The 71,633-nt window shown below is 47.2% G+C and overlaps 1 protein-coding gene and 1 long non-coding RNA gene across 2 annotated transcripts; both read left to right on the top strand.

The window, feature by feature from the left end:
• Positions 1-27,227: 27,227 nt before the first annotated feature.
• Positions 27,228-30,656, top strand: LOC140595641 (uncharacterized). Its single transcript, XR_011997408.1, has 3 exons — positions 27,228-28,614; positions 29,184-29,264; positions 30,259-30,656. It is a non-coding gene; the product is annotated as an uncharacterized lncRNA (long non-coding RNA).
• Positions 30,657-63,822: 33,166 nt separating this feature from the next.
• OLIG2 (oligodendrocyte transcription factor 2) lies at positions 63,823-66,117 on the top strand. The gene is made up of 2 exons (XM_072740791.1): positions 63,823-63,990; positions 64,763-66,117. The coding sequence occupies exon 2, from the start codon at positions 64,839-64,841 to the stop codon at positions 65,811-65,813; it is 975 nt and encodes a 324-aa protein (XP_072596892.1). The 5' UTR covers positions 63,823-63,990; positions 64,763-64,838; the 3' UTR covers positions 65,814-66,117.
• The last annotated feature ends 5,516 nt before the right edge of the window (positions 66,118-71,633 follow it).

Raw genomic sequence — 71,633 nt, 5'->3', positions numbered from 1 at the left:
TTAAAAAAAAAAAAAAAAAGCTTACTAACCTACATCACCATCTGAGATAGCCACATAACTATTCCTTTGTTGTACATCTCCTCCAGGTCTTATGAAAGTACCATGAGAGCAAAGCTTTGTTTGTTTTCTTTACCACTATAGTCTCAGCGCCTAGCACATAATAAATGTCAAAAAAAAAAAAAACCCACCTTGTTGAATGAATGAATAAATGTGAAAAAAAATGTTATACAGAGCACAAAGTGAACAGAAAAGCCTGGAAGAGGGAGAAATTCATTTTGCCTTAGAGTATCAGGGAGTCTTTTTGGAAGTCAGGGGATTTGACCAGAAGCCTGAAGAATGGGTAGGTCAGCTTCAGGCAAGGGTCAGAGGGGTGAGGAGACCAAACTATCTGAAAGGAAGCACAGAGCATTTGACCCCCAGGACCCTTCAAGGTCATCCCTTTGGTACTTTTCAAACTGAGAGGCACCAACCATTCATAGATCCTGAAATCAATTTAATGGGTCTCCACTAGCAATTAAAAAAAATAGAAATATCAGAATGTTTGATCTGTAACTAGGATGAGTTTGATGATATTTTATTTTAGGAGTTTGTGAGCATGCAGGCGTGCACTCCCATGCAGGATCATGATACAAAACTTCTTTCTTACTCTGGACACAAGTTTGAAAAACACTGTCCTAGGGAGGATGTCCTCCCTCCAAATCTAGGATTTTCCTCTCTGTTGAATACATGTCCCTGCCATATAGTTGTGCGACTTCTGTTTGCCAGGGTTAATGAAAGCTCACCACTCACAGGGAGCCGATTGGATTGCTGTGCAGGACCAGCTGCTAGAAACTGCCCTGTGTCCTTTTGTTCACTTAGAGAAATTATGTAAATCAGGTCACTGTGTCGTTTTTTTTTTTTTTATTTTGTCAATTTTAAAGACACAGAAAAGTGCACAGAATTACATGTAATCATCCAGGATGGACAACTGTTAACATATTTTCGTATTTATTTTCAGTGTTGCTTAAAATTTTTAAAATATTTTTTCAGTGTTTTCTTCTTTTAAAGAAAGACCCCTTTCTCATCACCCCAGCTCCATTGCTCCCCCGTGCTCCTTTCTGGGGGTACGTATACCATGTCTGCCAGTATCCTTCTTCTCCAGTTGTAGGACTTTTATATGTACCCAGGAACAACATAAAGCATTGTTTGGTTTTGGCTTTGAGTTGATAACTACATGCAAACATATCATTCTGGGTCTTGCCTTTAAAACTGGGGGGACTTAGAGTTTTGACATAACAGGGGAAGAACTCAATCCAAAGGAATTGCACCCAGACTTCCAGAATGTTGTCTGCCCACAAATTCTGCATAAGGGGGAGTCTTCTGTTTTAGGAACTTGCAGATAAAGTATCTGTTCTCCTTATGGAATGAGATTGCCTTATTCCCTGTAACACTGAGTTTCCTCCAGTAACCCAGGCAATAAATAAATACATAACATTTGAATTGCACTTGACACGCTCCAAGGGAGCACTGAGCATCCTCCTAGCACAACGCCAGTCCTAACAGTAAGTGTCTCAGTGGGAACAGCTGGGGTCTGGCCCTGAAAGTCTTCACGCAATTCTGGCAAAGAAGGAAGTGCAGATAACAAGATAAGTCTGAATTTCTTTCACAACATAGGCTAGAAATACTTCTACAATGGCGTTCTTTCATTCATGTAGCCAACATCTGCGGAGCACCTACCATGAGCTCTGAAGCAATGTTGCCCAGTGGTTAAGGGCAGAGGATTTGGCCTCAAGACCTGAATTGTAGCTCTGGCTTTTTTCTGTGGGCAGGTTACTTACCTCTGTGAGCCTCGTTACCTTAACTCTATAAGAAAAACTATCATAGTAGATACTTCTAGGATCACTGTGAGGATTAAATGAGTTGATGAATATAAAGAGTGTTTGGCACACAGTAAGAATTGAGTAAATATGAGTTATTTTGTTTTATTATTATCGCTTTCCATCAGGTGCTGGGATGGACTATGGAGACACAGAGATGGATGGAAATTGGTCCCATCCTCAAAGATTTCATAATCTAGTGGGCTGCCTCTAGATTCTTCTCTTTCTTCCCTAACATCTTCTGAAATAAAAAAAAAAAATACAGAAAGTGCAAATTACCTCCATAGGCCATCAAAAACAGTGCCTGAAATGTGGGGGAAGGTGCATAGAGTGGGGGCAAGGACTTCCATCCAACCAATTGACTGTCCTCTTGGGAGAAGCCAAGGACTGGCAGAGGAGGAAGAAATGAACAAGCCTTGTCCCCTGGGGCTCAGAAATGTCCCCAAGCCTTTGGCTTTGATGAGCGGGGTGCTGAGGGCTATAAATAGCAAGATGTGCATGTGCTTAGGATTAAGACAATCTTGCAATCAGAAATCGGGGAACTTGTGATATTCCTTAGACAAACCCTTTTGCTGCTGTTGTAAAGTAAATAAAAATTGCGCACCTTTCTCATATGTTTGAGTAGAACTTTGGCAAAGTTGAGAAGAAAACATTTTCTCTAGACTCCTACTTGCTTCCACCCTGACTTTGTCTAAATGCTGTTCACTGCTTTTTTAGAAAGGATGCTTTCCAAGATAGAATTGCTAAGTGACTCTAACACATAACTACAAAAATCCATTTTCTTGGTGGTTGTTTTCTTGGTTGGGGATGAAAATACACATATGTTTAACACGCAGCCTGTTTAAATTTGCATCCACACCCTGCTTCCAAATCTCTAGCACATGCATTCATCAAGGAAGATAGGATAGAAACCATTAACCGGGAGAATAGTGAAGCATCAATTATAATTAATAGCTGTGGGAATGAAATGTATAATATCACATCTTCTTTCCGAGCTTTCTATTTAATTTTACCGCTTACTACTTAAAATAGATCAGTGACAGAATTTGCCTGTGTATGAAGTCTGTTTTGTAAACAAAATGGGCCCAAATATTTTTGTCACTATAGGAAGTACCAAAAACCAAATTCCTAAAACGTTCAGGGGGGAACTATCCTCCCAAAACTTCGAATCAAATCCTTGGCCTGAGAACAGGGTTCGGATCTCACTGCCACTCAGTCTCAGCAAGACAGCTTCCACATACAGACAGCCTCCATTCTGGGAAGAAACTGGGAATCTCTTGAGGAAGCAAGCAAAGGTCACTTGTAGACAGAGTCAAGGCCCCAGCATCGGTAGAAGTGGGGGAGCCATGGGAAGTTGGGATATCCCGGGGTGCCTGGATGGCTCTGTTGGTTAAGGTGTCTGCCTTTAGCTCAGGTCATGATCTAGGTAGGGATCCTGGGATCGAGCCCCACATCAGGCTCTCTGTTCAGCAAGGAGTCTGCTTCTCCTTCTCCCTCTGTTCTATCTCTGTAGCTTTCTATCTCTCTCAAGTAAATGAATAAAATCTTAAAAAAAAAAAAAGAAGTTAGGATATCCTGATGAAAGCAGCTGCTAAATTCTTATTCCACTATTATTCTTCATTTAAAACCTTTTCACTTTTGAAAAAAAAAAAAAACAAACCTAAAGAATCATTATTTAAAAAACTGAAAAACAGAGGAGCAAAAATTGGCCATAATGGCACAACTCAAATAGAACTATCTAACTATTTCTCTACTCCCTCTCACTTGTTTGCCCAGATAACATTTGTATTTTTACAGTTGTAAGTATAACCTGCATAGCTGTTTGTGATCTACCTTCCCCCTGAATATTGCCGGTTGCTTCAGGGTAATTATTTTAAGGAAAGCATAATGTTTTATTGAGTGGATGTACTATCTTATGGCCATTTCCCTATGGTTGGGCATTGTAGAGGTGGAAAAGTGATCGTCCCTCTACCCTTTTGGGTTCTTGGCCGAGACCCTATAATAAAAGATTAACAAGAGAAAAACTAATTGTTTGTTTGTTTAGTACCACGTAATTTGCTTTGCTTTGTGTCTATTGAAGTATGGTTGACACATAATATTACATTGGTTTCAGGTACAACAAGTCTAGAGTTGTGTTCACCACAAGTGCAGCTGCCATCTGTCACCGTACCACACTATTACAATGTCACTGACTATATTCCCCATGCTGTGCCTTTTATCCCCATGACATTCATTCTGAAACCAGAAACCTGTACCTCCCACTCCTCTTCACCCATTTTGCCCACCCCCACCCCTGCCCCTCCAACAACCATCAGTTTGTTCTCTGCATTCATGGGTCCCTGTTTGTTTCTTCATTTGTTTTTTTTTTTAGATTCCACATGTAAGGAATGCTGGGGTGGATCAGCGGTTGGGCACCTGCCTTCAGCTCAGGTAGTGATCCCAGGATCCGGGATTGAGTCCCACATCGGGCTCCCTGTGAGGAGCCTGCTTCTCCCTCTGCCTATGTCTCTGCCTCTTTCTCTTCTGCATCACTCATGAATAAATAAATAAATCTTTAAAAAAAAGATTCTACATGTAAGTGAAATCATATGGTATTTGTTTTTTTCTGTCTTACTTCCCTCAGTACAGTACCCTTAAGATCCATCCACATTGTTGCAAATGGCAGGATCTCACCCTTTTTTTTTTTTTATAACTGAGTCAAACAGAAGTTTATTAACACATCTGCCTTGGGTAGAGGTGGGAGATATCCAGGGAGCTAGGAGTAATCTCTGAGGTGGTTTAGAATTTAGGATTAAGTGCCATCTTCATAGGGGAAGGGAAGAGGATGCAGGTCTCTTGGGGGAACAGCAAAAGGTTTTTAGGAAAGCTAAAGGGGCCCTCAGAAGACTCAATGGGGGAGGAGGGTTCTGATGGTTTGAGACAGAGTGTGTCTGGGTGTGGTGCCGACTTCTCGTCACGTCTCCTTTGATAAGAGTCCGTCTTCCCTGCTGAAGACACTCCCGGAAGGGGATTGATGATGATCCCCAAGGTCCTTTGGAGGAGCTGTCTTCAGGCAAAGGAGTGAGATCCGAGAGGTTCTCCTGCCTGCACCTGCTGCTTTCCAGTGCCTTCTGCTCAAAATAATCAATGTACCAAAGTGGTGTATGTTGGGCTGGCGTGTCCTGAACTCCGACAGCCGTATTCCAGGGGAGCATATTCTGCTTCCCTTTGGCATTGACGTTGCTTCTGATTTTTCCTATTCCAAATAAGTAAAGTGAAGATTATATATACATGTATGTGCAGAAGTAGTATGTGTGTGTGAATATATTTACTGTTTAAGTAAGATGGGAATATTCTTAGTTTGTAATAGTCATCCTCTTATGAGTTAGCTCTTACATGGATTTGCTCATTTCAACTTGACAACAGCCCTAAAATGTACATAAAACTAATGTCCTTATTTCACAGCTAGGGTGACTGAGGCTCAGAGAGTTCAAGTTACTCACTTGGTGTTGGGGTGGTGGGGGTAGGGGGCAGCAGTGGGGAGCAGAGGGAGCAGATGCTGCAAACCCCAGTCCCACTATTGGAGCCCTTCTCTACTGCTTTACGGTGCTGCCTCTCACTATTACGTGAATTCTGTTCCTAGGGCAACCAAAGAAGAATGGAACAGACACTTCACACCTTCCTCCTGTCTTCTCTGTACACACACACGTACACACATGCACACATGTGCACACGTGCCCTGGTGCCCTTGCATTTCTATTCCTCTGACTGGCCTGTGACAGAAATTTGAATCAGCAGAACATGCAGGGAAAGGCTGGGGTCTGTGTTTTCAGTTTCAATCAACTCTAAATTAGGAGTCCTCATTTTCCCATCCTGGTCACGGAGGAGCTGTCCCAAATTGTCCCTCGGTAGAAGAAGGAAGAGATTTATGGACTGAATCGTGGTCCAAATCAGAGAGAAAAGTATTCTTTAGAAAGGCATCTTCTGATGATTATTTTGAGAGACTTTCTGGTAATCCCCAGCAAATCTGCATGTTAATAGGAATCATTTACTCAGAGCAGGGAGTCCAAGAAAATAGCTTTACATAATAACAGTAGCTTGATTTGATTACTTCAATTTGGTTCTTGCTATTGAATTAAAGGTAAAGCCAAGCTTTTGGAAGTTTTACAGGACGGTAAACAAAACGGGAACACTGAATTAAGACTGAGTCTCAACCTGCACATCCTCATTACTTCTAATGAGCGGGGAGATGTAAACAGGATCGGGGAGTAAGAACCATTGATAATCTCCTTAGCTGCCTGGATAATTTATTGGTTTCTTTCCCACATCGAGGGCGCTAAGCCTGCCTAATATTCGTGAAGGCTTCTTGGCAGCTCCTTCCTGAAAGAACCAATTTTCTTTCTTAGAAGCTCAGCGTAGTTTTGTTTCCTTGCTCCCCAAAAATGCTGAGAGACATTTCCAGTTGCACTTGACCGTTATGAATCACAGCAGCCCTTTTTTTTTATACCTTTCATAATTTTAACTTAACACGAGAGTTGCAAAAGCGGTGCAGAGCGTTCCTTTATGCCCTTCACTCAGTTTCCCCTTTGTTAGCATCTCTTACGGAAGCATGGAGCATTTATCAAAACTGAGAAATTAACCTTGGCGGGATCCAACCCACCAAAGAACAGATATTATTCACATGTCATCAGCTTTCCACTAATGCCATTTTCTTCTATTCCAGGGTCCAACCCATGAGACCACGTCACATTTAGTCCCTCATGTCTTGGGAGCCTCCTCCCATCTATGACAGTTCCACAGTCTTTCTGTGATTTGATGGCCTTGACATCTGGAAGAATACTGGTCAGTTATTTTGTGGAATGCGCCCTGTCTCAGTTTGGGCTGTGTAACAGAGTGCCATAGACTCAGTGGCTTCACCAACAAAGATTTATCTCTCTCAGTTCTGGAGGCTAGAAGTTGTTGGCCAGGACGCTCTACCTGCTTTACAGGCATTGCCTTCCTGGATCCCTCATGTGTAGACATCATCTCTCTCCTATTTCTTCTTTTTTTTTTAAAATTTTTTTTAAAGCTCTTGGGTATTTTTTTTTTAACATTTTTTATTTATTTGTAGAGACACAGAGAGAGAGGCAGAGACACAGGCATAGGGAGAAGCAGGCTCCATGCAGGGAGCCTGATGTGGGACTTGATCGGGAGTCTCTGGGATCACACCCTGGGCTGGAGGCGGTGCTAAGCCCGCTGAGCCACCAGGGCTGCCCTCTCCTATTTCTTCTAAGGGCACTAATCCCATTCCTGAGGGCTCCAACTTCAGGACCAAATTACTTCCCAAAGGCCCCATCTCCCAATACCATCATGTTGGGGATTAGGGCTTCAACATAGGAGTTTTTTGGGACTGTGTGTGGCATAGGAAAACATTCAATCCGTAGCACGCCTCACTTTGGGTTTATCTGTTGTGTTTCTCGGGATTAGGCTGGGACTGTGCATTACAGGGAGTGAAACTTCGAGTGTATTGAGTGTCCTCAGGGCACCTTGACACTTGGCCAAGGTGATATCTGCCAGGCTCTCAACTGTCCACTTACTATTTTTCCTTTGGTGCTTATCAAATACTTTGAGGCTAGGCAAATTTCTTATTTCTGCTTGAACACTCCCAGCAGTACTTTTGTCCTCCAAAGCAATCATTTAGCCTCAGCTAAATGTCAAGAAGACATCAGTAAAGGACCCTGGAGTTTGTGGAGGGCTCAGGAGCCTCACAGCCATTCAGTTCCAGAAGCCCAGGATCCTAGGACGAGGCTGGCCGACCTCCTGATTTCCTCTACCAGCTGTCTGACAGCTGGACACCGAGCCCTGGGGTCTTCAGAGTCAGGAGTGGGACCCTGTTTTCTATCACAGCCTGCCCTGACGCTCTCCCCAGAATCACAGTCACGTTCCATGCAATTTAAGAGTAACATGTAAAAAAAAAAAAAAGAGTAACATGTAATTGCTGGAGAGGAAGATGTGAGTCTAAGTAAGGAAATGAACAGTGTTCAAAGCTGAGATTGCTGTTGCTCTTCGACAGTCACAAATACTGATGTCTACAGACGTTCCTGAAGATTTCATTGTAAAATAGATCTGCTACTGAAAAACAAAACAAAACAAAACAAAACAAAACAAAACAAAAGTGGTTGGGGATTTCCACTGCCTAAATATATTTTCTCCTTTTGTTTTTGTTTCTTTCTAAAAATAAGTATATTTTCAATGGACTCAAATTAGAAATCAAGGATGAGGAAAATTAAGCCAAATGGAGAAAATGAGGGACCCAATTCCCCAATGAATATTTGCCTGGTGACCAATGGTACCCGTCCTGAGAAGCTCCTTTGTCTGAGGTCCATATAAGGAGAGAAACAAATAGGAAAGATGCTCTTCCCTCTTTCTCCTTGATTTTTGTTTCTTTTTTTTTAATTCTTTTTTTTTAAAGGTTTTTAATTTATTTATTTATGAAAGACACACACACACACACAGAGAGAGAGAGAGAGAGAGAGAGAGAGAGGCAGAGACACAGGCGGAAGGAGAAGCAGGCTCCATGCAGGGAGCCTGACGTGGAACTCGATCCCGGGTCTCTGGGATCACACCCTGCGCTGAAGGCAGCTCTAAACCACTAAGCCACCGGGGCTGTCCCTGATTTTTCTATTTTGTGACAACATAATCATCTTTTTCAAGTTCTTTCAGAGGTAGCCTTCTTTCTCGTCTACAAAAGAATCAGTTTTTTTTTCTTTTTTTTAAAGATTTTATTTATTTGGGGGATCCCTGGGTAGCTCAGTGGTTTAGTGCCTGCCTTCAGCCTGGGGAGTGATTCTGGAGACCCTGGATCGAGTCCCGTGTTGGGCTCCCTGCATGGAGCCTGCTTCTCCCTCTGCCTGTGTCTCTGCCGCCCCCCCTCTGTTTCTCTCATCAATCAATAAATAAAATCTTTAAAAAAATAAAAATAAAAGATTTTATTTATTTGAGAGAGAATGAGCAAGAGAGAGAGCACAGCAGAGAGAGAGAGAGAGGGAGAAGCAGACTCCCTGCTGAGTAGGGAGCTCAACACTCCATCCCAGGGCCCCAGGAGTCTGGAATCACGACCAGAGCCGAAGGCAGGCACTTAACTGACCCACTGAGGTGCCTCCAGTACCTTCTATTTAGCCTCAGAATTGAGTCTTGCAGGTCTGTGTATATGGTCATATCCTTATTTAGGAGAAGGACCCAGCTAGAATCTGATGACAAGGTGGAGAAGTAAGTAGAAGAGGAATGGACAGTCCCAATTTAGAAAAATAAATAGATACTTGTACAGAAGGTAGCAATACGAAATCCTATACACATCATGATACTAATAAAACCTTGTTATGGTCTCCCTCTCTGATATCTGCCTTTCACTTGTGCCAGACCAGCCTTATCACATTTCCTGAGTGCATTTCTCTGCTCAGGAATAAACCATGCATTCCAGAAGGCAGGTCAGGCGAGAGCATCCAACTAGAGTTGCTCTTTATCCCGTAGCTGGCTTTCATGGCCTCCAAGAATCTGAGCAATGGGGTCCAGCTATGACTTCCCAGCCAATCCATCCTGGGGAGTTAAAGGAAATATTCAACTTGTGCGCGTTCTCTTTACGGTTAAGGGCTCCCATTATACCCAAGTCTTTGACTTACGGTTTCAACACACGGTTGTTGCTTTTGAGAAAATAAGAGGCAGGATTCTTCTTCTGAATATATAAAAAGGTAAGTGATAGGTGATAGGTGATAGTGAGAGAGGGGAGCATGAATAGGAAAAAAGAGATAGGTGATAATGAGAGAGGGGAGTATAAAACAGGAAAAAAATTATTCCATAAAACAAAAATCAGGCTTTTTCACATATTAACAGGAAGTTTAATATTCTAATGAAGAACATCAGGAAAAGTTGAATCTGTGTTTATAAAACTCTATTTAGGAAGTCAGGGACAGGCACAAACTAAAAAGTAATTTTTGCTCAAAAGTGTTAGTTTTAGGGGCACGTGGGTGGCTCAGTGGTTGAGCGTCTGCCTTTGATTCAGGTCGTGATCCCAGGGTCCTGGGATTGAGTCCCACATCGGGCTCCTCCCAGGGAGCCTGCTTCTTCTTCTGCCTGTGTGTCTCCCTCTCTCTCTCTCTGTGTCTCTCATGAATAAATAAATAAATCTTTTTTTCTAAAAAAGTGTTAGCTTTAAAGCAAACTTTGACACCATAGAAAATAAGTAAATTAGGAATTTAGAAATGTAATTAACATGAACCCCCTTTTGCTTTATTATGTCATTTAATCAGGTATGATTTTGAGTTCCCCCCACAAAGTCCATGTAAATAACCCCACTGACCAAAAGGGGGGTTCTCACTACTTAGGGAAGCAAATTTGGGGAAATTTCTTTTCCGCAGATGGGCTGGTTGGAAGCACACTGTTAGAAGAGGCTCCCGGTAGCATCACGCCCCGCCCCGCCCCCACGCACACATCTGCGCCCCCCACTTTGCAGACACCCACACAGACATCGCTACAGCAGCTGGTGGGCTGGATCCAATCAGCCAGTGTGGGGCAAACAGAATGCGTGATTGATGAAGAACTCTCGAGAACAGACCCTGCGTCTGGGAGCCAAACGGTTCCTTGCACAGAGCCAAAGGATAAAGGTGGCCAATCAGTTTGGGGGCAAGAAGCAGTATCCCACCAACATGCGACGCCTTTTCTTTCTCTTACACAACCCCGGTATTGTCTGTGATATAAAGATGTTCAGTGTCCTGGCCCTGCCACATACAAGGCCCAGTCCTGTCCTCTGTGAACGACTCAAATATTAATTTTGAGAGCAGTAGGAGTCACTCACATACACAGACTGAACACAGTCCCCATTCGGTATGCCGAGGAGGGAACAGGAATATTATTTTGATGGGTTTTGTTGGTTCTAAGTCTGATGGCTGGTGCTTCTTGCTCTCCAAGAAAGCTTATTAGGGAATTTTAAAAGCCAAGACCCATAGCCCCTTTCCTGGGTCAAGCGAGCCAGTCGGAGAAGTCATCAGGCTGCCAGGATGTGTCACTGTCTGAGTTTAGATGGAGGACTGGTTGGAGATGGCTTTTCACTGCCTTCACCTGAGTTGATGGCCCCTTTAATATTGAGTTGAACTGTTTTTACACAGATTCTCACCCCTATGTTCTTCTGATTGGAATCTCCTTATTAAAATAATTGTTAAAATAATTATTTCCTTTAAAATGAGTAATTCAAGTTACTTGAGGAAGGAGAAAGTTTACGACAAGCAGACGAGTAATCATGTGGAAATTCTGAACGCCTGAGCAACGCCATAGAAGCTGCCTCCCAAATGAAAGCTATCGTTTGTTTGTTAGCAAAAGTTAAAACATAAAAAATGGCCATTTTCGATTTAAGCAAATTTTGCCCACATTTCTGCTATCCTGTGTAACAAGTGCTTCATTTCTCCACGTCCCCGTTGGATTGCTGTTTACGTATGTGATGTTTTAACATCATGCTGATAATCCTATGACTATGACATTGTATTCTTTTCCACGTTTCTGATTGCGTATCAACTTTGCCGTCTTTTAGTAAATAGGTAATATTCCATTATATCAACATCGCACGATCTTTTCATCTGCCGCACGTTGCTAAACGTTCAAGTTATTTGCAGTTTTTCCCTACCATAAATAACACCGCTATAAACATGTCAATACATACGCCATTTCTTTTTTTAAATTACTTCCTTGAAATAAATTCCAGAGAATGAGATTACGGGGTCAGAGAGTACAAGCATTTTGATGACCTTTGACCTGCATTGATTGCGAAATGCCCTCAAAAGGCATTGTACCAGTTCTCAAAGAGAGAAATATCTGCTTCCCCCATGGTCTCATCAGCATTGAGTTATAGGATTTTCCTGTATTTTTATTTCCTCAATCTCAATTGATTGAGATTAAATAATATGCCCATGGGAGTAGTGTTGTAAGTAGCTATATCAGTCACTGACTGCTTAATAATGCTGAGGATATGACAGAAAGGAAGAGAAAACAGGAAAAAAAAAAACAGAATCAAAGACTTGCTTCGTGGTGCTAAATGCCTTTGTATATTGAATATCTGTGAGCACGGCTAAGCTTCACTACTGACAACAAAGAAATTGGCCTTGAAAAAAAAAAAGAAAGAAAGAAATTGGTCTTGAAACAGCTAGAATCACATCGGTTACAGCAGCCAGATAAGCTCGTTTTCATTTTATAAACACGTTCACACACTCACAAAGCCCTAAACTTTGCTTAAGATCAGGACTAAGGGAAATGGACATTCACTTATTTTATCAATGCCTCAAGCACCAATGTCGAGCAGCAGAAATTTTGCTCTATGTGACCTCTTGCAAAGGCTTCCAATTATTTCCCAGTGGCTTTTCTGTTTTTCCGATGTCTCGAGCTAGCTTGAATAGGGACAGAAAAGATAAAGGAGGGAAAGCAAAATGACAAGGACAAGAGTCTCTCATCTGTTATAAATTTTGCATTAGGCCTGGCTCTGGTTTATGGAAATACTATGCACACAGAGAAATGAGTGACTCATCTGTGTCCGTGCCCTTTGGCAGAGTTAAAAAGAAAAATCACTGAACATCCCTAAATTCCTTGTTGAGACCAACCCAGCTCAATATCGTTCCTTCTTAAAAAATATGCCTTAGGGGACACGGGGGTGTCTTAGTGGTTGAGCACCTGCCTTCGGCCCAAGGCATGATCCCAAGGTCCTGGGATCGAGTCCCACGTCAGGCTCCCTGCATGGAGCCTGCTTCTCTCTCTGCCTATGTCTCTGCCTCTCTCTTTGTGTCTCTCATAAATAAATAAGTAAAATCTTAAAAAAATATATGCCTTAGGATTTCGGTGACACGGTGGCTCATATAGAGTAGACATATTAGTAAAATCCATGATTGAATCGAATGTGTCCAGTTTATAGACCACTTATGCATTTGGTGGAGGGTCTAGAAAAATGGACCAGTGTCATGGAAGCATACCCGTTGTTATTCAGGGAGTGAGCCTGCTTCAGCTGGGTGGGCATCCCTTCTCTCCTCAGCCCCACCACATCACAGGAGCTTGGTGTTTGTAGCTAGGAGGCCGTGAGAAACAAGACCATGCAGGTTCAATATTTTAAGGCCTTGCACATATTGATCATGGAAAAATATAAACCAGGAAGCATGGGGGTTAGCTCATCTAACATTCGTCAGTTATATCCATCCCCACGTCCCATCACAGCCTCCCAGAGGAAAGAGAAGAGCCAGAAATGGGCCTGGAGTCATCAGAGCAGGGAGGACGATTTTTATTCCCCATTAGATCCAAGGGCGAATGGATCAGCATGAGCTCTCATGTCTGGACCGGGACACTGCTGACTTCCACGTGGCTGTGAACTGCCACAGTCTTGCATGCAGCCAGGCTATGTCATTGATGTGACCCCCAGTTGGGGAAAGGTTGGGATCCAGCTGGTATCCTCCAGACCTGCTTGGGAGTTGTGCCTCCAGGCACACGAGGGCTGAGTTAGTGGGAGAGTGGGAAGGTCAAGTACGGGGAAGAAGGAATGAGAGGAAGGCATGGTAATCTGCCAGAGTGGACCCTTCATTTCGAGTGAGGAATTGTGTGAGTGAGGGCCTGCGGGCTGGTAAATTGCTTGTTCATCTCCAAGGAGAAGATCCATCAGTGTCAGTGGCCAATTCAGAACATGGCAGCCCAATGATTTCCATTCCTCCTCACCCCATCTCTCCTCATCTCTCTCTCTCTCTCTCTTTCTCTCTCTCCCTACAAAACTTTTTCATTCCCAGCCCTCTCCCTTGTTACCTTGAAAAATAAAATCCAGGAAAAAATGAATGCAGAAACAGCCTGGCCTGAGAGATCACCATCTGGCAAGCAAGACTAAGTTTCCAAGTGGTTCTCCTCCAAACTGGGTTGGAATCCACGTGAAGCTGACGTGTACAGTTGGCTGGAAAGTCATCCAGCCCCGAAGCTATGGCCCTGGATGAGGGGAAGGCTGAGGGTGAAGAGAAGCTTCCCATCCCCCAAATCCACTTTGCCCATCCCCCTCCAGCAAAAGCAGCCATATTCCATCCTCTACCCTCTGACAGCACATGCACACACCTCTGCTGAATGTTCACCCCCACTATATGCTAATTGATTTCTGCGCTGTCTTCCCAGCTGGGCAGTGAGCTTATTAGCTTATTCAGGTAGACCTGGGTTCCCACCCCAAGTCTGGTCTTCCTATAGCTATAAGAACAAGTCATTCGCTTCTCTGAGACCCTTGTTTCCTCATCCATAATGAGTCTGCCTCGTTGGGTTGTTGAATGGACCACATGAGCTTCTACAAAATGCTTACAGAATGCAGTCCTTCGTTCACTGTGTAATTCCCAGCCCTTAGCACAGGAACAAACAGATAACCCACTCAGTAAAATACACTCCACCTACCCAGCGCTTCTCAGGCACTGTGGGTGACACAGGGTTAAGGGTGGACAGAGTCGCTGGCCACTTTGGGATGAAGTTTTGTTTTTTTTTTCTCCACCTTGAGAAGCACTATGGATGCCACCTGGTTATAGCAGTTGGTCTCTCTCTTAACACTGACTCTTCATTTTGAGTCCCTTTCGTGCTACGCCCAGAAGCAAGTGGGGAAGTGCAAACCTTCTCCACGTGAGCCAGCTAACCTTGGGGCTTTACCTGGTGTCATGCATCTGTTCTCTTGTTGTCTCAACACATATTTATTGAGAACCACATGCTGAGAGTGTTGTTATGGGTGCTCCTGTGGGAATAAGACACAGTCCACGTCCTGAGCAACTTATAGTCCCTGGGAACCCAGCAAGGATGAGCAGTGCAGAAGGTTCAAAGTATCCTAGTGAGATCCAGGGGTTTCTTCCCAGGGATATGAGGGAAGCCTTCACAGAGGAGGTCTACCGTGCAAATGATCAAGAACCAGCTTTATAGATATTGACGCTGACCAAGTAACCCGTGTGGGCAAAGGCTGCTTAATGGTGAAGCTAACAAAACTAATCCTTAAAGGACCTTCATTTGCACCAACCTTTTCAAGGCTTGGGAAGGGTCCTACCAACTTGTTCACACAGTCATATGTTTTCATGTGCACTTGTTAGATGTTTTAACCACAATGGACTAAGTAAGACCCCTGTCTCCACGCCGACGGCTCCTTTTCCACTCTTCCTGCATCTGGAGGCGTTGGAGTGACTCAGAGCATTTTGGGATGCAGCCAAGGGTAGTTTAACCACGCACAATGGTGGGGGTTAACCACGCAAATTTAGTTTGCTGGCATTTACCTGTGTGCTTTGCAGCCACTTCTCTACAGTGAAGTGGCCACTAGCCATCAGGGTGTAAAAATGGGTGCCAGCAGTAGCCCTGCCGCACACGGTGTGGAGTCCCCCAGCATGGAGACAAGAGGTCACAAGACTGGCAAGTCAGAAATCATAAGGCGATATAGACACATCCGTTGGTGCTCAGCCCCCGAATTGGACGGGTGGTAGAGGGGAAACAAGGGTTGAAATGTGTAGACCGAGAAGCGGTCTGTAGAGACGTGTCATAGAGATGTGTCCAGCAGTTAATTTTTTTAAAAAAAGAAATACGTAAATATTTTATATATGTAATATGTGTGCTATAGAGAGAGAGAGAGACAAGTCATATTCTATTTCTGGATTTTTGTGACATTTATGGTATTCACCAGCCTTTAACTTGTGTAAGTTGTTGGGATTTCTTTTCTCACTCTAAACAAAGAATCATATTCACGGCTAATATTGTATTCATACTTTTACAGTCTTTTTCTTATCTCTGAAGCTGGATCTGCCAAGCCCACAGTCATTGCTCATCCTGGAGGGCCCGGGGAAGTGCACACCAGAATTCCAGCTTTGTACTGCATCCCAAAGTGCTGTCATACAGACCCCATCCCTGGGCCACTGAGGCCCTGGCTCAGGCCCCAGGCCTTCTGGCAGGAGCCAGTCCCAGAACCCCTCTTCCCCTGGGGGGCAGCAGCTGCTAGGTCCTCGGAGGCGCTGGGATCCGACAGCCCAGTACCTGGGAGCCAGGGCCTGCCCAGCGGCCTTCCTTCCTGGCCAACAGCTGCCTGCGTGCAGCCCCTCTCCCGAGGATCTGTGTGGCCATTCATCACAGGCCTCCTCTTGGAAAGGCAAAGAAGGTTGCATTATACTAGGTAAAGCTTATCGTTGGCATCTGCCAAGATCCACGCATTTCCCCTCCCTCCCGCCTCCAGCCCCCAGCACCCCCGCCTCCCCTCTTCCTTCACCCTCTCTGGTGGGTTTTCAATAGTGTGTGCTTTTTTTCTTTCTCCTTTCTTTCTGGTCAAGACAGGGTTGTCTCTCTGGGTGGAAAAAGGCAGTGTGTTCGTGGAGTGCAGCTGCATTTCAAAGGTACTTTGTTGGCGAGTTATGAATTTGCCTTTGCTAATGTGGGGAAACAGGGAGATTCTTTGGCTTTTTTTTCCCCCAAACTGAAATTGATGTTATTTCTTTGCCAGTGGTACCCAAGGAAATGTTTTGTTCCATTTCCTCCCCTTTCAGGCTGAGCCCTATTTATGTTCGGAGCTGGGACACTGCCATTGAGAATCATTGTCATTACCACCAGCGTCTGAGGCTGGCCAAATCCAGCAGCTGTGGTCTCATGCCTACCCTCACCAAGGTTTATTTCCTTGACAACATGTTCTTGTTTGGACCAACTTTCTTAGTCTTTCTCTCGGTGTGTTTTTTTTTCTTTTTCTTTTTCTTTTCTTTTCTTTTCTTTTTTCTTTTCCCCCTTCCCTTTCTGAAATCCGCCTTACAGTTTCATGGGGCTTAAAATTAAAAAAGGAAAAAGTGTGTGTGTGTGTGTGTGTGTGTGTGTGTGTGTAAGAGAGAGAGAGAGAGAGAGAGAGAGAGAGAGAGAGAGTTGGGGGCAATGAGCAAGGGATTGGAAAAAAGATAAAACTCTGGGAACTGGAGGAGGGGTACGGGGGGCCAGAGCAAGGGGCGAGCGGTGGGAAGTTTTCAACATAAACGACAGCATCAAATTCGTTATGATCGAGATGGTCACCAATCTTCTCCACCCACAAGCTGCGCAAGACTCACCCTGGGCCTTACCCACCCTGGCCTTCCCAATGGAATACCTAGGTGGCCCAATGGGACCCCTGACCCCTATATCCTGTTCCTTTCTCCCTGCTTTGCTACTTTTCTCCTTGATAAAAGGAGAGAGTGAGAGATAATTAACAAAAAACATGGCCCCAGGACAATGAAACAACTGGCCTTGGCCGGCAAGAAATTTATCCTGGTTTTCTAGGTGAACTTTCTCCCATCAATCTTCCCTTTAACCTCCGTGTTAGTGGAAGCAATAGGAACACCCCTCCCCTCCCCTGAGCAAATGCTTTCTTTTGACTGGGAACAAAAAAGGGGCTCGGCACAGGCTGAGGTGAAATCTGGGTGGTATGGGGCGCCACACAATGGGGCCGCTGTTCCTCGGCGGGCCTGGTGTTTTACAACAGGGGAGGGGCAGGCGTGAATGGTCTGATGATGGAAACAATCCCCCTGATTCAGGCCTACAAACGCATCTTCTGTTCCACACGGAGCCGGACAGAAAAGAGAAAAGCCACAAAGAAAAGGGGTGGGTGGGGGGGGAGAGAGAATTCAAACAAAATGCGTTAGGCTCAAAATCTCTCCTGTCCTACATACCCCAGAAGGGCAAATCCATCGCCGGGGCCCTCAGGATCTCTCGGCCTCGTCTGAATAGCTAGAGCTGGACTCTGATTTATCGATGAAGCTTAAGCGACTCTCGGGAGAAAGGCTTGGGCGTTCTTTGTCTTCAAGAGAAAGTACAATAGGGCCACAAGGGCCAAGATCTCTTGGGATGCTCTCAGGCCCTGCCTTCCTCTTGCCCTCTCCTCCCGGCAAACGCCAGCAGCAGTAAAAACGATTGGTGGTGTGCCTGGAAGAGCTGGTGACAAGGCCGGGCCACTTGAGGTCTCCTTAAGAGGGTATTATGGCCGGGGAAAATATTTGTGCTGTGAAGATGGCACACTCCATTTGGCTAATGGCCCTCATCTGTGCCGGCTAATCGCCCCCTGCCCGGCTGTCAGGGGCGCAGCCGCGGCCAATTCATGGCACCCTCGGAGAAAGCCCCCTTTCTGCGGCGACCAAGACGGAGACATTGTGTTCACCTACTTGAGCAGAGGGGAAGGTGACCATGAGGGCAGGCCGAGCTGTAAATTACCATTAAAACAAAAACAGACAACGCCTCCTCTGCTCCAGGACCCCTCCAATAAATCACAGCTGGAAGGCGGGGTGGGGGGGGTGCGGGGGGGATGCAGCTCAAGAGGGACTGGGTGCCCCAGGGTCCCTCCCCTCCAGATCTGGGAAGGGCTATGGGGGAAATCAGGAGTCTGAGCCTATGGGCTGGAGCCCCCAAGAGCGTTCCATGGTTTGCCTTCAAGGAGAGGCAGGAGGGAGGGAGGTGCAAGCCAACATCTCACACCCCTGCGAAGTCACTGAGCTCAGATGCCCTGTGGCTTCGCGGCCACCTCTTTCTGCACCTCCTCCACCTGTCAGCCTCCGGTCTTTAGCGCCACCAGATGAAGAGGAAAAGAGAGGAGAGAGGAAAGGAGAGAGGAAGGGAGAAAAGAAAAGAAAAAAAAGAAAAGAAAAGAAAAGAAGAAAAGAGAAAGGAAAGGAAAGGAAAGGAAAGGAAAGGAAAGGAAAGGAAAAGAAAGAAAAGAAAAGAAAAGAAAAGAAAAAAGAGAAAAGAAAAGAGAAAGGAAAGGAAAGGAAAAGAAAAGAAAAGAAAGAAAAGGAAAAGAAAAGAAAAAAGAAAGAAAAGAAAAGAAAAGAAAAGAAAGAAAAGAAAAGAAAAGAAAAGAAAAGAAAAGAAAAGAAAAGAAAAGAAAAGAAAAGAAAAGAAAAGAAGTCACCATTCACAGCTAAGAATGAGGGAGGAGCAAGTGATTTTTAGGAAAAATGAGTTCATCACCCTCGACTTGAATAAAATCTGGAGAAGAGAGCTTTAGGGACACCTGGGTGACTCAGTCTAAGCATTGACTCTTAGTTTTGGCTCAGGTCATGACCTCACAGGTTGTGAGGTAGAGCCCTGCGTCAGGCTCCCCGCTCAGTGCAGAGTCTGCTTGAGATTCTCTCTCTCTCTCCCTCTGCCCCTTCCCCACCACTCTCTCTCTCTCTCTCTCTCTCTCTCTCATAAAGAAATGAATCTTTGAACTAAAAAAAGAAGTGAGCCTTATATAAAACATCGAAATACCAAATTGGCGCTAGCCATCAACCAGGAATGACATCTCCTTGTCTAGGTCAGGCACTTCATAACCTGGCACATTATGTTATTTACCTCAATTAACTTTCAAAGTAATAGATACTTTTTCCACTCTTTTAAAGGAACAACTTTTCAAAAATAAGAACCTCTCCTCCTCAGTTGGGTTGCACGCATCCTTTTTTTAAGCAGAAGATACCAAATTGGATTGAACTGTCTTTATTGACTCAGGGTCCAATGAAACAAGTGTGCAAGTGCTCTGTAGACCACAGGACAATGAAGCTCTGGGCCACTCCTCCTCCTCCTCTTCCCCGCACTGTGGGCTCTGAGCCACACGACGGTTGGGACATTTCCTGTCTGCTTTTTACAGCTTCCCTGTGTCCTATAGCCGTCACTTTTGCTTGCAGGAGCACCTTGCCTTCATTCTGTTTTGCTCTCTCTGTTGGCTTGTGAAATCGGATAACAACGCCTGTCAACGGGTCCCTGAGTAAGTGTCAAAACTCTAGCTCTGTGACCCTGGACAAATTATTTCACTCTCCTGTCCCTCCATTTCTTCATCTCTAAGGTGGAAATGGGAACACGTTTACTTTGGGGGTGCTGTTGAAAAGATTACATGGAGTGATATGTAGCAAATGCTCAGGGCAGGGCCTGGAGTATAGTAAACACACAATAATTATGAATTAATATTAAAATGATAATTTAACATTAAGAAATGAAAGCATTTTCTGATGAACAGCAGGCATGCGTTTCGGTGCTTGTATTTTGTACAATGGGAAGGTTTTTAATTTTCGTTGGTTTATTTCCAGTTTTCCTGGTGTGGTTCTGTATTATAAGGTGGCTAGATGGTGAGCTCCAGAAGACTTAAATCCTGAGTCTCAGCTCTTGGGGGCTGGGTTAGCCTTATTAGCTGAGAATATTTTCTTAAGTACACAAACTCCAGACCCTGCTCCCTGTGTTCCACCTTCCCTCACCCTCATATCTGCATTTCACTGAGAGGTCAGCATAGCAACAACAATATTGTCCCTCGTTTTGCACTTACCCAGCATACAGCGTGGTACTTAGTGTTTTATCTACATATTGGTTTTTGCAGCCTTACAGGCGAGGGTTATTTATTATTTTTTTAATATATATGAACTGATAAATGTACTATAAAACATGGATATCTTTGAAAACATTATACCAAATGAAAGAAAGCCAATCACAAGAGACCCCATACTGTACCATTCCATTTTTATGAAATGTCTGGAACAGGCAAATCCACGGAGACTGAATGGAAAGCAGTGCCCAGGGCTGTAGATGTTGGAGGATCCTGGAGGTGCCAGCTAAGTGGTGTGGGGTTCCTTTTGACGGTAATGAAAATGTTCTAAAGTTGATTGAGGAAATGGGTGCACAGTTCTGGGAATATACAGAAAGGCACTGAATTGTACACTGGAAACACATGAATTATATGATTTATGAATTGCATCACACCAAAGCTGTTTTTTATTATAATTCCAGAAGGAATTATGGAAATAGTTTATCACCATTTAGCAATCATCCTAGCTGCAATTGATTGGACAGGAGGTAGAACAAGATATAATCTCAGATGACCTCCCCACAAAATACTAATTATATATGCAGGGAAAATGATGACTACACAGTGGAGAGTCCTGGCAGATACCAATTTGGCCAGGTAATTAGGGTTCACGGTGGTGGGGGTGGGTGGATGCCAGGTGCCACCTGCTGAAATACATGGAGAGAACACAGCACCATCCGGGGGGGGGGGTCCCCCTGCCAAGCATGATTGGCCTGAATCTGGTCAAAAGAAACACTGGACACTGGACAGTCCAGAAACACTGGACAGTCCCTGGCTAAGGTTATCCTACAAAATGAAAAGCATGTACTTTCAAACTGATAAAGACATGAGAAACAAGGAAAGACAGATCAAGACAGACGCATGAGACAACAACAACTACATACAATGCATGTTCCCAGATGGGGTCTTGGACCGGCAACGAAGAAGGGATGTCACCAGGACAGTGGAGGAGTTTGAGTAGAGTCTGTAGATTGAAAGATACGGCGTGTCCGTGGTGATTCCCTGCCTGGGAAAGTTGTGCTGTGGTCATGCAGGAAAGGGTTGTTGTTTTGGGAGGAGGCACATACAGGAGAATTTAGGAGAGTTGGGGGTGTGGCTTGCTTTCAAATGGCTCGGAATAAAGACTAATGATAATGGCTGTATGTGTGTGAGAGAGAGACACAGAGACAGAGACAGAGACAGAGAGAGGGTCAAAGAGGAGGAAGATGGAGAAGACAAGCAAGCAGTGTAATGAAAAGAAAGGTCTACTTTTTAAGACTGTAACACAGCACTAATACAGCAAGAATGCTGAGTCCACCATACACCTCAGGTGCTTACTCAGTGTTGCCTGAAGCTCTTTCCAAGGTGATACTGTACCTTCAGCCCAAGGTTAGAGATAAGACTCCAGATGCAATCCTCTCCTGCCCCAAATAAAGGAAGTAATAGTGATTAGTTCACACTATTGTGTAAATGACTAATGACAGAGCCTCTCCTGAGAGTTGAGAATTTTTTTTTGACATTTTTAAAAAGACTTTTATTTATTTATTCAGGAGTGACACACAGAGAGAGGCAGAGACATGGGCAGAAGGAGAAGCAGGTTCCCCATTGGGGGCCCGATATGGGACTCGATCCCAGGACCCTGGGATCAGGACCTGAACCAAAGGCAGATGCTCAACCACTGAGCCACCCAGGCGTCCCTGTTGGGAATTTTTTGGAAAGGGAGATAAGAGAAATCTGAATGGAAAGAGAAACAACTAGAGATGGAGAGAAAGTACAGAAGGAAAATCAGTGATTAGTAATGGTGGCGACAGCCTATTCAGATACTGGTTCTCTCTCCGACTGGCTGTGGAAATCTAACACATCTGCCCAGTCCCCTCTTTTAAAAAAGTAATCACAGCTATTATTGATAGCCTGCTTGATAAGTAGCAATCACTGTGCCAAGCACTCCATATACATCATCCCAAGGGACGGGTACACTTACCACACTTGTTTCACAGATATTTAGCTGCAGGTTCAGAGAGAATTAGAAACTTGGCCAAGGTCACACAGCTAATGAGTGAGGGAGCCAAGATTCTTTTTTTTTTTTTTTAAGATTTATTTACTTATTTATTCATGAGTCAGGCAGAGACACAGGCTGAGGGAGAAGCAGGCTCCCTGCAGGGAGCTTGATGTGGGACTTGATCCCGGAATCCCGGGATCATGCCCTAGGCTGAAGGCAGGTGCTCAATCACTAAGCCACCCGGGCATCCTAGGAGCCAAGATTCTGAGCCAGATCAGCTTGCTGGAGAACCCAAGTTCATTACCACTACCACAAAGCTCTGGATGTAGCCATTCTAGCAATTATTGTTGTCTGCAATAGGGTCTTCTGGTTGTCAACCATGTACTAGGATTACAGGGTATTATGCATGGTCTTGACCTGAGCTCCTTGGCTCCTTGGCTGGCTGGGAAGACCAGTTCAAAGGTCCCACAGGACCTCCAGGGTTCACTCCCCTCACTGTCTGCCCAACCTCCCCACACCTGTGTCACTGATGTTCTCTGAGCGGCTCTTCCAGTAACATCTGTAGCCTCCCACCCACCTCGTCCTTTGTTGGGAGATGTAGGTCTCTAGGGTTCTCAGGTTGGTGGGAAGGGACTGGTAACTGTGAGTGTCCTAAACTGGTTGGTTCCATGGAACTGACATAAGCTCGGGTTTAAGCTAACTCCTCCAAAGTAGTATGATCGGGATGGAACCTTCTTGGAGCAAATGGAGCCTTGGAAAACACCTCCACTACCTCTTATGTCCGTTTCTGCTAATGTGACATCTATTCTCAGCCCAAGTTTCATTTGTTTGTGCTTGTCTTCTTACTAAAGCCTGCCTTTTTAAACCTCTGTTTTATTAGGGATTGATTAGTACTCGTTGACCTAGTATGGCATCTGCAGTGCACTTGCTAGTGGAGGATTTGCATCTCTCCTTAACCTGGAACATCCTCACCTGAATTTGCCACCAATCTCATTCTCAACCATCTATGAGGTATGTGGTGGAGCTCTTCCATCAGTTTTTTAATTTTCTTAACTGTTCTCACAGTTTTTATTCTGTTTATCTCTTGAAGATGCATCCCGGGTAAATCCTTCAAAGCAGTTAACCATTTCTCTCCTCAGTTGATTCCAGTGCAGAGTTTAATCCCATTTCCTGAGTTCTGTATTTTGGTGATCATATTTTTCATTCCAAGAACTTGAAACCATTTTTTTTCCTGTCCACCTGTACTTCCAGTCTCTGCCACTGCTTGTCTGCTAATTTCTCATCCTATGTCTCTGGGAGGCCCCAAACCATATTATTTGAAAGCCATGTTCAGATTTTGTTATTATTTTCATTTCTTTAAGAATTCATTTATCAGGGGCACCTGGGTGACTCAGTCTTTAAGGATCTGCCTTTAGCTCAGGTCATGATCCCGGGGGTCCCCATGTCAGGCTCCCTGCTCAATGAAGAGTCTGCTTCTCCTTCTGCCTCTTCCCCAACTTGTTCTCATCTGCCTTTCTCACTCTCTCTCTCAAAGAAATACAATCTCAAAAAAGGATTCATTTTCCAGGTTGTTGATTTAAAAAAAAATTTTTTTTTTTTTGCTTTTTCTTAGCATTAGTTTTCTTCAGTTGAAATTTTAGTCTGCAGAGTCATCTTAAGTGGAGACTTCTCCTTGTTTTCTGTGCTCACTCACCATCACTCAACCACTTAGCCCACAGGTCTCGGGGTCCCAGGGCCAGAGCCAGAGGCTATATGACAGTTGGGGCTCTGCAGACATGGCCAGGAGGTCCCTCTGCTTCCTCCCACCTCCCTGAGCTTACAGTTAGCTGAAAGCACTGGCCCCAGACAGCTGTGGCAACATTCTCCAAGTCTCCTGTACTGCTGGGGAAGCCCTAGCCCAGTGGTCCCCCATCACAGCTGGTACACCCTGAGTCCCTCTTTGAGCACAGGAGTTAATCTTGGAACCGCCTCCCCTATATCTGAACCCAGAGGCCAGCACACACCTGAGCACTCAGCCCTGCTTCCATGTTGGGTTCTCTCATTTCTGGTCCAAGGACATGTTACTTACCTAATATTTATTTCAATGATGTCTTTCTAGATTTCTCTTCTTGAGTTTTTTCCCCATTATCACTTCTGTATATTTGGAATGGCATAGAATTAAAGGGCCTTTAAAACATGAAGTTACAATGTTATATTCCTGGGACTACCATTCATTGTCATCTTTATTTTTTTTCTTATCATATTTACCAGATTCTTTTAAATCATCTTAAATCCTTTCTGTTACCAGGAGTAGTATACTTACTCTTTTTTTTTTTTTCTAGGGCTGCCATAACAAAGTACCACAAACTGGGTGACTTAGAACAACAGAAATCTCTTCTCTCACCGTTCTGGAGGCCAAAAGTACAAGGTCAAGGTGTCCAAAGAGCCATGCTCTCTCTACAACCCAGAGAGGAGATTCTTTCCTTGTCTCTTCTCTATTCTGAGGTTTACCAGTGTCTTAGTCAGCTCAGGCTGCTATAACAAAATGCCATAGACTGGCATGTGGCTTAAAGGCAGACATTTATTTCCCATAGTTCTGGAAGCTGTGAAATCTAAGACCAAGGTGCCGGATGATTTGGTTATTGGGTGAGGGCTCTTTTCCTGATTTGCAGATGGCCTCCTTCTTACTATGTCTGTAAGTGGTACATAGAAAGAGATAGAGAGAGACCTAGTCTCTCTTCCTCTTCATATAAGGCCACTAATCCTAGCATGGGCTCCACCCTCATGACCTCACCTAAACCTAACTACCTCCCAAAGACCCTACGTCCAAAACCATCACATCAGGCAGCCCGGGTGGCTCAGCGGTTTAGTGCACCTTCAGCCCGGGGCATGATCCTGGAGACCTGGGATTAAGTCCCACATGAAGTTAAGACTTCATCTTAACTTGATCACCTGCAAAAACCGTATTTCCAAATAAGATCACCTTCAGAGATATTGGAGGATTAGGACTTCAACATATCTTTCGGGGCTTGAGGGGTGTCCACAGTTCAACCCACAATGCAAGCTTTCCTAAAAAGGGAAGTCTCACCTCCTCAAAGGCTTGGAAGCTGTTTATAAAGAAGAATTTGTAAGGAATATGGGTAGTTTCCTGGTTGATCCCATGGAAAGGCTATGCCCTTTAGTTTGTTTGTTTTCTAATTTATTTATTGATATGAAATTTACATAACGGGGATGCCTGGATGGTCCAGTGGTTAATCATCTGCCTTTGGCTCAGATCATGATCCCAGGGGCCTGAGACTGAGTCCCACATCAGGCTTCCCACAGGGAGCCTGCTTCTCCCTCTGCCTATGTCTCTGCCTCTCTCTCTGTCTCTCATAAATAAATAATTTAAAATATTTTTAAAAATCTTTAAAAAATAAATAAAAACTTTAAAAATCTTTAAAAAGGGGAGAAGGCACCACACCAAGAGGCCATATAGGGCAGTGGTAAGATTGTGGAACAGGAGTAAAAAAGATGTGAATTTGAATCCTGGATCCTTCAGTTTTTCACTAGCTAATGTAAACTTAAGTCTTTTCATATGTAAATTGGGGGTGATAGTCTGCATCTCACAGGATTGCTGTGAAAACCAAGAAAATCTGCCATTTACTGGAAGCCCCCTCTGCACCAAGTGTACATTTGTGTACAGGAGCTCTAGTAACAGAACATCCTGCAAGTTGGTTTAACCATCAACTTTCTTGGTGCTGTTGTTTCCCTCTGTGGAGAACATGTTGTGTCTCTGAAGAGGACAGATGTACATTTCAGGATGCCATTTGGAAAGATGACCCCTCCAGGAAACCCAATCACTCCTTCTCTATGTTTTGAGATTTTTCTCTGAATGCCCAGGATTCGCAATTTGATAATGTTGATTAGGGATAACCCAGAAAACACCATGTGCTGCAATAATGGAGTCAAATAAAGTATCTTTCACAGAAAACAAGAACACTAAGTAAAAGTCAACATACATTCGACATCAGAAGCATCAGAATATTTCATTTATTCTGTGCCAGACAGCAGAATAGCAAGACATATAAAAGGAAAAACAAAATAGATATAAGGAAAAATATAGACTGTAATATGCCTATAATTGATGAAACATTATCAGAAGAAAAAAATTAGACAATTTAGCAATCATAGAGAGTAAGACAAAATTAGCACATGTAAAAAAAACCAATTGGGAGAATAAGGAAACACATATTTCCCTTAATCTTATTAGTAAAAAAAAAAAAAGCTTTCACAACATTCTTCCATTTAAATAAATATTTAGTCAGGTGCCTGGGTGGCTCAGTCAGTTAAACATCCGTCTTGGGCTCAGGTCAAGATCCCCAGGGTCCTGGGATCGAGTTCTATATCAGGCTTACTGCTTAGCAGGGAGTCTGCTTCTTCTTCTTCCTCTCCCCCTCTACTTATGCTCTCTCTCTCTCTTTCTCTCATGCACTCCACTCTCTGTCTCTCAAATAAATAAATAAATAAAATCTTTAAAAATAAATAAGTAGTCAATTTCAAAAGGTAGGAATTCTGTATGTCATATTTAACCTCAAAGCAATCAAATTGCAAACTGTTTTTTTTAAGACTTATTTATTTATTTATTTATTTGAGAGAGAGGCGAGAGAGAGTGCATGAGAGAGAGAGAGAGCATGAGCAGGGGAAACAGAGAAGTAGACTCCCCACTGAGCAGGGAGCCCAAAGCCGGAATCAAGTCCTAGGACTCTGGACTCATGACCTGAGCCAAAGGCAGATGCTTAACCGACTGAGCCACCCAGGAACCCAAATGACAAACTGTTAAAGTGTGTCAGAAATTAAAGCAATTTAAACATACTACCTGAGTAACAAAGGAACTTCTGAACACAATAACCAGATAAAAATATTGTCAGGATAAAGTACACATAACTTACTCTCAAAGGGTTCAGAATATAGTTATTTATTTTTAAATATTTTATTTATTTATTTATTTGAGAGAGAGCACAAAAAGGGGGGAAGGGGGGAGGGAGGACAGGCAGAGAGTGGAGAAGCAGACTCCCTGCTGAGTGCAGGGCCCAATACAGAGCTGGATCCCAGGACCCTGAGATCATGACCTGTGCTGAAGGCAGATGCTTAGCTGACTGAGCCACCCACGCATCCATCAAAGGCTTCAGAATATATTTAAAGAGAGAGAAAGAAGTAGACTAGTTAAGCAAGCATGGCCACATGTGAATATTGGGGAACCTGAATGAAGGATATGTAGAAGTCTATAATGCTGTGTTTGCCACTTTTTTGGAAGTGTGACTTTCTAAATAAAAAATTTTTTTAAGATTTTTATCTATTCATGAGAGAGAGAAAGACATAGGAAGAGGGAGAAGTAGGTTCCCTGTGGAGAGCCCCATACAGGACTCAATCCCAGGACTCTAGAATCAGGCCCTGAGCCAAAGGCAGACAGACCCTCAACGACTGAGCCACCCAGGTGTCCCTGGAAGTGTGACATTTTTAAAAACTAAAGCCTAAGAAAGTAGATGACTAGAAATTAAAAAAAAAAAAATGAGGAAACCAATCAAGGAAAGAAAACATAAATGAAAAACAAAATGAACGGTTTGAGAAGTATTACCTAAACATAAAAGCACTTAATTTGATTAACCGTTGACCAGCCTTACAACAACAAAAATGTGGGTCCTGAAAGAACAGAGAGCATCCTCCAACCCCCGCACAACACCCCAAACCACCCCAAGGAAAGGATGCTTTCACTTTGGGTTCTGGGGTTGTGACCAAGGAACAGTATAAGAAACAGCAATGTGAGAAGAATGGTTTTGTGTTTTGGTAAAAATGTGGAGTTTGTATTGTTTATATATCTTTGCATGGGAGTACTACGTGAAAATTTCTTTTCAATTTTAGTCTAAAGGAAAAAAATATTTTCTTTCAAACCTTATATGTTTAGTGAGCTACAAAAAAATGATGTAAATGATGAATGCTTTCTTTTTTGCCTTCAGGGGCAACGAAACAGATCTGCCCTAGCCTCTGCCAATCCTGTGTTCTTCACCCAGTAGCTCCTGTGACCTTTGTGACCTTATGTCACTCCTCAGTTGAAACACTAAAGGTGTCTCACTGCCCTTAGAGTAAATCACAGATGCTTCAGCATGGCTGTGCCAGTTTGCTAGGGCTACCGTAACCAAGTACCACATGTTGGATGGCTTCGAACAACTGACATTTGTTCTCTCTCAGTTCTGGAGGCTAGAAGTCTGCAATCAAGATGTCAGTAGGGTTGTCAGTAGGGTTGGTTCCTTCTGAGGGCTGTGAGGGGAAGTGTGTTCCAGGCCTCTCTCCATGGTTTATAGGTGTCTCTACACATGGTCTTCTCTCTATGCACGCCTCTCCGTGACCAAATTCTCCCTGCTTATGAAGACACCAGTCATACTGGATTGGAGTCCACGCTAATGACCTCTTTAATTTGATTGCCTCTGGAAACACTCTATGTCCAAATAAGGCCACACTTCGAGGTACTGGGGGTTAGGACTCTAACATATCTTTTTTGGGGGGATACAATTCAAGCCATACAATAGCCCACAAATCCATGCACTGCCTGCCTCCTACCTACCTCTCCAATCTTGGATTTCCCTTTGTTTGTTGGGTTCTACTGGCCTCCAGCTTCACAAATCTTTTTCTTCGGGCCTCCAGTATACCAAGTCTTCTCTACATCTTTTCATGTGACTAACACCGACCCATCTTTCAGGGCGTGGCCAGGATGTTATTTCCCTGGGAGGTCTTTGAACAGCATCCGTCGTCCATCTAGAAACAATCTCCCTGAGCATTTATCAGAGTCTGTCCCTATATGTGGTTTGACATTTGATTCCCCTACTAGAGTTCTATTTTGTTTACCACAATAATCCAAGGACCCAGTGCATAGGTCAGAACATGCATTGAATGAATGATATGAATGAATGACAACAAATGTTAATTACATTCACCTAGAGTATATTATTATTTGTTTCTCCTTTCATTCAGAACTTCCCACTTTTTTTTTTTTTTTTAGAACTTCCCACTTTTTATTTCCCTTTTTATTCCCTAGGTATACTCCTCATAAGCCCCTTCAACTCCTCTTTTTGGAAGAGGTACACGATGAGCAGTAAATGATAAAGCCAATAAAAAGGTATTTTACTTATCAAACTGTTAGCAGAGTTTTCCCAAAGGGAGGAGTTCGGAATCCAGTGGTGGGAGAAAGGGAACTTCCAGTTTTGTTTTATATACCTTCTAATTGGTTAGGTTTTCTTTTTAATAAATTATTTTCACAATTAAAAGTGAGTAAAATGGGAAAGTACAGATAAACTATTCACAACTATAAAAATACATGATATTTATCAACGAAGAGAATTTTTCATTTGGAATGATGGTTTAATTAATCATTAAAAATGATTAATACCATTTAATTTGGTATTCATTTAGGGCTTTTGTTCCTACAGAGTTTTTTTTTTTTTTTCACATTCTTTAAAAACTAAAGACCTATTTATCTAAAGCCCACAGAGATTGGGCATCAAAGCTGTTCCATTTCTCTCTCTCACTCCCTCTCCCCCTCCTTCCTTTCTACAAATATTTATTAAGCATGTATAAAATCCAGGTGCTGCATTGAGTGCTGCAGATACAAAGATGAGATCAGTATCCAGCCCTGAAAGTGCCTATACTTTCTCACCTTCTGAAATTACAAATGTATTGCAAGTCCACATTTTTTATACATATGGCCTAATTCCCACGTTGGAATCATTTCCGCTACAAAATGATTGCACTGTGGTTCTTTCTCCAGTTACACAGCAAATCGATTACCAAACAGAGAAGCTGCATTCTTCTGTGGCTCAAGGGGCAGTAGTACCAGGTAGTAAAAGCCCATCGCCTGGGCGAAGAAGGCCATTTTGTTTAAAGAACAGAGAGAAGTTGCCTTAACTTTATACACATATCCTAAATTAATTATAGCAACCCCCTCTAAATATATATGAACTATATTTAGAATTTACAAGTGTATTATGTAATTATCTATCATCTAGCTATATTTAGCTACAGAGTAGGACAGATGTAGCCAGGGACACGGATATACAGATTCCACAGCTATTTGTTTTTTTTTGTTTGTTTGTTTGTTTGTTTTTATTCCACAGCTATTTGAAACAGCGCCCTGAAATGGAACAACTCACGGAGTTTCTTCACTTTGTCGCCCAGCCTGGCTTCTCTAGCAAAGGAACCCAGCGAGTAAGCTCACAACCCCTAACTCCTTTCCTGGGAGCCTTCATTCTCACCTGGCAGAGACCTCCGAAAAGGCAGACATGAACAATTTGCTGGGAAATACCTCCACCACCTGGACCTGTAAACCTCCAAAGGGGATGAAGTTTTGCTGTCAGCGGTCATCTAGAGGGTACTTCAGTGGGCAGAGGAGCAGCAGACACAACCTTCCCCTTAGGGGTTTGAGTCTAGGGAACCAGAGTCTCCATCCAAGCAAGCCACATACCTGGCACATCCATCTCTATGAGATTATGTCTTATTCTCCCAGCCCTGGATGTTGGCCTCTTGACAGACTGATTTCCATGAGCTCTGAGTACCTCTCAGAGCCATGTGTGATTGGCTGCTTCAGTTGGCCCCAAATCCCTTTCCTTTTTTTTTTTTTTTTTTGTAGACCTGGTAAATCTCCGTGAATCTTCTCTGTCAAAGGAATCTACAAAGTCACCTCCCTTCTGTTTGGTAAAATCCAAAAACCAATGGGTCAGTATCTGATCCATCTTAAGGAACATTAGCCTCAGGAAAAACATGTGTCCAACTGCAGAGAGCTACTCTCTGGAGAAGTTCATTGTAGAGTGGGAAGGGAGAGAGCAAGGAACAGAAAGGAGGGACGTTCTCACTCACGCTCACATCCAAACAGATTTTTTAAATCGCAAGTAGCATCCATTCAGTTTCTCTAATCAGCTTCAAAGGCCTCGTAAGGCTGCCTCTACCATTGTGGGGCTGGTAATTCTGTGTCACAACTAATTACCGCCTAATAGTCGTCGTGGGTGCAAAGTCTCCAGTTTAAAAGCAAAGTTGATTTCTTCCTGCATTCAGCCCTCAGCTGCCCCTGAATGGTGGAGATTACATGAGGTAATACGGCAGTTATTTCTACCTGCTGTAGTTCATCAGCTCCATCTCCAGCTGAGCTAGCGGCTCCCTCCCCCTCGGACAAAGATTATTTGTCATTAAAATGCTCAGGCTTGCTCTGCTCTCTTTTTACAATCTGGATGTTGCCTATACTTTGAGAAAGGTTTTTGAAGAAAGATTAGCAGGATTAGGAAAGGTTCACATATGTTCAGCCTCACTCTTGGTATTCAAGACATCACAACCCTGCACCACCCAGGAAGCACAAGAAAATGGAGTGAAGGCAGAGGTGGGGGAGGGGAGAGAGGGGGTGGAGGAGAGGGAGGGGCGGCTGGGAGAGAAGCTGTGTGGTTTTCCCCCAACAATACAAAGCTGGAGTCAAATGCAAATCTGGGGATGTTTGATATTGGGGAATTCCCAGGCAGTTCGCTAGAATTTTTGTTTTTAGCACTGTTTTCCTTTTACTTCCTGTGTGATTTCTTTCTCACCTTGAGAAACTGGCCAGTGTAGGGGAGAAGAGGTGTCAGAGATTCAACTCAGTATTTTGACCCTTAGGCAGGCTCTCATGCCTAAGCCAAACCCAAATGCTATCCCTTGGCATTCTCTCTGTCCACTTTTTCTTGCCCTATTTGCTTTCCAGAAAGCACCAAACAATCCAAGGCCTGGGAGAAAAGTTGGAGTATTTCACTGAGTTAAACTTCTAAATAATCCAACCCAGTCACTCATCTACTCTCGTGGCATGTCACATGGAACCAAGAGGAAGTAAAAAGGGATGGAAATGGCTAGGTAGTTTTAGAATCTTCCCAAATCTCCCCATAAAATAGAACAGCTAAAACAGCAAAGATAAAAGCCATGGACAGTGTCTACCACAAAACTCGGTGATGAGGCAATCTTCCAAGCACCAGATACTAACAGGCCTAGACAAAGCATCTACAGTTGAAGATCTGCGTGGCAGCAGCATCCATGCACACCGAGAGAGAGTAGAGAAGAAGATGTAGTTTTGAAGATGCTGAGTATGGGGAGAAATCACAAAATCAGTAGGGGTTCACTGGAGGGCTCAGCAAGTCAATCTGAGTACAACAGCTGAAACAAGGAGAGGGTTCTGCAAACCCAAGACATGGTCAAGTGCAATGGGACCACAGTGCAATAAGATTTGATGGTGCTGGAGCGATTTGGGCCCCATGCACTCTCAAAGTGAATAAACTCCCTACTCATACAACGCCTTGTACTGAGGAATATCTTAGCAGAAGAATATGGAAAGGGAAGAAGAACCAGATAAATTGGCTGGGGGGAGTGGAGGAACAAAGGACGTAGCTCTCAACATGTTGGGAGATTTTTGTTTATTTCTTGTCAGTACAACAGAAGAGAGAGCTCTAGAGCCTATAAACTAGAGAGGCTGTCCTGGCATACCCTTTGCTCCTTGAAGTACAGAAACATCAGTTTCATTTAAAAAATGAACAACAGAAAAGCACTGTGGTGAATGATGTGGGAAACAGGACAGAAGAAAAATTGTTAAATTCCCTTACTCCCTACAGTCCACTGACAAGTCCTTGAAACAGGCAGAGTGACCTTCCTCTAGGGACTCAGCTGCCTTGATGATGATACTTTGCTAATGGCAAAAGGCAGTCTTAGTCCAACCACCAGGATCCTGTAAGTCTACCTGAAGGTAAAAATTCCTTTGGAGGGCACGTGGGTGGCTCAGTGGTTGAGTATCTGTCTTTGACTCAGGTCATGATCCCAGGGTCCTAGGATCAAGTCCCACATCAGGCCCCCCATGGGAATCTTGTTTCTCCTTCTGCCTATGTCTCTGCCTCTCACTCTGTGTCTCTCATGAATAAATAAATAAATACAATCTTTAAAAAAAAATCTATATCCCCCTCATGATACATGTTAGCAAACATCCCCCAAACATATGGCCCACCAATACACATCTCAAGGGTCTCATGACTGAGAGTTTACTAAACAGTAATAAATCACTTTTCCTAACAATCACTAGTCTCCTCAGGATCCTGGAAACCTTGTTTCCAAAAAAACTGGGATGCTTACGCTATCCCTAACCCCTCCCAATCTGAAAGTTGGGTCACTCCTCATGATGCTAGTGCAGCTCCTCCTGCCCAGAGGTCCTGTCCCCATGTTTTAATAAAGCCACCCTTTTGCACCAAAGATGTCTCAAGAATTCTTTCTTGAACGTTGGCTTCGAACCCTAACATTCCCACTAACATTCCCACTTCAGTGAAAACCCACAAAAAGAAGTTAACCTAAGAGAAAAAAGTTAGACTTAAGTTCCTACACACAATGAAAGCATGCTAGGAAGAAATGCTTAGAAAATATTTCAAATATTCCAAAACAAGTGAAAGGAAATTAAGAAAATGGCAGATGCTGTGAAAGCACAACACACCCCAGAATTAGGAAAATAAACTAAAAAATAAGGTGATTGGAGGAAAAGAAGTTTGGAACAAAAACAGGGGAGAGAATTTAGAAAATAACTACAAATCCAAGAAAAAAAGTGACTGGAGACCCATTGACATACAAATTGGGAGAAAAACAAGGGACAGAGGAGATGTTAAGTGACACTATGGGCATATAGTCAACAAAATGCAGGCTGTGGGAAATTCTATAGGAAAAATAATCCAGTTTCTTTAACAACAAACCATTTGAAAAAAAAACTAAAGAAAGAAGGAGGGAAGAACATATAGATGAAAGAGACTTATAAGTTATTTCAAGCAATTGCACAAGACGGACATTTTTTGGATGCAGATTCAAACAGTGTTAAAAAAAAACCTATAAAATGACTAGGAAAATAAAATTTAATGATATGAATTAATGTGTTGTTTAGCTATGATAAAATACTACTATGGTTTTTTTAAATAATGATTATCTATTAGAGGTATATACCGAAATGTTTACAAATAAAGGTACTTCATGTCTGAGCTCACTGCAAAATTATTCTGGAAGAAGGGGAGCAGGTAAATGTATAGATGGAGTAAGACTATCCTGCATGGATATATGCTGAAGCTGGCTGAAGAGAACTTCATAATTCTTTGTATTATACTCTTCATTTTTATATACATGACTATTACCATAATACAAAGTTTAGTGAACAAACAAATGATAAAGAAAGCCTTAGAGCCTGCCACACACCAACCAGGCAAGAATACCCATGATTCTGTCCCGAAGGCTGTGCCATCTGTAGCGGGTTTCAACAGGTACAAATCCACTTTATAACCTGCTCCTTCAGACTTTCTTCCAGTTCAAGTTTTGCAGTGTATTCATCCCTAAATTGACCTGGAGGTGTTACTCCATCACTTACTAGAATGTAAAGTCTACAAGGGCACAGATTTTGACAACTTTATTGCTATTGTAACCCCAAGATTTATTTATTTTTTAAAAAAGACTTTATTTATTTATTCCTGGGAGACACACACAGAGAGAGAGAGAGAGAGAGGCAGAGACACAGGCAGAGAGAGAAGCAGGCTCCATGCAGGAAGCCTGATGTGGGACTGGATCCCGGGTCTCCAGGATCACGGCCCGGGCCAAAGGCAGGTGCTAAACCACTGAGTCACCCAGGGATCCCCCTAACCCCAAGATTTAGAACACTACCTAGTACATAGTAGGTCTTCAGTAAATATTTGTTGGTTAACTGAATGAATCGCCATGCCTAATTCTAGTATGTCATTCCAGGTTCTAACTACCACATCTGTATCTTTTCTTGGACGAAGGAGGAAGGACCTAAGCTTGGGTTAACCCCTGAATTGACCTCCAAAGTGTGAGATAAATAATGTCTGACTTTGTAACCATGGAGGCTTTGGGCAGCTGCTGAACTGCTGAAGGTGTCACAGAGTGCAAAAGGACTGAGGACCATACATGGCGATTGCTTCCACTTTGCAGGGTAGCTAATATCCAGTATTCAGCCAATAGGCATTACTTAAAATGTAGCATTATATATGTGATAATTGATGGGAATGAATAAATGTAAATTTATATGTTATTTACTTACATTGATATTTGATTTATTCCATCCATGAGGTTATTTAAAAATTAAGTGTAGTCCTTCTTTTCAGTTGAGAAACTGTAAGTTGTGGTAAAAGCATGACATTTTTCAAAATACATAGACCCAAGTTCCAATCCTGGCCTTCTCAAAGTCAACTATTCACTTATCTATTAATCATTTCGAGCTTCAATTTTCTTAACAATGAAATAGAGTTAATAATATCTCTCTACAGACTTATATTCCTCCTGACAAAAAAGATCTTACCAACATCTTAGAAAATTGAATCCAATAATATATAAAAAAGATAACACATCATAACCAAGTGAGGAATATTCCAGGAATACAAGATTAGTTTCACTTTTGAAAAGAAAGTGGTGTAATTCTCCATGTTAACAGATTAAAAAGAAAAAAAAAACTTGATTATTTTAAGATATGCAGAAAAGGCATTTGAAAAAAATACAACATACATTCTTGGTGGAAACTCTCAGCACATAGAAGAATAGAAAAGTGTCTCCAATGATAAATGGAATTTACAAAAAATTACAGCTAAACATATATTTAATGGTGAGAGAATAAATACTTTCTAAAATCAGGAAACAGGCAAGGATGTCTATTTTCACCACTCTTATTTAACGTAAGAATCTCTGGGAGATTCTGCCCAGAATATTAAGGCAAGAAAAAGAAGTAAAAAACATTCATACTAGAAAGAAAAAAAATAATCATGTTCTTACAGATAACATGATCATCTACAAAGAACATCCTAAGAAATCTACAAAAGGCTACTAGAATTAACAAGTGAATTTGGCAAGTTTATAATATGTAAGGTCAGTGTGCAAAAATCTACTGCATTTCTATGTATTAGCAACAAATAATTGGAAATTAAAAGAAGAATATCATCTACAATATCATCAAAAAAAGTAAATGTTTGGGGATATATCTGACAAAATATGTGTAAGACCTGTACACTGAAAACTACAAAAATTGCTGAGAGAAATTAAAGAAGTCTAAAATAAGTGGAGATATACCATATTCATGGATTAGAAGACTTAAGATTGTTAAGATATAAATTCTCCCAAATTGATCTATAGATTCCACACAATCCTAATCAAAATCTTAGCCGTTTCTTAAAAATAAAAATTAACAAGCTGATTTCACGCCCTCCCCCTTTCTCTCTTTCTCTCTCTCTCTCTCTCCCCCCACCTCTCACTTTGAGCTTCCTGACCACCAAAGTACAAAGGAAATTTGTGATAATTTACATACTGGTCATTACCGGAGGCAAACAGACCAACTCATCAAGGGAAGTAAGTTTTCCTCATGTAAAAAAATTTTTTATCTAATTAGAGATTATCTTTCAAAGGTAGCCCTGACATCTAATTTAGTGGCATCTCTTTAACAATGACCTTGTTAAATATTGGATGGATGGGTGGATGGATAGACACAGAATGAAACTCTTCTACATTATATGACTCCTTACAAAAATTCCTGTTTCAGGAGGAAGCTATAGACTCTTTCCAGAAAAATGGTTTTATACGCCTAAGTTTATATATAATTTAAGATGCTTCAAAGAACCCCTGAAACTCATTTACAGACCACCTTGGGGGCTAGTGAGTCTCCATTGAACATGTGGCTTTTCATCTATACTATAGGAGGCAATACAATCTGAGGCAGCAGATGTACCTGTTTGAATCCATTTAATTGACTGTCATGAAAAAATAAAAGTACATAATCTTTATGAGCTTCAGTTTCTACATCTGTAAAATGTGGAATAAAATCCTATCTCATAAACCTGTCGGAAAAATTAAATAGCATCCTATATTTCTAGCACATGGCATAGTACTGGGAACATACAAGTGCACTAATAAAAATTAATTCCAAAAGTAACTGCCATTTATTGAGTACCTCTACCTGCCAGCTTGTTTATTCCATTTAATTTTTGTCTCAACCCTGTCGATTTGATTATATCTTTACTCCAGGTTTGGGGTTTTTTAAAGATTTACTTGCTTTTTTGAGGTGGGGTCAGAGAGAGACAGCATGCACGCAGGAAGGAGGGGCAAAGGGAGAAGGAGAATCTCCAGAGGACCCCATGCTGAGCATGGAGCCTGACATGGGACTCAGTCTCACAAACCTGAGATCATGACCTGTGCCAAAATCAAGGGTTGGACGCTTAACTGACTGAGCCTCCCAGATGCCACTTTCCTCCAGTCTTATAAATAAAGCTGAATCAGAGAGATTCACAAACTTGCCCAAATTCACAGTGTTAGTAAGTCACAGAAGCAGAACATTAGCTTTCCCAGGAACCGGGATGATGCCAGGTCACGTATATTTCTCAAGCCCACTCCTTCCACTTGTCTTCTCCTGACTCACACCCTTGATCCCACAAAGGGCAGGAAAGAAGAGGAGCATCACATGGACCAGAAAAATTTAATACCAATTGTCAGACCTCTAGCTACTGACTTAACAACCAGGGAGTGGCTAACATATTGAGAGAAGCCACGTCATCTCAACTCATCTCATGTTCTTGTCAACTGTCATTGCCTTAGTGGAAAGGCTGTCAGTCTGGCTGAACACAGGGAAAGCTGCAGGTACTTCCTTTTTTTTTTTAAGATTTTATTTTATTTATTTATTCATGAGAGACACACACACATACACAGAGGCTGAGACACAGGCAGAGGGAGAAGCAGGCCCCATGCAAGGAACCCGACGTGGGACTCGATCCCAGGTCTCCAGGATCAGGCCCTGGGCTGAAGGCAGCACTAAATCACTGAGCCACCCGGGCTGCCCCTGCAGGTACTTTCTACCCCAAAATAATTTGAACTCTTTAAATACTGAGTCAGTGACCCATATGCCACAAGGCAATTTGCAGTTGCATCTTGTAGTCTGCCCAGCATCTATTTCTTCTAGAAATAGGTACAGTTGCCTGTACCTCCTTTTTCTTCTGAGTATATTACCTTTTCCTACACAGACCATGTGCTCTGGAGAAAGTAGGCCTGGCTCTCAGCTTCAAGAGCAAGCCCTGGCCGGTGAATTCAAACAGCATATCCCATCCTCTTGGCCACTGTGAATGGCTCATGAAACATAACCTAAATTGAGCTCATGGGAGACTGGGAGCAGTTTACTAGGAACCCAGGAGGAAAAGTGTTCTTGCTCTTCCCATAAAACTACCAGGAGAAACATTCTCTCTTGTTGCTCACTATGAATAAAGAAGCTATTGGTGGCCATTTTACAACCCAACAGAAGGCAGCCCTAACAGGAAGCTGGCAGCCTCAGTGGAAGACAGAGATGAAATAGAAAGAAACAGGGTCTTTCCTGTAATTGAGCCACAGGATCAAGCCTAACCTGAAGTTCACTCCTCCTCTGGGTTTTGACTTTTCTCAGCTAATAAATTCTCCTTACTTTTTTTTTTATTGTGGTTAAAAGGCATATATCATAAAGTTTACCATCTTGACTATTTTGTAGTGTTAAGCATATCTACAGTGTTGTGAAAGAGATCTCCAGAACTTTTCATCTTGCGCAATTGAAACTCTATAGCCATTAAACAATTCTCCTTTTTTCTCTCTCTCCAGCCCCTGGTAACCACCATTCTACTTTCTATTTCTATGAATTTGACTACTTTAGATATCTTTAGATATATCAGTGGATTCAGAAAATATGTGTCTTTTCATAACTAGCTTATTTCACTTAACATAATCTCCTAAAAGTTCATACATGTTTATCCTATGACAGGATTTCATAATTTTTTTTAAAGATTTTATTCATTTATTCATGAGAGAAAGAGAGAGAGAGAGAGAGAGAGAGAGAGGCAGAGACATAGGCAGAGGGAGAAGTAGGCTCCCCTCAGGGAGCCCCACGTGGGCCTCGATCCCTGAACTCCAGGATCACGCCCTGATCATGAAAGCAGAGCTTAACCATTGAGCCATCCAGGCATCTCTCATCCCTTTTTAAGGCTGAATTGTATGCCATTGGATGTATGTACCAATCCATTCAGCCACCCATGGACCTTTGGGTTGCTTCCACCTCTTGCCTATTATGAGTACTGCCATTGTGAACGTAGGAGTACAAATATCTTTTTCAAGACCCTGCTAATAATTCTTTAGGGTGTATACCCAGAAGTAGGATTGCTGGATCATATGGTAGTTCTGTTCTCAATTTTTTGAAGAACTGCCATATTGTTTTCCATAGCAGTTGTACCATTTTACATTCCTACCAACAGTGCGCGAGTGTTCCCACTTCTCCACATCCTCACCAACGCTTGCTGTTTATTATTTTTTTTATAGCAGCCATCCTACTGGGTGTGAGGTGATACCTCATTGTGGTTTTGATTTCCATTTCTCTGATGATTAATGATGTTGAGCATCTTTTCATATGCTTGACATTTGAGATCAACTTTGAAGAAATGTCGACTCAAGTCCCTTGCCCATTTTTTAATTGAGTGTCCTTTATTTTTTAAACTAGTCTAAATTGGGTTTTCTGTCCTTGGTTGCTAAAGCATTCCAAATTGTGTTAGTTTTAATGTTTTCTATGGCAAGTAACAGAATCTCCCACTTGAGGAGTTTAGTTCCTGGTGAAAAAAATCTATGTGTGATTTTTAAACCTGGACTGTAGACAGTTACACAAGATTTATACAGCAGGCCCCATGGAAGGAGAAAGCTATCCTCTCTGTACCAGACATGGTGACAGCTGGGGCCCTGAAGTCTCTGATGAGAGTCATGCATCTGCATCCCCACCCTGGTGCCTTTGCTTCTAGGCTTCTAGGGCGGGCTCTCCAGCTTCCTTTGCTGAGACCTCCTTATGGCCTGGGAGGGGAAACCCTGAAGACATTAACCTCACTCTGACTCAGTCCCCAGTACTTCTCCAATCTTAGATCTTCCTCTTTGTCCTTCAGCTCCCACCCCAGGGTCCATAAAACCTTTGGAGCCTTATGTTCTAGGCTTCCTAAACAGTGATAGAACCTCATATCTGCAAGATCCACCTGTCAGGCTCACTGTCCATGGGAAACATAAAACAGGGCCAGCCAGTGCTTCCTCTGGTTTAGACTCTTGCTTGTACTGTCTCATACTCTTGCAGTAAGTGGTTAAAGGCTTAACTCTTTCATTTTTGGCTTGTTGCTTTAATTGGCTACTCTGACACCTGACAGCTCTCTCTCAGCTCAGCTGAACTTTTGACACCCCTCAGTGACTCATGCAGCAAGAGGATAGATTTGGCCCCATGACATGAAGTCCTTTGGCAGAGTGGGCTCCACGCTGGGTACATCAGTGCTCTGTTTCTCTTTCTCAGGTTTTCTGTGGATTCAGCCCTCTGCCATGAGCTGGCTTCATCCTTAGGCTGTTAGCAGGATAGCCGGTACAGTTCCAGACTCCAGAACATCCTGCTGAAGACCAGGAGCTGCCTCGTAGAGTTGGATCTTTTTAAGGATCAAGAAATCTACTTCAGTGGTTCCTTCCTGACCATTGGCCATATGTGGACCACATGAATAACGTCAACATGCAGGGAAGAAATGGGGTCATCACGATTGGCTTACATGATTCAGAATTTACTCCCAGCAGAATATCAGGTCACCTTCCTTAAGGGATGGATACCTGAACAAAACTGAGCCTCAGTTAGCAGGGAAGACAGAAGGAGTAGGGTTAGGGGAACCAACCAACAGCATCTGTCACACTGACCCTGTAGCACCTACAGTGTCTGCACGGCACATTTGTATTGAGCACACTCTTCTATCACGTGAACAGAAAGCCATGCTGACACATGGTGAAAATCACACCTCTAAAACAAGCAGACACACCCCAGGACTCAAGTGAAAGGCATCTGAGGCTTAGCAAATGCCATCTTCTCCTTGGCATGTGTGATGTGCTTAGCCACAATCAATAATCATTATATAGGCAGCATGAAATATCCCTGATCCTCCTCATGTACCACGAGAGTGACTAGTTCCCCTTAGGTGCGGTGACATCAAGTTGTGCAGGATTTACTGTCTTTTTTCTTCTGGATCTATTTTTGTTTGTTTGCTATTACTTATTTATTCATGAGAGACACAGAGAGAGAGAGGCAGAGACACAGGCAGAGGGAGAAGCAGGCTCCCTGTGGGGAGCCTGATGTGGGATTCGATCCTGGGGCCCCAAGCTGAAGGCAGACGTCCAACCGCTGAGCTTACCCAGGTGTCCTTCTGGATCTATTTTTGTTTGATTATAGAAGGACATTAATGCTTCCACTACTGTAGTTTCCCACACCATGCTTTAGATTCTCAAAATATTAGTAGGTATATGACTTGTGGACACCTAAATTTGGGAAATGCTGGGTTAAACGGAATGAAATGGGCAGCTTTATTGCAGGACTTCTCAGAACCTTTAGTCAATTTGCTGCTACTGGGTTTTGGGAATCTCCAAGAAGGAAAAGGGGAAAGTAATACTTCCCACTGTGTTTCTTAGGAGGTGCCTTGCGTGCGGCGAATGTTCTGTAAAACAAGCTAGAGAGACATCTTTAACAGGCTCTCTGAGCCCATGGCACCTAGCAATTGTGTCTTCAGGAAACCCCAGCAGGGAGCAGAAGTGCCGGGTGAGAGGTCAGCTCCCTACGCATCCGCATCCGAGGGATGGGGATACAGGTGAGTGGCCTGAGGCCCTGCCAGGTGAAGGCCCCTGCCAGGTGTAGGCCAGCTGCACTTCCCAAGTATCAATGGAATGCCCCTACCAGAGCTCCTCCCAGAAAGAATTCTGTAGTGCTGGAGGGAGCCCTTTGAGAAATCACTTGCACCCTGAGTGAGAACCAGAGTACCTTTAAATGTTGGAAAAATGGAGTTCCAGTCAGGACCGGGCCAGTGAACTGAAGAGCCTACACCGTATGAGATTTGTGGTCACCACCATCATCTTCATCATTAGCCATCACCAAGGATGAACTGAGTACTCATTGTGGCCACATCCACGGCCTTGTGCAAACTTGATGACTCTAGGAAGTGGGTGACCCTGCTGGCAATTGAGCCCAGGGGTGTCTAGCTCTGAGCCTCACAATTAACCCCCATGTTCTACCCCAGTGTTTATGCCACCACTGGCCTGCTTGAGACCATGGAGGGGGGGGCAGGTGGCACCAGCTGTCCCCCTTCCTCTGCTTCCCTCACAGGCTCAGAGCAGCCTCTCTTAGAGACAGAGGGATGACCTGGTGCCTGAGTCTCTGTCTGGCACTGCCCCAGGCAGGGTTTACAAAGGTGGGAATGGTGGTGATAATGGTGAGATCTCGCCCCACTCCCTGTCTGTGCACTTCCTCACGGCACTCTGGTTCCACACCTGGGAGAGGGCAGTGGTGCCTCAGATGTGTACTTGCTGATGATGCTGCACCCCAGTGTATTGTTACAACCCCCTCAAGTGCAAGGGCATGCCGATGATGAGCCTCTGCATCCCTGTAAGAGAAGAACTCACCTGCTGCATGAAGTAACTCTCTCAATACTATATTGTGTTAATACTAACTACCACCCATCGTCCCTTCCTCCTCATCCTAGTAATAACTCCTTGATGGGGAGGGAGAACTAGGGCAACACTGCTCCCCACTCTCAGTCCATTTGGGCCCAGCAGGACTGGACATCTGCCCACCACCCCCAGGAGTAGATGTTTGATCCCAGCAGCAGGTCTAAAACAAGCATGTGTCCTGATCTGGCCAGTAGGAGTCAGCCCTGGGACGCTTTCGAAGGGAAAATTCTCTTTCTCCTGGGGCAGCTGGGCTGGTGGGGTGGGAGCTTGGAGCTGCCGGCCAAGAAGCAACACAAAGGCAAACAGAAACAAGAAGTCAGACTCCCAGGATCCCGGCACTAGCAGGAGGGCACCGGGGTCCAGCCATGTCTGGAAGGACAGCTAAGCTGTCCTATTGTGAGCCCACAAATCCTGCCTTTTGCTTCAGTTGCTTTGATTGGGAATCTGTCGTTTACTAAAAAAAGGAATTTTGATTTTGTCCTCTTCAGAGTTCCTTAAGCTGCATGAGGACAGAGACCATGGAGCCTCTTTTGCCTGCCATGATACTCCTGGCAACTAGCTCAGTGCATGGCACTTAGGAGATGCTGCACAATATTTCTTAAGTGCTTGAATGAACCACCCTTAGAATAAGCCCCTTTTTGCATATGAGGAAACTGAGATGGCTGAGCTGGCATTTGAACCCAGGGCCTTTGGACTCCAAAGCCATGCTCTCAAATCTCATGTAACCCTGCCTCACAGCTGTGCTTGCTGCATGGTTAAGCCATAGTCATAGAGTTGGCTCACGTGCATTAAGTTCACCGCCCTGAGCCCAGAGAAGAGGTTACCCGGGCGTCGTCACAGCTGGCCTGAAGTGGCTGGTGATGACATCCCAGCCCTAGGACTCTGTGGGGCCATCACCTTCACTATTCCAGTCCACTGTGTGCATTTGTGGCTTTCCATCTCGGATCTGCATCTGAATCCTGGTTCCATTAGCCACTAGCTTTGTCACTTTCTTAACAACTCTCTGACTCAGTTTCCTCATCCCCCATTTCTGTGTAACAGAAATGATACTACCTTATAGGCACATTCATTCAGTCCCTCGCGAAGCATTTATTGGGTTCCTGCCATGCCCCAGAAAGTATGATTCTAAGCTACAGAAAGAGAGAGAGTGAACATGCTGCAGCATGTACAGGCTCCTTGGGTGAAATGGATACATCCCGGGCTGAGAACAATCGTGGGAAAGATCCTAGTATGATGTGGTGAAGTTGTCCAGGCATGTTTCATCGGTCCAAGGCAGTGGGTATGCTGGCAAATGTTCAACAACTAACTCTCCAAGGGAAAAAAGTCCTGACAATTTCCATGGTGTAGATGCTACCATCCTAGCTGATTTCGAATGACCCACATGACGTCACTGAACGTGGAATGGGAAAAGATGCCCTTGATTGGCTTTAATGCAGGCCAGCCTCCTCTGGCACCAATAGATCAGCAGAACTTCTAAGAAAAGGGTAGTAGATCCCCTGCTGGAGGGTGAGACAAAGACTCCTTCAAGAAAATAGGAAGTCAGGACTAGCCCAAGCCCCTAGAGGAGGGAGCCACTTGAAAATTTTATCATCACTGCACCCCTAGATTGCTAACCCTGGTCTTGTGCCTAGAACTTGCTTCAAAATAATCTGAGGTGAGGGTAACGGGGCTGAGGGTGGACTGATCACAAATTGATAATTGCTGAAGCCAGGTGATGGGCATCTGGGACTTCCCTGTATGATTCTTTCAACTTTTGTAGGTTTGAAATTGTCCATAATAAACACTTTACATTTCCCCCTGTTCTCACTTTTCAGATAGAATAGTAGTAAAGCAGAGTGCTACCTATGACTCTCCTAAAAGTCATGGTCAGTCCCCTGACTCCAAGTCCCAACCCATTCTCTAAAAACAGCTGAGGGTCACTGTGACCCAGAGGTGTGTGTGAATGCTGCAAGATCTTTTAAACATATATTAAAGGAACAATAATGTTTAAGGAACACTCATGAGAAAACTCCTAGAATAAGGTGAGAATTGCTTTTGATTCTGAATTAGTAAGAAGGGAATACAGTGACCCTTGAACTTAAATAGACCAGGAGGGAAGGCTGGTAATGAAGGTGTGGACAGAACTATCAAGGGTGTGGAGAGCTTTTGCGGTTGGCTGAAACAGGAGGCGGCAGGGTAGGGCAGTTGGGAGGAAGGTCTGAGAAATGCACGAAGTCCTGGCTCTGCCACTAGCTAACTGTGGGGCTTCACACCAGATCCTTCACTTCCTGGGATGTCAGCTTCCGATCTGAAAGGAGGGCAGCTGGGTTCTAGTTGATTGCTGAGGTTCTTCTAGCCTGGGCACACCGAGCCAAGGAAGACATAGCTGATTATACACACAATGGTAACACCAACCAAGAAATCCAGCAGCACACACTGGAGGTGTGTAGTGCAGAGGACAGCCTGGCATGGCGAAGACAGTGGGGCCAGCGAGAGGAGACCTCCTGGGAGCTGCTATGGGAAGCTTCCAGCCAGCACCACGGAGGAAATGCATCAGGTGGTTCCTGGGCACCAGTTTTAACCTAAAGGTAAAAAAGTGGTTGAACCCATGGCCTAGGCCAGAAAGAAGATCCCAGATCTCCAGGGATCTGGAGCCCTGACCCAAGGGTACATGAACCAGACAAAGGTCTGCCTAGAATACTAATTCTCAATCTTTTGAGCACAGCCAAATCAACTTGAGAGCTTGTTAAAAGGAAAGGTTCCCAGGATCGACACCAAGAGGCTCTGGTTCGGTCCATCTGGAGTAGGTCCCAGGAACCTCCATTTTTTGGCAAGCTCCTCATACCGCTCCTGATACTGGTGACTGGGGCATGCACCAGTCTAAGAAATACGGCTCTGAAAATAATAAACCTTGATGAGAGGCCTGTCCAGCAAGGACAGGGAGAGACAGGAGCACCATTTTGCTTGGTACCTCTGGGACACGCAAGCTGGGTCATCTGAGATTGTATCTCCAACCACCTCCCCCTGTGGTGGCTGATAGTGGGGAATTCTATTACATGTAGCATTCCTGGGAAGGACATCTGTGCCAGTGAGGTGACTGTGAGCTGGACCTCAAGAGACAGGGTGAGGGGAGAGTGCATTGTGGAATGAGAGGAAGTGGCTCCATGGCACACAGTCTCTGAAGAGAAAGCTCCTCTTTTTTTGCTCTCACATGTAGATAAGAAGCACTTGGACATAAAACTGTGGGTGATGGGGAAGCCACCACCAGGTGGGGGTGTGGAAGCTGGTGTCCAAAGATGGCTCCCAACGAACCATGGCTCCCAGGAGTCATGACTTTATGTAGGCCACACTCACACTGAGTCTGGGTTGGCCTCGGGCTCACTTTACCAGCACCATGCAGAGGACGTGACATAGTGTAACTGGTGAGGTTGAGCCTTAAGGGATCTGTGGCTTCACTGTTCCCCGCTTGGGATGCTTCTTCTGGAACCATGCTGCCATGCTGTGAGGAAGTCAAAGCAGCTACATGGAGGTGGCCCAGTAGAGTGGGATGGAGGCCTGGCCAAGCAGGCCCAGAGAAGCATCCATATTGGACCTTCCAGCCATCCCAGCATCTCAGCCAGCACCAAGTTTTAGCAGAAGTACCCGACAAGCCCACAAAATCACGCAAACAATGCACTGTTATTGTTTGAAGTCACTAATTCTTGGGCATCCATCACGCAGCAATGGATAACTGAAGGAAGCTTTCCCACAGACCTTACAGGTCACATCTAAATTCGGAGCCTGAGCAAAACCAGGATGATCATCTATTGTGTTCCCATGCTTAGAGCTGTATGCAAGACCGCACTATTTCCAGAAAGAGTGGTTTATTGTGCTGCAGATAGCTATGTTATTGCTTACTATGAAAAAAAAAAAAAACCCCAAAACAAAAAACCACTGCAGTTTTTCCTACCAACTTGCCAAATAATCATACAAAACTGAAAGCTAGTGACAATTAGGGAGTTTTGATCCATGCTTGTGCTCACACATACTTACCACTAAGCGTAAAATAAACGCAATTAGATAATAATAAAATTGCTCTGATTTTAACAATAATAAAATATGACCAGAGAGCTGTGTATCGAGCCGTCCGGCGATTTCAGGGAGTTAAGAAGACTCTATGGAAGGCATATGTTTGTAGTGCTCAGCAGAAAGGCATAATTACTATCTTCGGGTTGCCTGGTTCCCTATCCTTATAATGAGTAAGATATTTAGAGTCCGAACTGTTTATGTGACATTTCAATAAGTAATGCAGAGATTTGACAACATTTCCATATTCCTCTTTTCAAGTCTGAATGCCTCTGCCTTAATCCAAGCTCCTTGGCATTTATTACTGTTTGTTACACTAACAAGTAAGATTATGAGAATTCTAATGAAGGCTTCCCGTGAAAAACTCTGTGATTAAAATGCCATAATAACAGTTGCATGCATTTATGTGCCTGATTACCATAATCTATTTAGCACGAGTAAACATACAAACAGAAGGGGAAAAGCAAGCCCACTGACTGCCTCAGCTAAAGGGGAATTTGAAATGCGAGGGAGACAATGTAAATATGTAAATGTCTTTGTGTATTCTTTTCATCTCTCTCCTTTCTGCTCCTTGCCTTTTTTTTTTTTTTTTTTTGTATCTGTTTGCTAATGAGAAGACTATACCATCATATGTGGTCCTCGCTCTATCAGGCTGAGGTGCATTTGGGGGCCATCTGCTGGGCCCAGCCTCTTAAACAATGCCACCCAGAAAGCACTGGATATGTTTGCAGCCACCTTTGACATCCTGGGATGGAAGAAATGGTATCTCAAAGACTCTGGTCTTTCATGTTCTCCGTCTGAACACTTAGTTCAGCTGTTACTCCATTAACGCAAGGCCCGGTGGAGCATGGCGGTGCCAGACCTTGCCCTCTCCCTCCTGGCCATCTTCCTTCCCCCAGGAACACCACATTGTCAATAAATGAACAGCAATCACACCAGGTTTCTAAATTCTCTCCCTCTGTATCTCCGCTGGCTTCATTATTTTTAATTCTTAATAAAATGTCAAGCAGGAGGGTGACAGGCATCTTCTGCCTTGGTAAGGGATTCTGAAGAACTTTCAAAACAGTGGGACTGAGTACTTTGGCTTAAAAGTGGAAAGAAAGGTAACCGTCTCATTTGAGACGGTTACCCGAACCCAAACAAGGGACCCCAAACATGTCGTGGGAAGGACACGGCCTAGGCATGTTGTCTTTTTTCAAAGGAGGGGACAATTCCTCAAACAGAAACATGTGGTCATTGACCTAGCCTTCATGCAGAATGGCGGCTGTAGAGATGTACACAGAGAGGCACAGGAGAGTTAGCTGGTGCAGATGTTTTGTAGAGTATTAGACAAATACGAAAACTTTGGGTTGATTTTTTTTTAATTTTATTTATTTATTCACAGACACAGAGAGAGACGCAGAGACGTAGGCAGAAGGAGAAGCAGGCTCCTCGAGGGGAGCCTGATGTGGGACTTGATCCCAGGACTCAATCCCAGGACTCTCAGATCATGCCCTTAGCCAAAGGCAGACGCTCAACGCTGAGCCACCCAGGTGTCCCAAAAACTCTGGGTTTAGATGAACAACTGAGGCCCAAGGACAATCATGTTGGTTCTTGATTACAAAGTCATTTTTGTTGGGTTGCCTGCGTGGCTCAGTTGGTTAAGCATCTGATTCTTGATTTCAGCTTAGGTCATGATCTGTGTTGTGATCTCAGGGTCACAATACTGAGCCCCAACATCGGGCTCCATGCTACTCGTACTCTTTCTCTCTCCCTATTAATCAATCAAAAAAAATCAACCAAATCAATCATAAAAAAAAAAAAACAAAAAAAAATCATAAAGATATTTTTGTTTTTAGTTACCAACAACAATCATGAGGCCTATAAAAAATCCTGGAATGCTCATAGATCGGGAGTCCTTACAGCTCACGTTTATTGAGCTTTTACTATGCTCCAGGCTCTGTTCTAAGCGCTTTCCATATATTATTAAATTATCCCTCCCAGTAAACTTGTGAGGAAGATCTACTACCGATAAAGAAACTGAGACACAAAGGCTAAGCAGCTTTGCCCAGGATGGCCTCAGCTTAATAAGTGAGGAAATCAGAATTCTAACCCAGGCAGCCTGAAGCCAGAGCCTGCACTTTTCAACAAAACGAAGTTGAATTTTGAATTCTCCACAGTTTAGGAACCACCAACCTAATTAGAAAGCCATATAGCCTAAGAAACCAGGCCGTGTAGTGCCTGGCGTACGGCAATCCTGTAATAGATGCCAGCTATAACCACGAATACGGTAATCATCATCACAGGAACAGCATCGTTATTCTTAGAAGACACAGTTCCATCTGTACACATTTCAATGCACGCTAATATGCATTTTTCAAATGAGAAAATTTTTAAAGAATGGAGGCCGGTGGCGTACAAAGAGGGAAGAGGGTTTATCGCTAAAAGCTCTACAGCCCATTGTTTGCCCACCCAGCTCCACACTTACCTGCACATATGGTGGAGCCTGGAAGCCAGCATGCTAAGCACCATATGTACCAAATAATCACAGGGGTAGGTTAAACAGACAGCCTTCCCCCTAATTTGACCAATTTAGCATTTGGGGAGTAGTCTCTCTGTGCCTATCTTGGGAATTTTTTTAAACAATGGATTGAAAGAGAAATTAGGGGAGGCAGACAATATTTTGGAATCAACCTAATAAACGTGAACAGCTGCGATACAGACCATCAGCACAATAAATGATGGGCTCTTCCTCGCAGATGAAAATAAATGTCGGCCTCCCCAGGGTCTGTCCTCCGCCAGCGGCTCTGGGCCTGGGCAGCCCCTCTACTTGCGGGATGATTTCCACTCATGCCATGTGCCGCAGTGCTTCCCTTGGGCACTCTGGCTCAGGCCCCGAATGGCATACCCCAGGTGGCCACTTAGACATCCCCCTGGGACCCACTTCCAACTCAACCTGTCCAAACACCAACTCTTCCTCATGGACTTTCCATTTGGTTGAGTTGTGGCAACACCCATCCAAGCCACCCAAGCTTGGAAAACTAACGAGATTCTCTGTCTACACACAGTCCTGTTCTGAGATCCTGGCAGTTAGCACTTCAATATAGGAATTTGGGAGGGGAGAGGACACAATTCAGCCCATAATAGGGTCCTTATTCATCTCTCGCCTGCACTACCCTAAAACCCTGACTTTTCCAGGGTGTCTATAGCTGTCAGGCCCTGGAGTTTCCAAATTTTCTAACGAGGACCAGGTATTCCTTCTCTATCAGAAAAAAAAAAATAATCATTGAATTATCAATTCATTAATGATCAATGAATTATTTGGAAGAAAACTGTGGTGGTCTCCCTTTAAGCAAGGAAGGCTCTGGGGATGCTCTCTGCATCCTGCTTGAAACCTCTCCTCTCCTGTCACGAGCCTCCATTTACCATCCCACGGCCTCACCTCTGGACTCTCCTCTTACCTTTCCCTTCTACAGGCTGGCACATCGGCTGGAGGCTCATCTGGATTTTGGTTTGGGACCCCCCTTTCCTGGATCTCACATGCCCCAGTTAATAGGCAACAGAATTACTGGAGAGTGAAGAGTAATGTCCCAAATGGGGCAGTGGGTCAGGATTCAGACATTGTCAGGAAACACTAAGACCCATTTTTGAAACCAAACACGGGCTTCCGTTCTTCCAAACACATACTGGATTTTGTGGATTTTTACCCTAATTTGGCAATTTAGAAAAGCTTTGTCCTTCCTGGGGAGGAAGCGGGGGCAACGTGATCCTCCCCATGTCCACCCTTATTCCAGTTCCCCAGGCTTTGCCAGGCAGGTGGTACGTCACTGTGGCTGAGCTCCCAGACCTCCAGGGGGACAAAAGCACCACCTCTAGACTCCAGCGGGGCAGCAGGCATGACCCTCTGGAAGTGGAGACTGCACCCAGCCCCTGAGATGGAGAGAAAGCCCTCAGAGCATGGTGTAGGGCTGAGGCACCTCTGCAGAGCCCCATCTTTGAAGCCTTCCCCTCCTACCCTTTCAGAAGCCTAGATCTCCCCCTTGCAGGATTTTGGACCTCAGGAAACCCACCCTCCTACCTCCTGAGGTTCCACCTGTCTGTGCCTGACTCCCACCCACGACAAGAACGGGAGATGGAGCCTCCTGGTGGGCTTTTTCAGCCAGGGGTCTCAATGGGAAAGAGCACAGCCAAGTAAGGATACTTTGAGGAAAGTTAACTTAGGGAATTCCAACGATGAGGCCAGGGAGTAAGGGGGGACCTCACGAGATAGTGCAAGACCTGAGCTAGCAGTATTTGTGCTGTGTCCCCACCCTTTGGCCCAAAAGGACAAGGGAGAGAGAGGTTAACAGGACGCAGAGGAAAGAAAGTAGTGCAGAGTGGCCTCCGGCTGTAGGACCAGAGCCAGCCCCAGGAGACCTCCAAGAGAGCCAGCCAGGGAGATAAATGCCTCAGGTTCTTCTCCAACCCCCACCCCCATCCCAGCCCAACCAGAGGAAGCGAAGAGCAGAGACCAGGGTGGAGGTAGCTGAGAGCGTACCTAGAGAGGCAAAGACTGGTTACCTTCCCACCCTCACCGACCTGCAGCATGGTCTCCTCCCTCCAACCCAATGTCTGTGTCTACTTTAGAAGCATTTCCTGAGGTTGCCATACAACTTACCACACACTTGGTGGCTTAAAACAGCAGATAGTTTATTGTCTCATGGTTCTGGAGGTCAGAAGTCTGAAATCAAGGTGTCAGGAGGACTGTGCTTCATTCGAAGGCTCTAGAGAAGGACCCTTCCTCTCCTCGTCCAGCTTCCAATGGCTTTGGGTCTTCCATGGCTGGTGGCCACATCCTTCCCGTCTGTCTCCCTCTTCACATGGCCTTCTCCTCTGTCTTCGCTTCTGTCTGTCTCAGATCTTCCTCTGCTTTGCTTTTATATGGACACTTGCCATGGGATTTAGGGCCGAGCTGACTGACTAGTCCACGATGATTGCAAGATTCTTAATTACATCTGCAACAATGCTTTTTCCAAGTAAAGCCACAGTCAGAAATTCCAGCAATTTGGACAGGAATATATATGGGGGGAGGGGAGCACTATTTAACCCAAGGTTGGCCTCCACTGACTTTCTCATGCCCTGAGTTCATTCCTTTTCTTACCAGGGATGCCCATTTCCAGGAAACCTGTGCCACCCACTTTACATCAGCTTTCTGCCAAAAGCTGTCTACACTCTACCCCTCCCATTGTGTTGGTCTCAGCTGCCACCTCTGTGTCCAGGGCCCCAGTAACTATGCTGGAGGTGATGAAGAGGATTTCTCAGGTCTTTTCCAGAAACAGTACTTCAGGGCATTCACAGCTAGCTGCCTTGGAATTGGTCATAGCAGCTAAAGGTATAATTTTGGTGTATGTCGGGACGCCTGGGTGGCTTAGTGGTTGAGTGTCTGCCTTCAGCTCAGGGCATGATCCCGGAGTCCCAGGATCGAGTCCTGCATCAGGCTCCCTAAGGGGAGCCTGCTTCTCCCTCTGCCTATGTCTCAGCCTCTCTCTATGTGTCTCTCATGAATAAATAAATAAAATCTGTAAAAAGAAATTTTTGGTGTAAGTTAAACATCAGTAGCATTAGAAACATTTTAGTTCCTAGAATTTAAGATGGTGATTCCTAGGTGTGACAACAACAGCTAGGGTCCCCGAAATCCATTCTCTTCTATTTTGGTTAGTTTGAGAGCTCCTGGGTGGCTGTAATTGGTGCCCTCCTGGCCCCTCACCTGAAGACAACATTTTCAGCTTCACTTGCCTTTAGGGGTAACCATGTGACTATGAGAGGCTAATGGGTTGTGAGCAGAAGTTCCACTTGCAGGGCTTGGGCCTGACTTTCAAGGGAGGTGGTGAGGCTACACTTTTCCCTCTCCTTCCTGCTGATGAGAATGCAGATATGATGGAGCCAGGGCTGCCATCAACACAAAAGAGGGAATACAACAGAAGAGAGCATGACAAAGCAGCAAGATAAGAAGGCCTGGAGCAGCCATCTCCACAGAGGGATGTTATACAGGGACAGCCCCTTGAGATAGAACTGCAATTCCCCCCATGTCAGGGCTGCTGGGCTATACTGAGATGGGTGTTCATGGCTCAGTGATTAACCGAAGCAGTCCCCCCACTGACCCAGGGAGGCTGGTAAGGGCATGGGGAAGCCAGGCCAGAGGAGAAAGCCAAGAAAAGATCTCAGGCAAAAGTTCTAAAGTGAGTGGGCTTCGGCCTGAACCTATAAGGGGTCCTTGGGGTAGAAGCTATGCCACAGAGTCACCTCGAGACAAAATGAGGAAGGTCTGCACCGATGAGGGAGCAGAAGGCAAGCTGAGGACGAAGCAGAAGCTGACACCTTGCAATCTGCCTCCTCCCTCCCAGGCAGGATACAGGTGACAGTCCTCAGGCACTCCTGGCTGCCCTAAAGCTGAGGGAAGGCAAAACAAATGGTCAACTTATAGAGATTACACACCGGCAAGACACGAGTCTCCCTCAGTTTACAAAATGTCTTAGTGATATACACGAGAAAAAAGACCATTCTTAGCAATAACCTAACTTCCAGAAGGAAACTCCCAACTGTCTCCATGTTAATGCTTTACTAGAGGGAAAACCAACCTTAACCTGACAATTGGCAAGGCCTCCAATATCTTGTATGTCCTCTTTAGCATACAAAAATTCTTTTGAAAAATCTCCTTTTTCCTTACCCCCATTTCCCAAGGATATAATCAGCCTCCACTCACAGCACCTTTTCCTGTCCACGGGTCCTGTCCCAGTGCTTTCATAAACCACCATTCTGCACCAAAGATGTCATAAGAATTCTTTCTTGGCCGTCGGCTCTGGACCTCACCCCACCAAGCCTATATTGGTGGCTTACCCCCCCACACACACACACACCACCTATATTCCAAAACTACATCATGCACCATGACTACACCTCAGCCCTCTCCACATCTGGCAGATCAGCTCCAGACATCTGAGGACAGTCTTGAGAAGATGAGTCGGATGTGCTGGTCACTGAAAGTGAAAGCTCGCCCCAGCCTGAAGGGTGCAGAAACCATAGAAAGGGATCTGGGCAAGCATCGACATTAACTGCCACAGGAGCCTTTGCTTCATCAAAATTCAAAGGCAAATAGCATATAATGAAAAGGCCCAACAAGGAAGAGTGAAGGGACCACCAGGATCCACACCATCCACTAAAGAGGTTGCCCAGTGAGGTCTGACCATCAGCACCACCACTTCCTGAATGACACAGCACAAGACCAGAGGTGCTCATTCCCCCTTTGTTAGAGCCTCCTCTACAGAGGGGGTGGCCTCATAACACTGCAAGTCACCAGCCTTGTTATGATGAGAATTAGCCCTTCGAATTAGTGAGGATTCAGGCCCAACTGATATAACAAAGACGCCTGGGGGGGGGGGATGCCTCTTCTGACATCCCAAAGCACCTCATTTAGCATTCACAAGTCCCTTACCCTTGATTAGGATTCAGTTTAGCTGTGTCAGAAAAGATGGAGTTAACAAAGCAGAGGGTTTTTGCCCTCTCATCTGAGACCAGGGAATGGGTCCTGGGCATGTCCAGCACCCCATACTATCAGGAACCCAGGCACCTTCTCTCCTAATGCGCTTTCATATGTGGCCTCATGGCCACCTCATGACCCCAGTGGCTCTTCCAGCCCTGACCATCATGTCGGGATTCCAGACAGCAGGAAGTCAAGATGAAATGAGAAAGACATGCTCCCTCACTTGGAGGATGGCTCTGGAAATTGCAAACACCACTTCTGTTTATAGCCTCCTGGCCCGAACTTGGTCACAAAGGGGGCTGGCAAATGCTGCCTTTATTCTTGGTGGCCATGGATCCAACCAGAAGTTCTATATAGAAAGTGGAACAGATTTGGAAGAACCACCAGCAGTGTTTGCCATGTGACTTGGGTGGGAGGCAGTGGGTTAATCACGTACACCCTACTCCAACCACCTTACAGGGCTATTAAGAGAATAAAAATAAATTATACTAATAATCATGATAGTATTATTCTTGCTAACATGTTTGAGAGCAGAGGTGCTGTCTGTTTTGTTCACTGCTGGACCCCTGGCACAAGACTGTTCATGGCACAGGAAAGGAGCCCAGTAAATAACTGTTGAATTCTGATGCTCGAAACATAAATCTTCCTCAGCCGATATAATGCGTCTGCACACTTGGACCATTCTACCCAAGAACGTGGAAAAAGTCATTAGTAAATCTCGAGAAGGACTGGAAATGGTACCAGATGCTGAAATCTATTAGAATTTGTAGCTTGGTGTTTTAAAAGGGGGAAACGACATTTTATTATTCTATCCTGCAGAGTCACAGTGGTCAGCCCGTCTATTCTGACATTCTGTCTATTCTGACATCCAAATTAGAGATCACATTTTCCCTGGACTCAGGAAAATAAAAACTGAGCATCTAAATTAACTGTCAACCAGGTAGCAGCTCTTCTACATTGCAACACAGATTTGGACACTACCTAGGTAACAACTGGGTAGCATCTACCAAAATTACAAATGCAGAGGCTTGTGACTTAATAATGCTAATTCTAAGGATTTATCCTTAGAGCATATATGCAAATGACAATTTACAAAGTATTTCTTTACAGCATTGTTTGTAATAGTAAAAAAATGGAAACAATCTAAATGTCTTCCAATGGGCCGATAGCTAAATATTATAGTACATCCATATTACGGAAGGATGTCTTTTTTTAAGGAAGGAGCTTTTTTTTTTTGGAAGGAGCTTTTAATACAGCAAAAAGAAGTAATCTGCTAGATGTTAACTGAAAAAAAAAAAGCAAGGTGGGGAAACGGTATGTATAGTCTGTTACCATCTGTTAAACAAAGAATAAATATATATCGTTGCTTGGATATGCAGAGAATATCTCTGAAATGATAGGTGGTGGCTAAGCAAAGGAACCGAGTGGCTGGGGGGACAGAGGTGGGAACCTTTTCATTATATTTTTGAAATTTTGAACTATGTCAAATATTACCTGGTCAACGAATAAGGAAAAATAACAATAACTAATTAGCTTCATCTCATGGTCTTACATATACTCTTTAAAGTACGATGGCCCTCCTGATAGGAAGGAAGATAAACTATTCATTTTGCAATTATAATATAAAAAAGAAACAGACTCACCTGCAAGTTTTGGGCAGTGGCTAAAAGTCCTATCTTGGGGACACTTTGGAGAAGCGGACTCAGTGCAGAAAGCTCCTCCATCTCTCACCACCTGGGGTTCTCTATGACCAAGGGGAATGGGAAAAATACCATCAGGAGGGGGTGCTCAGATTCTGATGTTGTGATGCTTGCTTTTGAGTGGGGATAACTGTCTTCATTTAGATTAGGAGAGGCTCCTTGCACGTCTGACCACCCTGGTGAGGGTGTTTGAGAAGGTGTATTGTAAGTATGTATGCTGTTGGTGGGCTGGCCTGTGTGTGTGTGTATATATTTCTGGAATACGTAAGAAACTGTAGCAGTAGTTGCCTCTGGGGACCTGGGGGAAGGAGGTCAGTTGTACCAGGGAGACTTAGGGTTTTTTTTAAAGATTTTATTTATTCATGAGAGACATAGAGAGAGGCAGAGACACAGGCAGAGGGAGAAGCAGGCTCCATGGAGGGAGCCCGATGTGGGACTCAATCCCGGGACTCCAGGATCACGCCCTGGGCCAAAGGGAGGCACTTGACCACTGAGCCTTAGTTTTAATCAAATACTCTTTATAGGATTTGAGTTTTATTTTAGGCAAGTGCTACAGAGAACCTATTCAAAATATGTTTTAAAGAAGAGAGAATTAAAGAGAGAGAGAATGTGGTTTCTTTTTTTCCTTTTGTCTTCCTCTCCCCTTCTCCCTCCCCACCTCCTTTGCCACCTTCTTCTTTTAGTCAAAACTGTAAATACTGTCCACGAAGAATGGCCTTTTTGCTTAGACCTAGCCTCAGAGTCAACCCAGAAGTAGATGATCTTTCTGGTTGCAAATGAATAAGGAAACTGAGTGTCTTATAAAAACTCCTGCATTGGGCAGCCTGGGTGGCTCGGTGGTTTAGCGCCTGCCTTCATGCCCAGGTTGTGATCCCGGGGTCATGGGATTGAGTCCTGTGTCCGGCTCCCTGCAGGGAGTCTGCTTCTCTCTCTGCCTGTGTCTCTGCACCCCACCCCCGTGTGTGTGTCTCTCATGGATAAATAAATAAAATCTTAAAAACAAAAAACCTCCTGCATCCTCCAAAATCACAGATCTCAAGTTCTGACCTGGTCATGGTGCCAGACCAGGAATGCTCTGCTCAGGATGACTGAACATCGTCCTTTGAACCCATCCAAGTCTCAGAAGGGTGGGTTCCGTTTCCCTGCACATCTAACTATAGGCAAAGTGGGGAAACAGTTCTTCTCACCACACCTGCCAGGAGAGAGCGACTCCTCAGACAAGAACTTGCCACTGCAGAGAGCCCAAGGGGGGCCAGGCGGGGAGTCCCTACCTTGCCGTGCCAGGTAGGAGCCTAACTCTGTGATCCTCCTACCACAAGGACACACACAACAGGCATGTTTTCAGGGGTTCCAGTTCTGACCAGCTGTTCAAAGCTGAACAGGCAACGGAAGGGAGGACCTAACGGGGATGGATTGGTGCACATTTATACTGTTAAACGGGTCAGGTGAATCTTCTACTGTTGTGAAAAGATGCCCAAGAGGCGCTAAGAAATGAAAGCAGCTGATTACAAAACCTAATAAAGTCTGGAAGAACTTCACCAAAATTTTTGATAGACACTTGTTGCAGGGGAATAGGGTTGGACTACTGGTGACTTTTGCATTCTGCATTATTTCAAAGTTATTTTTGTTTGTTTTATAATGGGCATGCATTTCTTAAAGTGTGTACTAAATTTTATTTAACAGAGGCCAAGAGGGTAAGAGTGAGCACAATGTAAATGGCTGGGAGGTGTTCTGGAAGCTCCAGAAAATAGCTTTGTCAGCCCCAGAAAGGGTGTGTGTCAGGGACTGGAAGGCCCAGGGACCTTGGGAGAAGAAGAGGCACATACCTAAGGATAAGCCTCCAAAAGAACCTAGAACAATGCTTCTCAAACTCGAATGTGCCACGCATCGCCTTGGTTCTTGGAGTTTTTGCCTCACAAGGTCTGGATGGACCCAAGACTCTGGATTTCCAACCAGTGCCCCTGTAAATTCTGAGGCAGCGTGTCCCAGGACGCAGATGTGGAGAGAGGCGGCAGGGGGTCGGGAGTCCCTCTGAAGTTCCGGGCTCTCAGGGGCCTGGCATGTGCCATTTCAGCAAAGAGGGAGAATTTAAAAAAAAAAAAGAAGAAGAAGACTCACATATACATACGGGAGGGGAGGGAGAAAGCAGAAGGGAGAAGAGGCTACCAGATGCAATGGAAAACGGAGCAAAGGCAAAAAGGAAGAGAAGCAGAACGTGCCCAGCTCCTGTTTTCCGCCACTTTCTCCAAACCCCAGAGGGGGACTGCGCCTGGGCACTGCTGCCGGTGCTCACCCGGAGGAAGGTTCGAGATGCGGGTCCAGGGCGGTGGCCTGTGTGAGGCATGGGCCAGGCCCCCTGGGGGGGGGGTCCCTGCTCCCCGAGCACCCAGGAGCCGCTCGCAGCTGGGGACTCGGGCCCCGGAGCCCAGGTTGGGGAGTCCTCCGCGGGCCGCGCGTTCGGGCTGAGCCTGAGCAGGGCGCCGGGCGACGGAGCGCCCTGCCGGGTCTGGGACCCCGGGGCACCTGTCATCCCGCGCCCCTCCGTCCCCAAGAGCGGAGGCCTGGGCCCATCTCTCGCCCTGCACTTCCAAGACAACCTGTGTGCCTGGAGGGGGAGGAGGCGTCTGCGCCCTCCTAGGGCCAGGAGTGAGCGGCGCGGTCTGCACCCGGCATTTCTGAACCCGGTTTAATGGGGCGGTTGGGGGGGGGACTGTACCCCTGGTGCTATTGTTTTGTGGTCCTCTGTGCTGTGTGGCAACTCAAATCAAACTCTCCCGGTAACTGTCTTATCTGCGGCCCTAACCTCGGTTTTTTGAGCTCTCTGGACTTGCCCTGCTCCGGCCCTCGGAGATGCAAAGCAAGTTCCAGCAAAGTGAGGACCCCTCGAGGTGCTCCCTCTGCGGGGAGGGAGCCAGATCCTCGCCCCGGGGTGAACCCCGATGGGGGTGGGGAGAGCTGTGGGTGCCAAGGGGATCATGCAGGGGGACACGTGGGCAAAGGTGGAGGAAAGTGCAGAGTCGCCGGGTGCTCCGGCTCCTGCAAAAGGAGACCAGGAGAAGCCGGCTGGGATCGGGTCAGGACCCTCCCTCAAAGGCCGTGTTAAAGGGCTGGGACTGGATCCTGAGGCCCACCAGGTGGGGTCATATTGCCCCATTTTCCCGATGCAGCAAGCCAGGTCATCCAACCCGTGTTTGGGGCTCAGCTGCCACAGGCCCTGGGAGGCGAGAGGCTCCGCGCCCTCCACGGGTGCAGCGGTGGGCTGTGCCGCCCGCAGGGCGCAGTGTGGGGAGCGCACACACCTCCTGCCTCCCTGTGGTCGCGGTGGCCTGAAGACTCTCTCCCGTGCTTCCTCATACCCAGGACCTTAGCCCAGACCGGATCAGCAGTTTCTCGGTCCCTATGTCCCCACCACCTTATACCCGAGGGGCTACCCACCAAGGACACTCGCACCTGTGCTCCCCAACCTTTTCACCTTGATCCTGCCCACTGGATCTCCCCCGACCGACTCTAGGGGCCTCCCCTTTCTCACACTGTCCCCACCCCCCCACCCCCCCACCCCCGTCCCAGCGTGCAGACTAATCCAGAGGGAACAGGATATTCTAATCTTCATCTGTAAAACGGGAACAATGCGCCTCCTCTTTCAACACCCGAAGGGCTGTTGCCCAACTGGGGGAGACAACTGTGAGATGAGATCTATAAAGTTAATTTCCAATCATCCCTCAGTCCTCTCCCAACTTTGTTCCCTGGTGAACCTGAGGGCCCAGGTGGACTTCAGCCGTTGATCCTTCAGGGCAGGTGGCAGCTGAGTGCTAGCTCAGTGGAGGTGGGTGATTCAGAGAGCAGAGCTGACAGTGGAGAAGAGGCTATTAGCTATGGGGCTTCTCTAGGGGCTTTTTTTGTTTGTCCTTTCCCGTTAGCTATCCCAGCGCATCACCCCACCTTCCAAGCCCCTGGGGATTCCTTCCCGATTCTGCCCCCGGGGTGAGCCTCTGCCGAAAGGTTGGGACCCCTCCATTCTCAGCGCCCTCACACTCAAACAACTTGAGTATCGACAGATTAGAGAAACTGCCAAGTGAGGATGTCATTCGACTCCTCCCCACACCCCCTGAAATCTTGCAACAGACACACGCTTAGAGGTCACAGTAGCTTCTAGAAACCATCATTTTAGGAACGAGAATATGAGGCTGAAACCAGACAACTCAAGACGGCTCAGGCTCTGATGCCCACCGTCATGCTGCCTCCCTGGACCTGCTTCTCTGCTCCCAGGACCTTGAACAGATGCCCACACCTTTCCTGAGGGTCAGTTTCCCAGCCTGCAAATGGGAGTAAGCAAAGTAAATGACCCACCTAGAGTCATGAGAGATTAGATGAGATAATTTCTGCCAAGACCCACTAAGTGTCTGGCACAGCGTAACTGGCCATTGGATAGAAGCCACTACCCTTGTCATTCTAAAGGCTCCCATACTGCGGCAGCCCAAATTACAGATTTCATGGTGTACTGTGTGCACGGAGTATTACATGTATTTTAGCAGTCACGTTTCACACCAGCCCGTGGGCACATCTGCACGCGTGTGCATTCAGAAGTATTTACCAAGCACCCTCCACGTGTCAGGCCCTGTGCTCAGCGCCGGGTCCCAGATCGGGATGACCCTGGACAGCTCTGGAAGCTAAGCCTTACAAGGAAGACAGATGCCATTTGTTTGCAGAGCTCTCCCGAGGGGTCTTATCGCTCAGGTTTGGGCGCCAAACGCTGCCCCTCCGCAAGCCTTCTGGTTTCCGGATCTGGACCGATTGCTGAAACGCTTTCTTCTTTGCTTTCCGTTCCGGTGCCCCCAGCCTCGCATCCTGCTGTCAGCCCTGGCTCGCCCCCCGAGCAAGGACGCTGCTCTCCTTGGCAGTCTGGCCGAGCGGCTGCTTGAATGTGTGCAGGAACTTGGGGAAGGGAAAGGCGAGAACGCGAAAGAATGGCCCGGGGAGGAACCCGGGAAGCAGTGGGAGGTCTGAGCCCTCGGAGCCCCGCGAGAGCCCGAGCCCGCCCCGGGCCTATTTGGCACAAGCTCCTCCCGGCCGCCAGGCGACTGAGCAAAGGCCGGCCTCGACGTGCACCCGGCCTTTTGTGGGAGGGAAACACAAAGGAGAGGGAAAAACACGTCTTCCGTTTTGACGGAGGAGGCCGACAGCTTCTGGATGCCTGGGCCAGCCAGGAACTCCCAGAGCCCGGCTGATTAGCCTCGGCAAGTCTCCGTTTCGCGGGAAGGGGCTTCAGCGTTGCCCAGGACCCACCCAGGACGTGCACACCAGGCGCCCGGCTCAAGAACAGAGCAAATGCCAGGACGCCTCCGGGACACACGAGGGCAGGCGCCAGCGGCTGGCTCAAGTTTTTGATTATTCCTGGAGCGGGGGTAGGAGGGCTCAAAGACCCAGAGAGAGGAGTCCAGCGACCTGGGCTCCCTTAGCCCAGGGGGACACAGACCGCCCCTACCTCCCAGAGCGACTTTCTGACAACCGCAGGATGTTGGAGGATGCTGCGGGGAGAAGGGGTCTCCAGCCCAGAGCTGCCGGGCAGCTGAGCTCCGGGCTTGGGGAGTGAGAACCGCGAGGTGCCGCTGCACAGCCCAGAACAGCCACCACTGCCCCTGGCTCAGTGGCACGGGTTTGGGGCCTGGGGAGTATCCATAGGGGCGGTCACGAGAGAACCTGGCGAAGAAGCCAGCTCTCCGGGCCCGCAGCACTCTGCCTTCCCAGGCTTTAAATACGCAAGGTGCCACAATGAGCCCCTCAACCCTCGCCCCTACTTCCAACTCCAGCCTCTGCAAGGAGCGCTTAAAGAACCCCAGACACTCTCAGGGACCGGAGGATGCAGGACAGTTGCGGGTGGCAGGCAACAAAAGAAGGAACCAGGGCTCCAGGACACGTGCCGCCCTCTGGACTAACCTCAGTGTCTGTAACCCAGGCGCTCGCAGGGCGCGCCAGCCGGTGTTTATTAGATACACAGGGGTGCGCACAAGTGGGCTGGTGGCCCCACGGCTCACATTCCCACGAATGTCTTCACTGCCTGTGGTCGGGGAGGCCCAAAGGGACCATTGTCTAATACCTATTCCAGTTACTCTCGCTCCCCACTCCAGCCCCCTGCCTTCCACCTTGTAACAGATTCTCCTAAATCAACGGTTATGGGCCATCTTCCATGACCGTTGGACGACATATCCCCACACTTCAGTTCTTCATGCTTGAAGCACACATTTAATGGGTGGCTGTGGAGCCAACCGGGAAACACACGGGTTGAAAAATTATGCTCCAGAAAGCATGAGAGGAGAGGCGAAGGCGAGAACCCACTAGATTTTTCTCTCATAGTCTTACTCGGTCATTGGGAGCTATACGGTGGGCTTATTTTTGTATTTATTTTGTACTTTCCCAATTTGAAAGTAGGACAAACAAACAAAAATTACTTTGTTTTTGACGCGGTACAGGGAAAGTAAAATTTCCCAAACAACCACACAACCAGAAGAAGGAGGGCTAGGGTGTGCTTGTGTATGTGTCTGTGCAATATAAAGGGCTAGGATCCCGGGTCTGCAGAACCAAACTTCTGTATTCGAAAGGTATGGACGTAAGGAATCCAGCTCGGGGAAGAGGTTAGAGACATTCAGCTGCCACTACTCTAAGGAACTGCCAACGCAGCCATCTGTGCCGTAAAGGGTTAGCAGTGTTTTCTGTAGGTTTGCTATAGACTTGGTCTCTTGATTTTCCCTTCTGTAAAATGGGTTGGATGCGTCAGGACCACTAAACTATCTCAGTTAGCCGCTTCTCTAAGATCATGTTTAATCCCTGATGGGGCAGAAGTTTTGGGGTTTAGCAGCCAAGCTGCGATTGGTAAAAAGGTGTCTGAGTACCGCTGCAAGTAGCTGGATCTTGCTGTCTGGCCCAGGGCCTGGAGAAGTCTTTGACCAGACCTTAAACGTTTTTTTTTTTCCCATCCCCCAGACTAACTAGCGTCTCCCTCCTACCCCACAGCGTGGTCAGGACCACAAGGATGATGCTGAAAATACCGTCATCCGCTCCAGAGCTAATAAATGGAGGGGAGGGGAGGGCTCTTAACTTTGGACTCCAGACTCTGCCTTCCTTCCGTTCGTGCGGTTCCCGTGGGGGGAAATACCTCGTCCCTGTGTCTGCCCCATTCTCCACTTTAGGAGCGGTCGTGATTTCTTTCAAAACACGCTTCAGGAGTAGGTCCCCTCCGCCTCGCAAGGCCCTGCCCCCAGCTGGGGGCGCTACCAGCCCTCGGCCGAGGAGCCGAACCGCCAGCTCCCGGAGGCGCGCTTAGCTTGGGAAGAAAGTAGGGGCTTTGTGCCTGTGCTGTCCTTTACATTTGGGGTTCAAAATGCCCACGTGTGGATGAAGCCCTTGAGACGGGGACAGGCCACGAGAACGCAGAGGGAGATGAAATGCAAAACGCAGGAGACTCCAGCCCCAGCTGCCTGCGTGGCCGGGGTTACCCGCGCGCATCCCCAAAGCTCCGGTCGCGTTGGGTGTCAGCTTAGTTTTCTGTCTGCAGACACCCCCGGCCCACCCCAGCCCCCAGCCTGACTCTGCGGAAACCGTATTTTTGCAGCAATTTGACAACACTCCCTCTCTCCCCAGCTCAGCTGCATTCTCTTCTGGCCTCGGTACTTCCCCGGCGAGCCCGCCCTCCTCCTCCCCCTCGCCTCTCACACCCCCTCGGCGGGTTCCTCCTCCAGTCCCTCCCCAAGAATCTCCCGGCCGCCGACGCCCATTGGCTGTGCGCGGGGAGGAGGCGTGTGCGGGCCGGGCGAGTTTCATTGAGCGGAATTAGCCGGGATGACATCAGCTTCCCAGCCCCCCGGGCGGGCCCAGCTCATTGGCGCGGCGGCCCCTCCAGGACCCGCACATTGTTCCCCGCCCCCGCCTCGGCCACCGCCGCCGCGGTCGCCGCCGCCACCGGGCTATAAAAACCGACCGAGCCCCGAAAGGTGCGGATGCTTATCATAGACCAACGAGACCTCGGCGCCCGGAGCCCGGTTCTCCGCTGCGGCTTTCGGGAACCAGCTCCTCTAATTGCATCCACAGTAAGTGTCCCCGCCCCCAGCAGCCCCAGTCTACATCCCGGGGACAGACGCCCCTCAACTGGCCCGCGACCCAGGGAGGCTTCGTTAGGGCCGGCCCCGATCCCGGCCCTGCCCGCCAGTTCCCCCGAGCGGTTTCTCTGCCCCGACTCTCCCCGCAGCATCCCCGTCGCCCCAAAGCGAGAAGTCGGGGCGACCACAGTTCCTTCTGCCCAAGTCTCGGTCAGCTGGCAAAGCTCCCCGCGGCCCCCCGGGCGCAGCGCGTGTTATCTAGGCTCGCGGGCGCTGGGCGCCTGTGGGTGTTTGCTGCGCGGTGTCGATGGAGATAAGGTCGATGCGTTTGAGAAACCAAATAATTACTTCTCTGTTTAGAGCTCCTCTATTCCCCCCGCCCCTCCCAAAAAAAACCCCTCACTTGCCATTCCATCCCTGGGGATTCAGCCTCCCGGTTCCCAGTTGCAGGCATAAAGCTTCCAGAATGCCACCTTCACCGAGGGGCAGCCAGTGCTCCCTGGAATAAAACAACCTGTGGATGAGAGCGGAGGAGGTGGTGGTGGGAGGGATGAGGGGGATTATTCCGTGCGGACCTGGGTGCCGTTGACCGAAGGCGGGACACAGCGAGGTGGTCACGGGGCAACCGGCCACCGGCGCCTGGACCTCGCGCTGCGGTGCAGGCGGGAACAGCTTCTCTCTCTGTCTCTCTGTCTCTCTGTCTGTCTGTCTCACGCTCCACCGCGATCTCTCTCTCTCTCCTGTTTCTTCTCCTCTTTCGCAGGAGGCGTGCGTAAAGCTCCGAGCGCCCAGGGAGGGGGGGGAGGACCCTGCGAAAGCTGCGACTATCCCCGGGGGCCATGGACTCGGACGCCAGCCTGGTGTCCAGTCGCCCGTCGTCGCCAGAGCCCGATGACCTGTTTCTGCCGGCCCGGAGCAAAGGCAGCGGCGGCGGCGGCTTCACGGGAGGCACCGTGTCCTCGTCCACGCCGAGCGACTGCCCGCCGGAGCTGAGCGCGGAGCTGCGCGGCGCCATGGGCGCGGCGGGCGCGCACCCCGGGGACAAGCTGGGCGGCGGCGGCTTCAAGTCATCCTCGTCCAGCACCTCGTCGTCCACTTCGTCGGCGGCCGCGTCGTCCACCAAGAAGGACAAGAAGCAGATGACGGAGCCCGAGCTGCAGCAGCTCCGCCTCAAGATCAACAGCCGCGAGCGCAAGCGCATGCACGACCTCAACATCGCCATGGACGGGCTGCGCGAGGTCATGCCGTACGCGCACGGCCCGTCGGTGCGCAAGCTCTCCAAGATCGCCACGCTGCTGCTGGCGCGCAACTACATCCTCATGCTCACCAACTCGCTGGAGGAGATGAAGCGGCTGGTGAGCGAGATCTACGGCGGCCACCACGCGGGCTTCCACCCGTCGGCCTGCGGCGGCCTGGCGCACTCGGCGCCCCTGCCCGCCGCCACCGCGCACCCCGCCGCCGCCGCGCACGCCGCGCACCACCCCGCGGTGCACCACCCCATCCTGCCCCCCGCCGCCGCCGCCGCGGCCGCCGCCGCCGCCGCCGCCGCCGTGTCCAGCGCGTCGCTGCCGGGCTCCGGGCTGTCGTCGGTCGGCTCCATCCGGCCCCCGCACGGCCTGCTCAAGTCCCCGTCGGCGGCGGCGGCGGCGGCCCCGCTGGGCGGCGGCGGCGGCGGCGGCGGGGGCGGCGGCGGCTTCCAGCACTGGGGCGGGATGCCCTGCCCCTGCAGCATGTGCCAGGTGCCGCCGCCGCACCACCACGTGTCGGCCATGGGCGCGGGCAGCCTGCCGCGCCTCGCCTCCGACGCCAAGTGAGCGGCCCGGCGCCGGCGCGACGTGGCGAGCGGAGGGACCCGGAGGCCGCGGGAGAGCTCCGCGGGGCCCGGGGCCTGGGGGTGGGGGTGGGGGCCCGGGGAGGACCCGGCGCGGCGCCGCGGCTGGGAGCGCAGGGGCGTGCGCCCTGGGACCCGGCTCAGCCCTCTCCAGGCTTTAAAGGGCGCTGCTGCTCCCAGAGACACGTTTTGTAAGAAGGCGCTGCTAAGTGCATCCCTCCCTCGACGTCCCCCGCCCCCCAAGAAAAAGAATGAAAAAGAAAAAAAAAAAAAAAGAAAAGAAAAGAAAAAAGAGAGTTTCTAGAGGCCCGGGCTGCACTTCGTTACAGGGGGGAGGAGGGCGGGAGGACGGCGTGGGGGGACTCGCTCCGCTCCGGGGAGGCCGGCAGGCCTGGGCCTCTGGGGTCGTCCCTGGCCCAGGGCCGGCGGCTGCGACTCGGTTGGAAGCTGTCATTGGGTACCAGGAGCACTTACAGTCGGTCGTGTCCAACCTGGGTAAAGCCGCCACTGTCTGAGAACTCTCGCCGGTCCTCCCTGTCGCTCCTCTCGGTTTGGGGGGTTTTGTGGTTTTTCTAATAAATCTATGTTCCTTTGTCAACGGTGCCAGCAAGCTTTATAGAAGGTCAGAATAGAACCCACTTGTGGATTGGAATAATCTAAAACTGTCGACTTTGGGGGCGGGTTTTTGTTTTTGTTTTTGTGTGTTTTGTTTTGTTAGTTATTTTAAAATAGACTCTTTCCCCCTCCTTCCCCTTCTTTCCGTCTCTAAGCACAACGTGATTGGATTTATTACCCGATTGGGGGCAGTCAGTCGGGTACCTGAGGGTTTGACGGAGCTCAGAGGCTGTTGCTGTGAATATAGTTTGGGTTCTCTGGGAGTTCTGTTGGCTTTCTAAATTTTTTTTCTCTCTTGGATGTGTAAATATATGATCCATAATGAGGTAAGTGCGTGCTGCTAAGCTGTTTGCTCACGTGACTGCCGGCCCCTCCGGAATCTAAGCCGGGTTCCCTCTATGTTGGTTTCTTTTTGCCACGTTTAACACAAATGACAAACTTTTTCCACGTGCTTCCTGCGTCCTGGCAAACTGGCGCTGCGCTACCAGCGTCGCAACATGGGTTTCACAGCGTCTGCCACATAACATCCCTCCTCTGACCGCTGTCCCTTGCAGAGAGTGTATCATCTGTTTTATTTTTGTAAAAAGAAAAAAAAAGTGCTAAATAATATTTATTACTTGTTTGGTTGCAAAAACGAAATAAATGATCAAGTGTGGAGATTTTAAATAAAACGTAAAGTAAGTCGGGTGTTTTCCAACCGTGCGGGTGGAAAGAGGTACCGGGAGCCGCCTAGGGAAGGGGGTGCAGGACTCTATCCCTTGGAGCCGGAGCTGGGGACCATTCCCTCGGTTTCACCCTGGAAGAAGAGGGGTTTGACTCTTCTGCCAATCTCCACCCCCTCACACCAACAAACACACTTACTTTGTCTTTAAAGCGTGTTCTGAGCACATCTTCGGAATGTTGTATTTCTCAAAGCTCTCTCCTTACTTTGATTTTTCCAACAACGCCTAATCCGGAACTCCTTTGCCCTTTCGTTGAGGACTGAGTTGGTTGAAAGTGAAAATTGCCCTCCTTGCGCCCGGAATTGGTGGCCTCCAGGGCGAGGATCCTGCCTTCTGCTGGGGGTCCAGACACTCAGGCCTCTAGTCCTACCGGGATTTTTTTTTCTTTTCCCCTTTGGGCTCAGGAGCAGCCGTCCACCCCCATCCCGCTGGGGTTGCACCCTCAGGCTTCAGCTAAGGACCGGCCACTTGGAGCCCCCGAGGCCCGCGGCCCTGGTGCGCTCTCTGGGCAGAGCGCCTCCGGAGTGTCAGGTGCGGAATCCGCTAACCCTTCTCTCTTTTTCGCACCCTGGGCACGACCCTCCCCGGGCACCCACACTGGCCTGGAACTGCAAAGCCTTAGGTGCTGGGAACAGCCAGCCTGGAGCGAGACTCTCCTGCACCGTGCTCTCGGCCTCGGCGCTCCCCGGCCCGCCTCTCTCTTCTCACCGTCACTGGGTTCCTCACAATCCAGAATTGCAGCGCACATTGAGAACTCCTCCGATAAAAAAAAAAAAAAATAAAGAGGTTCTGGGTAAAAATAGAAAAGCTTCGGCCTTTCTGGTCAAGGAGGACAGACCCTGTGGTAGTTTCTTAGCCTGCAGGGCTTGAAGGAGAACACACTCCCTTGAAAGCCAAGATTGATGTGGGCATAGGGGACAGTTCCCCAGCCCTGATCCCTGTTGCCCACAACCCCTTTGGTGGCTGCTGGCAGAAGGTCCCTGCGTACCTGGGACACCTGGGGGTGGAGAAGGTTTCTTTGGTCCTAACCTCATTATTTGAGGCCCCTGATCCTGGCCCAGGCGAGTTCTCCCTTTTCAGGACTGAGGGTGGCTCCATCCCCTAGCTTGGGGACAGGTGTTTCCAGACGCCCTGCAGGTGTATTGAGCTGTGCTGGCCAGAACGGCAGGCACTTGGAGGTCCCTCGTGCTGTAGGCCTCCTTTTGGAGGCTCTGCTTTTCACCAAAGGCCAGAGGAGGCCAAGCAGTGGGGGAGGAGGATGGGAGGGGACAGGGACCTGAGCCTCCCCATGCAAATCCAAGAAGAAGATAGGGCAGGATCTAGTAGCTTTATTCTGAAATCCCATCTGAAACGAAATTTCTTAAGAACTCAAAACTGGGTCAGGTTCTGGCGGCAAACACATACGGAGGGACGCAAAGAGGCTGGAACTCAGATGGGGGGAGCTCAGAACCCAGGAGAACGGGGTTGGGAGCTCGGTTGCAGTAGCAGCTTCCTTCACCCACTGGAAGCCTCGGCGGCGGGTGCCCGCGCGGGCTCCTGGTGTGCAGGGTGTACAGAGAGGGGAGCATAAAAGGAAAGAAAATAAACCAAGTCTTCCCCTCCCCGCCCCCCTCACACCCCAGCTCTCCACCAGAGTCCAGCCGCCAGCCACTCTAGACGTCTGCCTCCAAGGAAGGAGGGGCTGGATCCAACCAGGATCCCAGCCTCCCGGAGGAGTCAACCGCCTGAACTGCGTCTGAACTGCGCGCCCAGCCGGGATCGCGGCCACCATGTGTGACAGAGGCGCACCCTCGGCCACTGCCGCAGCGGAGATGCACAGGCACACAGCAGCCTGCACAGCTGCCCAGGGCAGGTGGCTCCCGGCAGGAGGGTGGCCCCAGACTGGAGTGAGGGGGGAGTGAGGGGGGGGTACTCAGAACCACCGCTAGGCTTCAGAGTAGAGCAGAAGAAGTTATGCAAACTCTCAGACTCCCGAGGGTCCTTACCTGGGGGTGGGGTCCCCACCGAGGGAAAGGAGAAAGGAAAAGGAGGTAGAGTAATAGTCCAGGCCTGGCCCGGTGTGCAGGGCACTGTCAGGGCAGATCCCCTCTCTGAGAGCATTAGTCCAGAGGTCCTCTCCAGCCCTGAGCCTCAGCTCAGCTTCCCCACCTGCCACGTAGCCCCCTGGTTTCCCGGCTTTCAGCTGCAGAACCAGGGACTTCTGTCACCAGACCTCAAGGTCTCAGAGATGGTCCCCAATCTCCTACAAGAGTTCAGCCTGAGATTGATGGGCAGAGCCTTCTCCACCGCCTCTGTGCTCCAGGGCCCTGTCCTCTCCCCGTCACCCCCATTTCTGGGACAGTGAGCCCAGGGGCAAAGCAAACTCTCAGACCTAATGTTCACCTCAGTCTGGGAAGGTGTTACTGAGACACAAGATGTCCCTCCCAATGAGGAGGGCTATGAGAAGACCTAAGTGACAGGGACTCACAGGGCAATCTGGGGCGGGGCAGCCCTGCAGGTAGGACCTGTCTGTCCTTCTCATTCCCAGACCAGAATCAATGAAGAGTTCTGGGGCCACTGCATTGGATTTTAAAGCCCCCTCGATACTCTAAGTGCTGGAGAATTGTCTGTCTGCTTCCCCTGAAGGCAGAATGGACCTAACAATCTTCCTGAACTCCCTCTTGTAAGTGAACACCTTCGTGCCCCCTAGAAGTTCATCTAAGCCAAAGGATCTTCTATATAGGCCCCATGTCTTATTTTAGGCCCTCTCTTAGTACAGACTTTAGGCCAAGTTCCCGGCCCCCACACAGATGCTTCATAGTACCAGTAGGGATTATAGGGGGTGGTGGTCTTTGACAGGGACCTTACACCAAGGGTCGCAAGACCCCTGGCTGGTGCCAGGCCCCCTCAGTCATTGTCTCTAAAAAACCATAAGGGAGGCCCGAAACAGGCCTGATGGCTCTTAGGATAAACCATTGCTGCATTGAATCCCACCCTGGTTGGGAAGGGCCTGTGGAACATGCCTCTCCTGGGTTTGGAGGCTGGAGACACCCATAGGCTAGATCCCTGGGGCTCCCTGTCTGAGTAAGGGCCACTCCCAGCAGGATAGGGATGGGGCAGGGAGGAGGGCGTCCAAGCTCTGAGGATTCCTGGAGCTCACATCCCTATTTCCCCATCATTCTCTTCATGGGCAGTCTCACTGCTAGAGAGCTCCGACGACTGCCCAGGTTCATGGGAGGACTGGGGCGCTGCAATGAACAACATATGAGGCCTATCTGGGAGCAAGAAGGCCAGGGGAGGCATCCCTGGGGAGCTGAAGCTACTAATAATAGCAGGAGGCTGGAAGAGGAGGTGCCAACAAGCATTAAGGCTCCTTGGTATAGAGCAGGGCGCTGAGAGCTTTAGCGTATTAATTCATTCAGTTCTCACCATAGCCCTTTGAGGATCCTGCTATTATTATTACATTTTACAGGGGAGGACACTGAGGCACAGAGAGGGTAAGTGAATGGCTCAGGGGCATAGCCAGGAAATAAATGCAGGTGGCAAAGTTGTCATTGGAGAGTCGCTCCAGAGCCCACGGCCACGGCCACGAGGTCGTCCCAGCCGTACCCAGGCCCCTGGCTCTGCAGCCCCCCCCCCCAAGATCCTCCGAGCTCCAGCCCCCTTAGGTGACGCTCCTGGTGCTCCCTCTTCATGTCTAGACCCTTCTGCCCCCCATGCCCCGCATCTGGGCGGCAGGCGGTGCCGAAAGGCTTTATGATTAGGGCGCGCGGGGTGGCGCGGTGGAGGAAGGGCCGCAGCAGGTGAGCCGAGGCGGCCCCCGTGCGTCGCGCCCAGACAGCTGCTGCTGCACCCCTGGCTCCGTTGTGCAGTCCACACCGCGTGTGGTTATTCGAAAAGGAGTCGCAACCTGAAATGCCCGCGGGGGGCCAGGCCCACACCTGCCCGGCGGGCGGACTGCGGACCCGAGGAAGCGCCTAGGCGAGCTGGGGGCGCGCGCCCTCCTCCCGGGGGGGCTCCGGGCCCCACTTTAGAGCTGGCCGAGGACCCCAGAGACAAGCAAGTGGGCCGAAATCGCCCACGGGCTCCGTGTGTAACCCCCGGACGTGGCGCGGTTAACCAGGACCTCCCAGCCGGGCGCTGGCTTTGCAGGCTGCGTCTTGACCTGGGGTCCCCCCCGCCGCGCCCCGTGCGCCCGCGGCCCCTCCGCCCCTTCTCGGATCTCCCGGATCTGGCGGATGTGGCGCAAACCACACGGGTAGGCGCGCACCCCGCCTCCGCAGGCCCGCCCCGCCCGCCCGCTGCCCCAGCGCCGTCCACACCCGCGGGGTTGAAGTCACAGCTTTGGATCGCGCGCGGCTTTCGTTTGGGAGCTTTTCTTCCCAGGCGGCCGCACGCCTCTGAGTGCCTGGCTGTGGGAGGAGTTGGGGTCCCCCCCCCCAGAGGGAGCCAAGCAGATCCCACGTGGGGGCAAGACAGCGTGGCGG

The sequence above is a fragment of the Vulpes vulpes genome, chromosome 15 (genome assembly GCF_048418805.1).
Source record: "Vulpes vulpes isolate BD-2025 chromosome 15, VulVul3, whole genome shotgun sequence".
NCBI lineage: Eukaryota > Metazoa > Chordata > Mammalia > Carnivora > Canidae > Vulpes > Vulpes vulpes.
The sequence above is the reverse complement of the archived record's forward strand: the minus strand, read 5'-3'. Positions and strand labels throughout refer to the sequence as shown.

Coding starts and splice junctions, on each gene's coding strand:
- OLIG2 (XM_072740791.1), top strand. CDS start 64,839: ATGGACTCGGACGCCAGCCTGGTGTCCAGTCGCCCGTCGTCGCCAGAG.